General features: G+C 38.3%; 2 protein-coding genes and 2 long non-coding RNA genes across 5 annotated transcripts; all 4 read left to right on the top strand.

Moving 5' to 3' along the window:
- Nucleotides 1-21,334: 21,334 nt before the first annotated feature.
- LOC104434538 (putative disease resistance RPP13-like protein 1) lies at nucleotides 21,335-25,508 on the top strand. Its single transcript, XM_039310875.1, has 3 exons — nucleotides 21,335-21,412; nucleotides 22,366-22,513; nucleotides 23,146-25,508. Exon 3 carries the CDS (start codon nucleotides 23,160-23,162, stop codon nucleotides 25,506-25,508), a length of 2,349 nt encoding a protein of 782 aa, XP_039166809.1. The 5' UTR covers nucleotides 21,335-21,412; nucleotides 22,366-22,513; nucleotides 23,146-23,159.
- Nucleotides 25,509-31,812: 6,304 nt separating this feature from the next.
- On the top strand, nucleotides 31,813-33,846 carry LOC108957367. Of its 2 annotated transcripts, XR_001983965.2 has the most exons (5): nucleotides 31,813-31,930; nucleotides 32,443-32,494; nucleotides 32,658-32,884; nucleotides 33,597-33,670; nucleotides 33,785-33,846. It is a non-coding gene; the product is annotated as an uncharacterized LOC108957367 (long non-coding RNA). The 2 variants fall into 2 exon arrangements; XR_005550683.1 differs by lacking the exon at nucleotides 33,785-33,846 and having other exon boundaries at nucleotides 33,597-33,732.
- Nucleotides 33,847-54,535: 20,689 nt separating this feature from the next.
- LOC104434515 (putative disease resistance RPP13-like protein 1) lies at nucleotides 54,536-58,764 on the top strand. Its single transcript, XM_039310873.1, has 4 exons — nucleotides 54,536-55,213; nucleotides 55,304-56,363; nucleotides 56,790-57,923; nucleotides 58,331-58,764. The coding sequence occupies exons 1-4, from the start codon at nucleotides 54,536-54,538 to the stop codon at nucleotides 58,762-58,764; spliced, it is 3,306 nt and encodes a 1,101-aa protein (XP_039166807.1).
- Nucleotides 58,765-60,737: 1,973 nt separating this feature from the next.
- Nucleotides 60,738-62,693, top strand: LOC104431200. Its single transcript, XR_005550445.1, has 3 exons — nucleotides 60,738-60,867; nucleotides 61,671-61,735; nucleotides 62,177-62,693. It is a non-coding gene; the product is annotated as an uncharacterized LOC104431200 (long non-coding RNA).
- Nucleotides 62,694-72,089: the final 9,396 nt, after the last annotated feature.

Below are 72,089 nucleotides of genomic sequence, written 5' to 3'. Positions count from 1 at the left end.
TGTGGTATCAATGCCTAAGTGAGTACCTAATTAAGGAAAAGAACAAGAATGATCTTATCTGCCCATGCGTGTTTATTAAGAAATCATAAACCGGATTTGCTATTGTAGCAGTTTATGTCGATAATATAAATTTGATTGGAACTCCAAAAGAGTTAACTAAAACTGCTGAGCAAACTAATGAATTGCTACTCAAAAATCATAAGTTTAAACCTGCTGGCTCAAAAGTTTTGCCTGAAGCACAAGCTAATTTTGAGAAAAATACTGGCCATTTTAAGGGTTATAAGCGCAGGCAAGAACATAATCTTAGAATGGATGGCAGGAAATTTAACTGCCCTAGGAAATCTAACTTTTGCTTGAATCATGGTAGATAAAAGAAGCCAAAGAAGGTGATTAATGAAAGTATTTGTCGTCACTGTGGCGTGACTAGGAACTGGTCACGTACCTGTCGTACGCCAAGGCACTTTGTTGACTTATACCAAACATCTTTAAAAAATACGCGCAAGCGTGGTGAATCTCATACCATTGAAATCAATCCTACTACCATAACCACCGTTGAGACCAACAATATTTCCATTGGCAAGACTCCTCTTGCTCCTGAAGTAGCAAATGTGAGGACCTCTGATTACTTTGATTGTGACATCCAGATTTTCGGGTTCTAAATTCGACTGGATAAATAGGGCCATTTTCGTGTAGTTGAAGCCGGGGATTATGAAATTGAGATGCATGATGGGTGCATGAGTGAGGAAAAATGTCAATTGAAGTATAGAGGCGTCAATTTAAATTATGGAGATTAAATGAGGATAAACGGAGTAAGATTGAGTAACCAATTGGTGCCTTATACTTGCAATTTCGTGTGTCCCTCCTCCTATGACCAAAAAAAGAAGTCATGGGATGTGTTTTGGTGGGTAGTGATGATGAGGATTATACATACAAGACTTAGTCTTTGAAGATATTTTGTAAAATATCAAGCCAAAAGGCCCCCCACCTCTTCCTCATCCTCTCCATCTTGCTGCCGTGAACTACTTCTCTCTCCTTTGCACCCTTTCTTGCGTGCGACACCTCCAACAGAAACTGAAGAAGACCAAGCTACCCGAGAAGCTCAGCATCCACCGAAACCGAAGCTGCTCCATCGTCTACGCCAGCCTCCACTACCGTTGGTTCCCTTCGGTCAGAGCTTTCCTCGATGGCCTTGCTTGTTGACTGAGCGATCTGGCCAGCAGCAAGCTTGAAGAAGCCCACGAAACCTCAAGTTGAAGCTGCTGTCGTTCGTTGCTTCTCTAGCGAAGATTCCACCGAAGTAAAGTCTCCAGCAAAACTTCTCTCGAGTGTTGACCACTTGAAGCCACGACTCCACCGAGTTTGGTCGGCCACTCACGCCAGCCTCCACCAAAAGTCAGCAACCGGCAGTCCAGCGAAACTGCCCCTCATCCGCGCCACCTGCCCGCTCCTCCTTCTGCTTCGATCAGCAAACGAAACCGCCGAAGCTCGAGTCCAACGTCTTCAGCCCGAGCATATCGTGGAGTCCACGAAGACCGAAGCCAGCTTCTATTCGGTCAGCTTCTCTCCTTCAATCACCAGCATGGACTCCTCCCCTGCCAGTGAAGCCCCGCGCGGACTCAGCAATTTCCTCAGAATTGAAGCCCACGAAGACCGTTCGCCAGTCTTGCTCCCCTTCGGTCTTCACGCCACACCATCACGTGGCCAACTCCACAGAGGTCTTGCGGTTGACCTCTGTAATTTGCACCAACCTTCGTGTCTTCACCCAGCATCAGCCGCGTCCGCTCCTTCCGATTTGTTGAGTCAACCGAGCAAATCCACTGCAGCTCACCTCAACCGCCGAAGGAATTGATTGGCTGAAGTCGCAGCACCTCCAGCGAAGACCGAAGATAGGCCCACGTCTTTCTCTCGCCAGGCCCAGCTCAGCAGCCCATGTGATCTTCAGTCCTTTGGGCCACAGAATTCAGCACAAGACCAGCAAGCCCAGTTCAGCTAGCACAGTTAGTTCAGTCCAGAAATTCAGCAGGTCCAGCCCATTCCAGTGCAAGAACAAATCTCAATTGGGCTGAGATTTGTTGGGCCAAGGTCAAGGCCCGGTCTAAGTCCGCCGGTGTCGTCGAAAGTCCGATTTCGGCCGCCGTCGCATCGCCGTTGCGGTGATTCGATCTCCGCTTTTGTCAAGTGAGTTTTACTCACTAATGCTTTCTTAGTTTGCTAATTATGCTTACGGGTTGGTTAGATTTAATTAAATGCAATTAGGTGGTTAGATTAGTCTAGAACAATTAAATTAGTGACTTAATGATGCATGTTAGGTGGTTAGACTTAGTCATTAGCAAGTAGAGACGTACTTTTATTTATTGAATGCATCTCGGGATTTTCCCCGATCCGTTCTGGCGTCCAATCAGGCAATACTGGCCTAAATTGGATTTTTAGTATTTATTTATTTATTTTTCGAAATTAATTAATTATTTAATTATTTATTTTCCGGAAATTCAACTGGATGGCCAGTGACCGGAATTTCGTCTGATTGTCATGGAGCAGTCCGTTTATTTATTTGAGCTTTAATTCGTGTCGAATTGATTTAATGGTGCATTTTTAAGTATGTTATTCAATAATGCAATTTTGGCCTTGTGATTGAGAATTGGTCGGATATCGGTTGTTAGTATCGAAAGTGAGTTGGTAAATCACCTTGAGGATGCACGTGGCCCATGAATTGGAATATCACTTGGGAAAGACACGTGGCTCGGTGATTTGATATGTCATCTTGGCGAAAAGATAGCCTTAGAGAATGCACGTGGCTTGGAGACTCGGTATGTCATCCTGGAGAATGCACGTGGCTCGGTGACATAGTATGACATCTCGAGAGGGTCGGGTGGGACCGTAAAGCCACTAGTTCTTGAGAGGGTCGGGTGGGACCGAAAAGCCACTAGTTCTCGAGAGGGTCGGGTGGGACCGTAAAGCCACTAGTTCTTGAGAGGGTCGGGTGGGACCGAAAAGCCACTAGTTCTCGAGAGGGTCGGGTGGGACCGTAAAGCCACTAGTTCTCGAGAGGTCGGGTGGGACCGTAAAGCCACTAGTTCTTGAGAGGGTCGGGTGGGACCGAAGCCACTAGTTCTCGAGAGGGTCGGGTGGGACCGTAAAGCCACTAGTTCTCGAGAGGTCGGGTGGGACCGTAAAGCCACTAAATCCAAGGAATTGCTTGATGTGGGATGAATGACCTAGAAATGATTCGACTAGGTCGATCGATCGATGATTCGATCTGAGTGTGTCTTGATGTGATTCATTGCCTTGGGTTGATGTTGTGAATTGAATGATTGAATGGAGATGACCGTGAGTGGTCTTCCTGATATGAAATCGACTAAGTCGATTAGATCGATGCTTCAATCTGTGATGTGCTTGATTGTGTGCCTATTTAATATGTACTAATATGCAGGTGGAATCTGAGGCTAAGGTAAGTCTTCTAACTCATGTTGTGCATAGGCAGCCCTAAGGTGTATTAGTTTACTAATCGGGTCTTAGGGAGTAGAACTTGCTGAGACGTGGTCTCAGTGGTTATTGAATAACCATTTCAGGACCTGGATGAGGAGCCTAAGGAGCATGAATCGATGAGGAGGTCCACGATGAGGAACCCGGAGAGGAGTACGTGGAGGAGGACCCCGAGTACGACCCGGATGAGGACTAAGATCCCGTCCGGTATTGTCGACCTTGTTTGCATGTAAAAAGTTGTAGTTGTGAATTTTCGGAAAGAAAAATGTATGGCCTGCTTTTCTATCCCATTGCTTTATTATGCAGGGATTTATAATCGCTTCCGCATGTGCATATATAAATGAAAGGGTCGGCGATACATAGTCCTGGGATATCGCATTTTTAAATCGACCAAAAGTAAGGGATGTGTGCGTGCCTGAGGGTCGGGGCGTGACATTGATGCTGCATCAGATTGGTGGATGATGATTTGAACTTCGAATTTTATGATTCTAATAATTTCTTTTTAATTGTTTCGCTTTAAATATATTACTTTTTATTGTTCTTTCATATGGTTATGAAATGCTTATGAACTTTATATAATATTTATTTGATTTTATAACTAAGATGCAAGATTGATTAGCCACATAAGTGATTATATGGCTCAATTGAGGGGGAGCTATTATGAACTATGCATTGCAGTATTGATATTCGGCGAGTTCATAAGATGCAAGATTGATTAGCCCTAGTAGTGGCTATATATGCATTGCAGTCTTTTTTTTTTTTTTTTTCCTGTCTGGTTTTTTTTTTTTCCCACAGGGTTTTTCCGGCTTAAAGTTTTTAACGAGACAATTAATGCATCTATAAAAGAAAGAGATCATAACATTTGTGCTCTGCACTCTTTTTCCCTTTTGTTTGGTTTTTGTCCCACTAGATTTTTCCAGCTTAAGTTTTTTAATGAAGCAGTATCATTCGATGCACATTCGCAATGAATACAATGAATATTCAAGGGGAAGTGTTATGAAATACATGAATGAATGAAATATATGAATGAATATTCATTATATTAATCTTATCTAATGTACTTATTATAATACATTTGTATCATACATTCTAAGTACATCTCCCTATACAATGAACGTTCATCTCCCTATCCAATACAGGTATCATTCGATCTATTGATATTAATGATAAGTACACTCCTGTTTTCCTATAAATATGAGTTTAGTTTTTGTTGTAGAACAACAGTTATACACTGGAAATAAAATTCTCTCCTCTAACTTTCTTTACTATCTCTGGTGTTCACTTGCTTTCTCTTCTCAATCTCTTCTTTATTATATAATTGCAACGCAATATTTTACAACAATATAAAGTGAATGGAGTGAAAATTTCGAGAAGCAAACATTTGTACGGAGAATAAAAGTGGGTTCATTGTAAGAAGCTTCTCTCGGGCCCTTTTTTTTTTATTATAAATAAACAATTGAGTTAATGAAAATAAAGAAAAGAAAACATAAGAAATGTCACTTTGTGGTCCTTGTGAAGCCACGTCATGCGGCCACTAGGTATGGTGTTTCTCTTTCACTACCTTTTTGGGTTGAACGAGAATTAGATCCACTGATGCTATTGATGCTGTTGTTGTTGAAGAAAGAACCGCAACGCCACAAATTCTCAGCATCTGCCCATCCAATCAAACATGTATTCTATGCCTTGAATCTTCCCTTCCTATGAACTAACCTTCACGAGTTGAAGACACGCAGGATCTCAGCATCCTTTTAAGGCATGTTTGGTCGAATCTAATTGAGTGCCCCACTTTTCATTGCACCCACAGAAAAATTTAAAGAAAATGTCTTGCTTTATAAGAGTCATAATTAGCAATGGCTATGGGCCTTGCTGCGAGGACTGACATTTTTATGTGCCCCTAGTACATCAAAGGAATTCCTGTGTTCGGGCTGGCACCGCCCATGGCAATGACGGGCCATGCCAACCCTCATGCCAAGCTAGGGCATATTATGCCCGGGCTTGGTTTTTAAATTAATTTTTTAAAATTTTCAAATAATTAAAAATTCATTTAGTTAACCAAGCACTTTTTTTTTTTTTGTCTGTTGTACTATAACTCTTATCTTTAAAACTTTTACTTTGCTTCTTTACAAAGCATGGAAGTCGAATCCCTAAAACTAAACTTCATGATTATGTTTTATGGGGAGTAGGGATTATTGCAGGAAAAATATAGCAGCACCACCACCACCAGCACTAGTAACAACAACAATAACCATAATAGGAAGCAAAATGCAATAGGTAAGACTCTGACTTAGACAAAAACATCTCATTAGAAATCAAATTACACCACACAAATTGCATCAGTTATAATAAAATTACATAAGACTCTTACTTAGAGAAATACATTTTATATAATATTACATTATGAAAAGAGAAATACAAATTTAAATGCCAAGGACCGTTTTCTCTGTCACCGTGAATCGAATGAGATATTGTTGTCCTCCTCCACTTGAAAAGAATCATAAAAGTCTCTAAGAGTCTAAGACTATGTTGTGGGCAAAGATTGGTAACACCGCACTATGCAGCATACACGGAAGAATTGGCCATTGCAAACTAGCCAGATCTGGGTGACCATGTTCTTAACAGTCACATTGTTATAGAGGCTTTATCCAAAGTAATGGAAAATGCTTTCTCCCTAATGTCAAAGTCTTTCACCCATCTCATGATTTCCACACAAATATTTTGTGATTTGTGGTGATGTGGATGCTTAAACAACACAGTTCGGTGATGTAGTAACCAATATGGCCCTTTCTAGCACACAACAATAGCCACAGGCCTTCAGGTTAGTCCCCAGATTTGAAGTCAATGACACTGCAACGTTATCCATGGATAGCAGTTGCACCGATTCTGCTCATTTCTCCTTGTATAGACCCTTGTATTTCCTAGTATTCGTGGTCCTTGTAATGCATTTGTAATTTGACCGAACGCCACTTGACGAACTCAACGAACCCTGGATCTTGGGTGCGCCCAAATGGTACCTCGGCCTGGAGTCTATACTGTTCATTTGGGCATTGAGCCTGAGCATTGTTGTACTTGAACGGACTACTACTGTGGCCTGTTGCAACGGCGGTGGACCTCCCCTTGGGCTTGGCCATTTCAGGGAGATATTTCTCTTAGCACCTCTTCTTGTGGCCTGTGTAGCCACTAGATTTTGCTGGTAATTTCACACCCCACGCCATGTAAATGGCCTTCTTCTCGCCACTGGGGAGGACCTCGATGTTGAACATTTGCCCCACGCCAAATCTTGGACCTTCCAACACAAAGACTACCCAGTATTGGTTGGAGTAGGCTACTCTTTGTAGTCGGAGCTCTGGGTCTGGGAATTGAGTTGGTTAATAATGTAGCTGAGTTGGGTTTGTTGCGTACTTGGAAATTTGAAATGTCGTATGTAGAATTCGAGATTTTTTGAGGAATTGTAAGAGAGTGATAAGTAATGAGAATTGGATGAATCAAAGTTGTAGGAGTTCTTATTTTCGGTGTGTTTTTTTTTTTTTTTTGGTCGCATCTACTCTATTCCTACTTTAACTCTCACTTTCAGATTTTTACCCTACCTTATTGCAGGGCGTGGGAATCGAAACTCACACTTGAAATTAAATCGCCCCACCCTAACCCTCCCTAAGAAGGTAGGGATTCAAAACCCCATCCCCTTCCAACAGGGATTCAAAACCCCATCCCCTTCCATGTTGGAAGGGTGGCCACTGAAGTAAACCCCAGTGATTTTTTTTTTCTGGTGTGGTTGAACAATCACATTTTGTTTTTCTTAAAGTGTTAATGTTACAAAAATCAAAATTAGTGCATCTATGAAAATTTATAAATTAAAAAAACTAATTTTTTTCACCATAAAAAAACTTAAATTACTACACTCGTGACAAATTTGCCATTGTTAGTTTCCATTAAATTTTATTATGAAATTACTAAGTCAGATGACACATGATAATCGATGAGTGTATCGATTTAGGGTTTTACCTTCTATTTATTATAAATGTACCGGTTTGATGATTTTTTGTGATATTAATCAACTTTAATAGAAACGACAGAGTAAATTTTTCACAATTTTATTATAAATGCATCAGTTTGAAGTTATTAATAATAAAAAAATTAGTTTAGTATAGATTTATCGTATGTGTATTAGTTTTGGATTTTTCGTGATAGCGCCGGGATCTTTGAAAAGAATTGGGGTCGTTTCCCTGTTTGGGCCCAAGGGAATGGCCTAGGCCTAACTGGGTCATAGCCCTCCCTAGCACGGCTCCTCACACAGTTGGAAGGGGAAGGGCTATGCGGTGCTTGGGCCAATCCGGTGGAGTGGCCATTACTAGTCATAATACCATAGTAGAGTTTGTGCTATCGGGGTCCACTTGGTCAACTTCTTGCCGGGTTGGTTCTACAATGTTGAAAGTCAAACGAGTTTTTTGGGAGCTCCTGCGTGCTAGAATTTAGAAGGGGTTGTTGTGTTTGGTAAGGGTTTTGGGGAAAATCTCCGGAAAAATGCAAAAAACATTTGCTCAAACTAGAGATAATTGAGATTTGAGAGAGAGTGATAGAGATGACATGAATGACAATGGAAACGAGCGACCATGGTAGCATGCACATCTCTAGGAGCATTTGTTGGACTAGCCCATATCTCGTCTTCTCATCTCAAACACTAGTTTTTATCTAACTATCTTGATCAATGTTCACTGACAATACTGGCTCAAACTGTAGAGCTATCCCTAATGAGTTGACGCAAAGTCTCGTTCAGTGTATCAATATATTCGTTATAGTTTGTAGTAATTTAAACTACATACTCTACTCTACTTCTAAGATTAAAATCAATAAACTACTTGTTATATATCCATTTTTCACACAAATAAGGATCAAGAATAAACTCATGGATTGTTTAAACAAACCAAATCAAACTGAAAAAAAAAAATGTTCCATTTGTACTTGTACTATGGTTTCCAATGCAACAGATTAATTCATCGTACATATTGTTTTCGAGTAAAACAATGTTCACGTAATAGAACACACACGGGGTGGGCCCCCCACCTTAGCGCCAGCCAGGGTGCCAATTTCGTAAGGCCCAGTAAATGATGCAGTCAAATTTGGTTGTCCTGACGACAGATAATGTAATGCGGACCAGCACCAGCGGCTATCTAATGCCAATTTGCCCGATCGTGTAGACATCAACGTCCTTCGTTACCGGTACAGATCGTTTCATTTTCTGAGCCCGATTGATGATGTGTCCGTTCGGGTTCGAGAGTCGCATTAAACCTGAACTGCCTCGATCCGATCTGCCGCTTGTCGATTATTGCATGTGTATGGTCTTTAAAACTAGGCCTGCATAGAAATGCTCGAGGGATTGGTGCATGAAGGGGTCGTTTCCTAAGTTGAATTTTGATGACATGTTTTGATCGTTTATTGAGATTCTTTTCAAGTGCTCATCCCAATTTAAGGGATTTAAGAGTCATCTTGAGGAGATATGAGATGGGTTGTATTTAGGAGTAATGTATTGTGACCTTACTCTCCTCAAATCAAACCAATCACTTGTTGTCATGTGTTAAAAAAAAAAAAAGAGAGAGAGAAATTGATTGAATCACGATCTTCATATGAATCATAAGTTGTTATCGTTATAATAATTTCGATGATGGTTAATGATGTACATTGACATTAATCGGTAGAACAGATGAGTTTCCCCCGTGACACTTTCGACGTGACATGGTCCCATTAAACATCAATGGTTGTAATTCAATTGGTTCTCGGCGGATCGGTTTTCCAGTGAAGGATTTGCCGGGCCGCACGGTCATTCATTACATACAAAAACGCACGCCATTGACTCTTCCGGGTTCATAATCAATCGGCAATGCACTTTCGTTTCGAAATATCAAAAGCAACGACCAATCAGGAAAAAGGAGTTGCTCGCCCACGTCAGCAGATTTCCCAGGTGGGCCTCCTGGGGGCTAAAGAGCTATATTGGCTTCGCTGTCCGAGCAACTGTAAATTCCATAATTTAAGAATCCTGTCGTTTGTTGATCTCTGACAGATTCTTGCTCCTGATTTTCACTCTTCCTTTTCTTTTCTTTTTCCTTCGACATTGCCCTTGAATTTGCAGGGAGAACCTAATAATCAAAGAAAAAACATATTAATTCCAAATGAAGATTTAAATATTATTGAGTTTCAGAGACGGGCTAAATTGCACAATCATTCGAGATGAAACCCTAAATACCTCTTAAAGAGAATCCTACTGGTTCATTTTCAAATCGAACTCAAGAAAACAGCAAGAATTCGCACGCGGTCCTCCAAGTTATTAAAGGAGGCTGGACTACTGATGTCTCAGTTCGCAGTTGATGCTTACCTCCGATCACCATGAGCGGCTGAATTGTTGTTTCTCGTCACAGAGCATCGAGTGATTAACCTCTTCATTCCTCGTCGGAAACAAAACTTGAGGCAAAAATCACAAGGCAAAGCTTTTAGCATGCACAAAACGCCAAGGCTCGGCCCTGTGCCCTCTCCTCTTTCGCAAAAGACCCCCCTGCACTTTGAGTTCAACTACAGCTTTTATTCGGTCGTCCATGTTTTCATTTTCCACAAAAGCCAATCCGCACGAATGATATATTCATCTTCTTCCGGTGGAACAAAAGCTGTGGCTGAAAATACCCAAGAAGAAGCTTTCGCAAATCTCAATTATTTGATAGTTGAAGAACTGCACAATAACACTATCTTGACCTCTTCTTTTGCAGTTGTTGATCCACTGGTTTGATTGGGCTCTGACATAGCCCCCTCGCTTGAATCCAAGGCCCAGTTAGCTCGAAGCAGGATTCAGAATTTATATATGAAACAGCCTTCACTACTCTGTTTGGTTATGCGAATGAAATGTAATGCCTGATGGTTTAAAAAAAATGCCTCTTTAGAATTTCCAAATATGATAATCATATACTTGAAAACTATGTCACTTTTTTCAATAGTATATATATATGATATATTAATATTGCAAAATCTATAGAAGGATTTTAAGTATTTCACTAGTATTATTATTATTATTATTATTATTATTATTATTATTATTATTATTATTATTATTATTATTATTATTATTATTATTATTATTATTATTATTATTATTATTATTATTATTATTAGCACCAAATATGAAATATGCAAACTGAAGTAAGGCTTTTAGGACTTGATATATGTCAAACAACTATTGAACCTATTAATAACTATAGAGTTTGCAAATAACTTTCCTGGTGAAATTAAAGCAAAAATGCAATTGCATATATTATTAGGATGCCTAAACTATGTTTCATATTTTATTTCAACTCTTAAAACCTCATGTACACCTTTAAGCTTGTAAACATTGATTCTTTGAATATGGGATGATATGGAGGTGTATCGAAACAAACAATAGATTCAAATTCTGACGAAAAAAAAAGGTAGATGATATATGGGGATTAGGATTGGTCCTCAAAACAACTATTTGACTATTAAAAATCAGATGATGTCCATTAATTGTGTCGATCAAAAGTCTCAAGGCGATATTTAAAAGAGGAAAAGTCACCAAAAGTCTAAAATTATACTCACTGTAACACATTTATCCTGAACTTTTTTTTTTCAATAAAAAATCCAAAATTATGCATACTATAACGTATTTACTATAAAAAATTTCTTTTGATATAAAAAAAAACCCATACTTGTAACTATGTGACACATTTACCTCCATTAAGGTTTCGTTAGATAATTTTTCATCCAAACTAAAGTCATTTTTATTTCACTTAAACCACGTGAGTGTCGTGTCAACAACATTTGCTTTTCCGAGATCGATGCAAATAGATTTTTAATGGTCCTCATTGACACAACATTGGCGGAAGGTAAATTTGTCTTAGGAAATTGTTTAGGATAAATGTATCATAGTTGGCATATTTTGATTTTTTTATGGCTTTTGCCCTTTCTAAAATAAATTTTTATTATTTTATTTTTATGAATTATTTGCAAAGCACCGAAAGAATTTTTGCAAATATGTTAAAGATGGAGCCTGCTAAGAGGCGCGTAGTTGTAGTCAAAAAGGAATTTTAACATTTATGTCTCCAAAGATCTTTGTGTCGATTTTCTTTAAGATTAATATTCTTGTGATAAATTTGTCCAAAACTAATTTTTTAACCATAAAAAACTCCAAATTGATACATTTTTGACAAATTTATCCCAAACTAATACAGTTATAATGCATATATATTTTATGAATTTATGTTAAATTCTACTATCAAATTATTGAATCGGATAACACGTAACAATTGATTGGTGCACCATGGGAGGGTATATTTGTCACCAAAGTAACAATTTGGGATTTTTAGCAATCGAACAAATTAATTTGAGTTAAATTTGTCACAAGTATACCGGTTTTGAGTTTTTTATAGTCATTTGAGATAAATTTGTTAAAGGTATACTAATTTGGGGTTTTTTGTTGTCAAAAATTAGTTTCGGATATCATACATATATCAGTTTGAGAGTTTTGGGGTAAATCATTTTCTTTATTAGTGTTGGTTGTTACAGTTCAAGCATGGATTACCATTAGAAAAGGGAAAATTACATAAAACTTATTCGAACTTTGGGATTAATACAAGTTTATCCCCAAACTTTCAATTGTTATATGTTGGGACTAATACATGTTTGTCCCTAAACTTTCAATCGTTGTATGTTATTCCTTGAGCTTTTATTTTATTATAGCCGTTAACTACTGTTACATTTTTTTGTTGGCAATGTGCTATAGTAAAAACATTTAAGGGGTAAATGTGTATGTTTATCTCTTCTTCTTCTTCTTTTTATAGAAGTCTCTCTTTTGTCTTTGATTCTGATAAAAAAATGAAAAATCTAGGAAAATAAATTGATGGAAACTTTATTATCAAAAGAAATGATAATTATTAACATAGATGAAAATATTAATGGAATAATAAGATATTTTAAAGAAAAAATAACACAATTTAGTAAAATGAAAAAGGCCAGAATAACAAGAAGGAAAATAACAAAAAGTGGAGGATACTGATTACGTACTTTTAATAAATAATTAATACGAAAAAGACTGATCAAGAGATAATATAGAAAAATCACTTTCCGTTTCAGTTAATCATTTCCTTTTATGAGTTGAAGCAATAATTTCCTTTTATAACTCTTTTTAAATATCTGTTAATTGATTTTTTTTAAATTAATTAAGCCTTTAAATGTACATAATGAGTAACCAATTATTTTTATTTCACCATCTTCTTATTGAGACTTTTTTTCCATTGGTGTCCTTTCATCTCATTTTTTTATTAAAATCTTTCTTTTATCCTTGATTTTGGTTTATATAAAATAAAGAATGGATAAATTTTAATTATTTAGAATATTAATATTATAAAATTAAATATCACTAATAATACTTCAACGAATATTATTAATTTGTGAAAATATTTATATAATTAATAAGAAATTGAAGAAGAAACACAATGTTGGAAAAAGACCTAAATGACAAAAGGGCAAATAATAAATCGATACTCATTATGTATTTCTAAATTGTTAATTAATGAAAAGATGAAGATCAATAAATTTATTTTAAAAAAAAGATAGATTTCAGTTGCTCATGCCCTTTTAAAAGTTGAAGACATTATGCCTATGAATAAAAGTAATGAGTAACCAATTTTCATCATTTCATCTTTTTGTTATCAAGTCCTTTTCCTTTTTATGTGGTTTGTATTGTTTTCTTAAATATCTTAATTAGTTGTACTAAAGTGGCTATATTTATCAAACTTTGTTCAATAATATGACTACTACTTATACTTTTCTAGTATTTAATTTAATTTCTCCCATTTATATAACATTTCATTTATTTCATAACAATTGTGGGTACAAGAGATATTTCCTTTAAAGATAAGATGAAATATATACTTGTACACCTTATGAGTCATATGCGTTACACATGCTAACAGAAGAAAATAACGTTAGGCTAATAGATATAATAAAATGAAAGTTTGGTGAGGTATTGCGTAACAACTGAAAGTTTAGGATAAACCTATACTACCCTCAAAATTTGGAGGATTTGGTTTTGTTTCCCCTTAAAAAAAAATGACTAAGTACCAAATTTAGCTAAGTACCATATTTAGATGGAAGAATCAATATGCAATATTCTTGCTATTCCATAGGTATGCACTACCAAAAAGTTATTCAATAAAAAAAAAATTAGAGCCTGTGGTTTCTTTACACTAAGCGGTTGATAGACATTGTCTAGTTTTGTCATTAAACTAAGCACTAAAGTTTGCCAGATGGAATAATAAGTAACATTCTGGCACTTCCATCGACATGCACGAAAAACTTCAGGCTCAACTAGCGGGCTTAATTAGGCATCATGTATGTGTATGTATGTTTCTGATACATAAGGGAAATGGTATTCTGGCACTTCCCATTACCCTGTTCTTCCCCGTAATGGCTCACGATATTCTTCTCTGCTGGCTTTAACTATTATATCTGAGGTGACCGTCAATAGGGCTGGTAGCATTATTGGGGACAACAGGCAAAGTTATCCGACAAAAAACTAGAGATGATTGTCGTTGGCAGATCCTATCTAATGGAAATTATGACGACAAAGGAACATTCTCAAGTTGAGGCAAGGGGGAGGAGGACACCATCTCGCCCGACTCATGTTGAAGGAGGGAGCAGCTTGTAACATTGAGACTTGCATTTTTCTTTCAAGATGTAATTTTTGTATAAGATGTATTTATGTAGGTTTGAATCTTATATATTTTTATTTCAAACAATGGAATTTGTGTGGTGTGATTTGATTTTGTAATGAGATGTATCTGTCTAAGTCTAAATCTTATGTACAGTGTTTTGTATAAATATTCTTTTCGCAGTCATTCCTATTTCGAACTCCCTATGAAAAAATAACCATGAAGTAGGATTGCTGTTGAGATTTTGCTTAACTTTTTCATCAAATAATTGAATTTTCTTTTTTTAAATATAAAAAAGAAATTAGAAGCCACGCTCAAGCATAATATATAAATTAAAAGAGGCATTTTGTCATTAGCCATGTTTCCAAAAATATTGTCAACGTATCATTTTTCTACTTTTTATTTGGATTAAGCATGTCAAATATCTTCTATGTCCAAATATTCTTGTGGGCCATTTGATTCAAGTTCACAAATAAAATTGATCACTTATTCCGAATAAAATATGACCTGAATACATTGATAACTAATTAGCTTTCAAAGTGAAAAATAGGGCAATAATAAAACTAAGTAGAGGACAACATCCAAGTCTGATTTCTCATAATCGGGCTTTCTGTCAACAAGCTGGGTCTACATGACAACATTCCAATTTTTCTGTTCTATTATTATTTTGTTCCCTAAAATAGAAAAAGAACAAAAATCTGCTTGGTAACTTCCGTTAATTTTTTTATTCCTCGGAATAGAAAAGTGGTCCGGGAATAGATTTGAAACCGAAACAAGAAGTAGAAAAAGTAGCTTCTTGCTCTCTTGTGTTTGGAATAAATTTCTAAAAATAAGTCACTTTCTTTCTTTTCTTTTTCATTTTTCCTTTTCTTCTTAGTTCTCTTCTAATTGGTCGGTGGAGACTTGTCGCTCACCATTGCCACTGCCACCAAAGCTCATCGCACACCGCCCATTGTTGCTTGACGACCAGCTAGAGGAGGAAGAAGAAGAGAGGAAAAAGAAAAAAAAAAAGAAAAAAAAAAAATCTCAAAAAAGTTACTAAAAATTTTAAAGAAATTCTACATCACAAAAAAAACTTATGGGTCGTACCAAACACATTCTTGTTTTTTTTCTTTCCGAGAATAGAAATTTTGTACAGTTACTAAATACGTAATTTTATTTAGAATTTATTCTAGAGAATAGAAATAAAAAAAATTATTTTTGAAAATAAATTGTTTCTACGAATAGAAATATTACTAAATGCATCCTTATTTTCCAGTGCCAAAAGGAAATAGAAAAGCTTTGATTCGCATTTCTTAGTATGGCATAATTACAATTTATGTCAGGATTTTCAAAAACTGCATTTGGATCCGCGGAAACTAAATTCTTGCTTTTCCCTCAGGCTGATTATAGTTCTACGTTTAATCATTTTGACTGTTCCTACCTGGAAATTTACGGGGAAAACGTGATGGCATTAATGTATTAAAGAAATAAAGCAGGTGTGGACAGAAGTATGCAGAGAGTCGGGGTGAGCAAGTAGCTCATTTGGCTAAAAGGAATCCATTAATTTACGAGACTTATTGGTGCCAATGTTTAGGAGACCAATTTCTTTTTCTTTTTTACTGGACATTTGCAATCACTGTGCAAATCCAGTTGTGAAAAGCATAACTTTTGTAAATCTGAATGTGAACCGTGAATCTTAATTATGAATTTGCAATAAGAAATGAATACTAATTTTTCCTAGCAAATATTATAATAGGTAAGGTAGAAATCACAATCGCCCACAAGTTTCAGAAAGGAAACTGCAACTTCTCTGAAAAGACATGTATTACTGTAGAGCCTGCCTACCGAAAGGCATATAGACTCCGCCAATTAGAAATTTTAAAACTGATGTCGCCAAACACCTAAATCCGAATTTTATTTGTGAGCGTTAGCTGAGAAAATCATTAAAAAAAGGAGAAAATTACACAAAATTCCTTCAAACTTTGGCCGTGGAAAACCATCAAAGTCGCTGGGATATTCTCTAGATAGTACAAAACAAGCACTTGTGGATAAAAAAGTATTTTCTTCTCATTTGTCTAACCTCTTACATCCTTGAAAGTCTTAGTTTTTGTTTGATCTCTTTGATAAGGGGAAAATGCCAAAAAAGTCATAAACCATTTTCATATCGGTATCAATTTTGTCCATCCAACCAATTTTGGCTGGTCGACATTGATATGAATGTTGACCATCCAACCAACGCTCACGTGGTAATTTTTTAATTATTTTTTTATTCTTTTCAAAAATTTTATTAATTTGTTCCTTTTCCTTTTCCTTCTTTTTCCCTCTCCTTCCTCCTTGGATCCCTGCAGTGGGCAATGAGGCTCCGACAAGGCTTGTTGACCATTGGGCAAGGGCCATGAAGCCTATGCCGGCAACTAGTGAGAGTCATGGTCCTTGCCTAGGGCCACGGGTGAGGCCAACCTTGCTCTGGCCTTACTAGAGCCTCGCCGGCCACTGTGGGGATCCAAGGAGGAAGAAGAGCAAAAAGAAAAGAAAAAAGGAAAAAGAAAAAGAAAAAAAAAAATTTATTTAAAATTTTTGAAAAATATTAAAAAATTATTACATCGTTATTGGTCGAATGGCGGTGTCCACGTCAATATTTCCAAAATTGGCTGGATAAACTAAACCGATACCAATATGAAAATATTTTGGACTAATTTAATACCAATGCAATAGGTTTAAGCATTTTTTGGGGTACTTTTTTCCTTTGATAGATAAGAGTCTTGAGCTTCCCAAACTTCATAGTTTTCTCTCTCCATTAACTCATTATTGCTTTGCTTCATCATAACATTTGTTATTCTTTACAGTGATTGATTCAAATATGGCCATTAGAGATGTCGTTTCGGGTTCCTTCTTGTAGGTCCTTTTTGATAGGTTTAGTTCTCTGGCATTGAATTATGTGCATCGAGAAGGAATCAGCACCACCCTCCTTGATGAGTAGAAGGGGATGCTGGTCACAATAAAAGTAATGCTAGATAATGGAGAGGAAAAGCAACTAAGCGGTAATTGTCAGGTGAAGCTGTGGCTAAACAACTTTAGGGATTTGGCCAATGACATGTAAAACTTGCTCGATGAGTTCGAGATGGAACCCCGCTCAGGCCAAGTCAGAGGCAGAATCCAGCACAAGGAAGTTCTTTTTCTTAAAATTCTCACGTCTGCCATGAAGTACTTTCATTTAAAATTGCAAGAACGTCGTCATACAATACCATTCGCAATTCAATTATCTTAGGTAGGCAAGTCTTGTCATTATATCCCCACCAAGCTGCCAGAGCTCCTGTCACAGTTAATCTCCACAAAACCTAGCTCAGGTTACTCTACAGACCTTTCGTCCACTAATCATGACTTAGCTCTCTTACATTTTTAAGAGGCAACAGAGTCTAAAAGAGCTTTTTCTAATCTGTGAAGTGACAGTTCCAGTATGGAGTGATTTATGTCTAATGGTTATTGCATTTTGCGTGTTCCAAATATACCAACAGGTTTAGGCAATCATTCTGAAGTGTTATCAACCTGTACCAAGCCATTCGATCTCATTTGTAGAATACCACTGTATGAATAAGTGTCCATCGCCAGTGTCTCCCATACTTGTTAATTAACATAATCATAGGAATTTTCTAGTCATCAAAAAATAAAAATCATCAACAGGGTATCCCGATTCATTTTTTGTTCTGCAGTCAATTAGGTGTGTGTATAATTTTGTTCGATCACTCTTGCAATTCTTCATTATGCACAAAGGATAATTTTATTTAGGACTAATTGCTCATCCTGTTTCAGACTTTTGGATGAGAAATATGAGGACAATGGAAAGACTATTAACGGTGGATGATGTAAGAAGCATGGAGTATTATGTTTCCTTTGTCTCTAATTTCTATTTGGACGAGAAATATGAGAGACATGGAAAGATTGTCTTCGCAGAAATCTCTCCTCTCTCAAACAGCTATCTTTTATAGTTACCTGTACTTGCCAGAGGATGGCTTTGCAAGTGGTCTTCACAGAAATCTCTCCTCTCCCAAATAGATTATCAAGTGGTCTTCGCAGAAATCTTTCAAGTATTTGGTATAATGCAATGTAAAATTCTAAAAGATCAATGCTCAAAACTTAATGGCGACTATTGGTTGCAGCGGCGGTGGGGAGGCGTCAGATCTCGCGAGTTGCAGCGGAGGTGAGCTCGACTCAGATCTGCCGGCGTCGGGTCACGGCTGGAGCGGGGGACGTCGAGCGCTGGGTCGCGGCGAGCTGCAGCTGGTTGCGGGTGAGGGATGATACCGGCGCTGCAGCGGCGATGGTGGACGCAGGGGCGCGGAGCGGCAGTGGAGGTGCGGCCGTCGGGCGTCAGGCGCAGCCGTCGCTACTGGGCTTCGGAGACACGCAGAGCTACGAGCTCGCGGACGATGGAGGGCTCCGGCGAAGACACAACAGCAGCAGCGTAACGTCGGGTCGTCGGATTTGCGGCGGTGCAGAGGCACGGTGGCTGGCGTCGCGGTGCCGGCGCAACGCACGGCCGGCGCGTCGGGGTTTCCGCGAAGAAGACGATGCGGTGCCCCCTCTTTCTTTTTTCTCGCTTTTTTTTCTCTCTCTCACGTCCCCTCACCGGTTCAATTCCCTTTCATTTTTTTTTTTCCCTTTTCTCTCTTTCTCTCTCAAAATCGAAGGAAGGCCCTCGAAATTTTTTCGAACTCCCCTCACTGTCTCAGTACCCGCAGCAAACCTTTCATAGGGAGAAAATTTTAAATCTTTGTTGCACATTTCGTTTCCAATTTCACTTGCGCATAATCTCCTGAATATATCGTTACATCCTGCGCAATATTCTCTTTTATATTTTTTGAATATTCCATCTGAAAATTTCATTTCTACTCAAAATATGTCAATTAGCGTATATTACTTGAATATGTGAAAAATCTTAGCTAAACATGTGAAAAATCTTATACTCACCAGCGGTCCAATAAGATAAATGTTCATAAACTATATGTCGTGTAATTTTTATTTATTTATTTTTGGATAAAAATTAACCCATTTTTTATACAAAAATTTAGGTGTCAATAAGGTAATGATTTGGACTTCTTTCTCTCTTCCACACTTGTCGTTATGCTACTACTGCTACTCACAAATCAATTTCTATTACGAATCCTCAACTCGACGCTAGGAAGTTCATGTTTGTCCATGGACAAGCTTCATATAATTTGCCACAAACCAGCTAGACTTTTGGGTTGCTCGGTTTTGTTTGATACGAAATACACAATGAAACGGTTATAATGCTAACGTGGTCCGGCAAGTCCTAAACTGACCATTCCTCAAAACAAATAATACTTGCATGGACACGCTCATCGTGACATCCCCCTTCTCCCCCGCGCCCCCACCCCCCCCCCCCCCCACTTTTTCTGCCGTCCGTCCCCCTTCCCTGGAATACTTGCGTTTACTTTCGCGGCTCCCCCCCACTTTTTCCGCCGTCCGTCCCCTTCCCCTGGAATACTTGCGTTTACTTCCCCGCCCTATTCTGCCGTCCGTCCCCCTTCCCCTTTCTTTCTCTCTCTTTCTTTTCTTCCCTTTTCCCCTCGCGCTACCTCCTGCGGCCCCCTTCTTTTGTCCTTTCTTCTCTCTCTCCCTCTCTTTCTTTTCCTTCCCTGTCTCTCGGCTGAACCCCCCTTTCTTCTTCTTCTTGCTGGCTGCCACTTCACCCACCAGCACCATCGCCGCTCCACGCCCAATTCCCCCTCACCATCATCATCACCACCTCTTGGCCTCCCCACCTTCGGCAGACGGGATTGCGTGGCGCCATGGCAGGAACCGCAAGGGCCGCGTCCCCATCCACGGCCCCCTTGGCCATGAGCTTCAAGGGCCGTCACGCCGCAGCTCGCCTGACATCGCCGCCGCTCATTGCCTCTTGCCGCTGCTCGCTAGCCGTCCGTGCCGCCGTTGCTTCAAGCCACCGTGAGCCATTGCTCGAACCGAGCCTCCCCCTTCCCCTCGGCCGTGAGCTTCAAGAGCCACCGCTGCCATCGAGCCTCCGTTTGAGCAACAAGTATCGCGTTCTCGACGCCACCGCAGGCTCGCCGTCGCCAGAAATCGGTGAGTTAACCTCCTAATCGTGGATTAGAGCGTTAATTGCGTTTAGGGGTGATTAGTTTAATATTAACCGTGATTAGTATTAGTTTATTTTAGTTTATTCTTAATTGCGATTAAGAATGGTTTAGATTAATTTTAATTACGGTTAATTTAAGTAATTACGATTAGGTTAATTAACCGTGGTTAGATTAATTAATTGAATTTAGTTTAATTAATCGTAATTATTTTAATTAACGTTGATTAATTTTTAATTTATTATAGTTAGTCTAATTAATTGAGTTTAGTTTAATTAATCGTGATTGGCCTAATTAGTCGTGATTAGCCTAATTAATCGTGATTAGATTAATTAATCACAATTAGCATAATTAATGATAGATTAACCATTAAGTAAAATTTTATTCTTGAGGTAATGGTTCGAACTTCTTTCTCTTCCACACTTGTCGTTATGCTACTACCGCTGCTCAAAAATCCATTTCTATTGCGAATCCTCAACTCGATGCTAGGAAGTTCATGTTTGTCCATGGACAAGCTTCATATAATTTGTCACAAACCAGCTAGACTTTTGGGTTGCTCTATTTTGTTTGATAAGGAAGCACACAATGAAACGGTTATAATGCCAATGTGGTCCAGCAAGTCCACCATTGTTTCATACGAGTGACTATTCCTCAAAACAAATAATACTTGCATGGACTCGCTCACAATGCTGGAATTGTGATGCGTGGATGTGCCTGTCTAGATGATGATATATCTTGAACTTTGTTTGACCCAACTATTGGTTATCTATCCACTATTGGAAACGCACTATGCTTTGCATGAGAATCATGAAGAATTGTTGCTCTTATATTGATATTTTTTTCTGAAATTTCAGTGTTTGTCATGTTTTCTCTTCCAAAGATCTTTTTTTAGTGCTCTAGCTCATTGACTTGAATTCTCTCAACTGTGCTTGTTTTGCAGAATATCCCACTGTCAAAGATCTTTTCTGAAATTTCAGGGCTTGTTATGTTTTCTCTTTCAAAGATCTTTTTTTTTTAATGCCCTAGCCTTGTGACTTAAATTCTCTCAACTATGCTTGTTTTGCAGAATATCCCACTGTCATCTTTATTTGGCAAAATCTCTAAGGAGGATCAAATGCAAATGCTGTTGAGGTAGGCAAATGATGTGCTTATGTTTATCTTTTGCAACTTGACAAAAGAAGACAAAAGGCTATTTATTTTGGTAGGTGTACCGATATGCTCAAAACTATTTCTTTTTTTTTCTTTTTTTTGGTGACACACTTCAAAAGATTCATCTATATCATGATGTGAATCATCGAGGTCTATATTCAAAGTCAAATGGAGAATCTTTCTTTCTTTTTTCTTTTTTCTTTTTGTGGTCAGAGAAGAATCTTTCTTACTTCCGACAACAGCGGCTACTATAAGGATGCACAAAATAGGATTTAAAACAAGTGTTTTCAAGTTGGTGAATGTGACAACTAAATTTGAATGAACCCTGTAGACTATAATTTATTTAAACCCGACTTCCTTGTCAAAGTTCATAGTTTATCTTCTTCTTCTATTTAAATTGCCACTCCATCTCAAAGCGCATTTTCTTTTTCTCCGTTATCAAGGAAAGACAGAGATGAGCAATCAGGTAGACTATGCTTTGTCGATTTGTTAAGTGATCATGGAAACCTCACTTTTGCCACAATGAATTTCAATTTAAGATTGTGAGAAGGCCGTTCATCCAGTACCACTTGAAACCATTTATCTAGGGTAGGCAAGTCCTATCACTATAACCTCACCAAGCTGCTAGAGCTCCTGTCATGGACAAGGCAAGATGCAGGCACTATCATCGCTAGTGGGTTATCCTAGTGACCTCGGATGGGGGAATATTAGCTTGTACCGGGAGGAGTGAGAAGTGAAAAAGAATTAATTTGCGTCTTGCAAAGGCTCTATCCTTCTCATTTGCTCTCTTTCGCGTTTGCTTCACTATCTAGTCATAACATACAGTCTAGTCAAGTCACGGTCTTTTTGAGGTTTATGGTTTATAGTTTTCCCTCTCCCTTAATTCATTATCACTTGGCTTCACCATGACCTATGCTCATCTCTTGGCTCAACAGTGCTCTCCTCCTGCTCATTCGAAGCTAGAGCTCGTGCTCAATAGTGTTCTCCTCCTACTCGTTCGAACCTAGAGCTCGTGCTTGTTGGATCGTTGTAATTGATCTAATCACATTCACTGGTCTGCTCCAGGAAGTCTACTCAGAACAGGTAAGTAATATCTATCTATTTGCTCTCTTTTTTGTCCCCAAACTGATGCATCTAGAACTTCACAACCTAAAGCATATGGTGGTTTGATCCCCCCCAAAAAAAAAAAAAAAAAACAAACGTCTTTGATGTCTCCACATGGTCATCCTCATTGAAGGAGAAATCGGTAATCTTCTTATATCTTATGTAAAAGCCTATATTGATTGCATACTCACCAATCAAGCAAAAAAAAAAAAGCATTGAAATTTCAAGGATACTAACAACATATGGATGCGAAAAATGTCAACAAAACACTAATATGCATTGAAGTTTTTGACAAACATAGGCGTGTGCTCTAAGTCGGTCGTATATAGAAAATTCAAATTTTATCCTCTGTTTTGGATGCCCACAAGAAAAGTCTCGATATGAAGAAAGAGAAGAACAATTGATGAACAATTGACGAAACAAGCACCTGTGGACAAAAGCTATTTTCTTTTGATTTGTCTAACCTTTGGTGTGCATTCCTTGAAAGTCTTGGTCTTTTTTATGTCCTTTTTGGTAAATGAATGTGTTGATCTTCCTAGACTTCATAGTTTCTCTCTCCATTGACTCATTTTTACCTCGCTTCAACATAACAACCTTGTTGTTCTCTACAGTGATTGAATCAACCATGACAATGGGAGAGATCGTTTTGGGTTCCTTTATGGGCTCCTTCTTTCAGGTCCTATTCAGCAAGTTGACCTCTCTCACATTAGTCTATGCACAACATGAAGGAATTAGCACCGCTCTCCTCAAGGAGTGGAATGAGATGCTGGGCACAATCAATGCAGTGCTGACTGATGCAGAAGACAAGCAACTCAGCGGTAACCCTCTAGTGAAGTTGTGGCTAGATGATGTTAGGGACTTGGCCTATGATATGGAAGACTTGATTGATGAGTTAGCTATCAAAGTGGCTCAAGTTAAGTTGGAGGCAGAATCCAACACAAGCAAATGTCTGGAAAAATGGAAGTTCTCTTTCTTTGGCCAAGATAAATCCTTTGGATTGAATCCAAACCTAGGTTTGCTCATGTTTGAAACCAAGGTACAAGAGATTAGTGGCAGGTTGAAAGTGATTGTCACTAGGAAGGCTCGTCTAAGCTTAAGAGAGGTTATGGACAGATCCAACTACACAAACAAAAGGGATCTAACCACTTCTTTGCCAGAGCCTCAGTTTTATGGTAGAGAGAAGGAAGAAGCACAAATACTCAAACTATTGATTAGTGAAGTCGAAAATTCCGATGCCATGTTGAGCATGATCCCCATAGTTGGGATGGGTGGTGTTGGAAAAACGGCCTTGGCTCAACGGTTGTATAATGATGTTAGAGTATATAGCTGTTTCGAGAAGAGAGCATGGGTTTGTGTGTCATATGTTTTTGATGTTCTTCACATAACAAAAACTATTTTACGGTCAATCACTGGGTTGTCATGCCAGGGTGAAGATCTTAACGAGTTTCAAGTTAAGTTGAAGGGCAATCTATCTGGGAAGAAGTTTCTTGTGGTTTTAGATGATATATGGAATGAGAAATATGAAAAATGGACTGCCCTCTTAAAGCCATTTGAAGCGGGGGCTAAGGGGAGTAAGATCATCATCACGACTCGCAACCTTGCTGTTGTTTCCATAACTAGAGCATCACCCTATCATTTGAAGGAATTGTCCCTTGATAATTGTACAAACTTATTAGCCTTTCATGCTCTTGGAGTAACAAATTTTGAGAGCCATCTGGATTTTAAAACAATAGGTAAGAAAATAGCTGAAAGATGTAAAGGTTTACCTTTGGCGGCGAAGATGCTAGGCGGTGCCCTACGTAATAAAAGGAATCCCAGTGAATGGGAAGATACCTTAAATAACAGAATATGGGATCTTCCGATGATAGAGAATGATGAGGTTCTCCCTGTCTTGAACTTGAGTTATGTCCATCTTCCTTGCCATTTGAAGAGATGTTTTGCTTATTGTGCAATATTTCCCAAGGATTACGAAATTGAGAGAGATGAGCTGGTACTCTTATGGATAGCCGAGGGCTTTTTAGATAGACAAAAAGTAAAGGGGAATAAATTCATATTAGGACGAAATTACTTTGATGAGCTAGTATCCAGATCATTTCTTCAACAATCAAGTGTCAACACATCTAAGTTTTCAATGCATGATCTTTTGAATGATCTAGCAAAGTCAATTGCAGGAAGTGCATACTTTAGCTCTGAGGAGTCTCACTTGGTAGCTAATGAAGAAGACACATCTCTTGGGAAAATTCGTTATGTATCATTCATCTCATCACATTTTGCTACATCAAAATGCTTAAGAGAACATCACCGAATGAAGGTACTAAGAACTTTAATGCTACTGCATAATGGATTTAGAGGGGACACTTTCTCTATTTCCAACAAGGTGCTACATGACTTGCTAACGGAATTGAAGTACTTGAGGGTGCTCTCAATATGTCATTGTGACATTGTAGAGGTACCAAATTGCATTGGCGATCTAAAACATCTAAGATATCTCAATTTCTCGTACACTGATATCAAAAGGCTACCTGAATCAATTGTCAGCTTGTGCAAATTACAAGTTTTGATTTTAAGAGGTTGTCAAAAACTTTCAAAGTTACCTCAAGGCATCACAAAATTGGTCAGTTTACAGTTTCTTGATGTTAGAGATACGAGGAGTCTTAAAGAGATGCCGTTAGGTATCGGTAATTTAAAAAATCTTATTATCTTGTCCAAGTTTGTGGTACGACCGAGAGAAAGGGTCACGTTAGAGGAGTTAAAGAATTTGCCACATCTTCAAGGAGAATTATTCATATCAGAATTGCAAAAGGTGGAAAAAGTTAGAGATGCAATTGATGCTAATTTGCATCAAAAGCAAGGCCTTACCAACTTATCCTTGCATTGGGATGAAAATTTGGAAAATCTCCGAATCATGAGCGGGAAGCACAAGTGCTTGACTTCCTACGACCTCACATTGATCTTGAAAATCTCAATATTTTGAACTATTGTGGTGCAAAATTCCCATCATGGTTAGGTGGTCCATCCTATTCTAAGATAGTGTCTTTGTGCTTGCAGGGCTGTCCTAATGTTATATCACTTCCCCCGCTTGGACAACTACCTTCACTAAAGGAATTATCTCTTGAAGGTCTACATGCAATAAGAATGATAGGCTTTGAATTTTATGGAGATAAAAGGCCTTTCTCATCCTTAACAACTTTGAAGTTGAAAGAGATGTTGTCATGGAAGAATTGGTCTCCTTATGTTGGAGGCCCAAAAGAAGAAGCCTCATTCTCCTGTCTTCAACATCTTGTTGTCCGGAGTTGTCCTTCATTGATTAGGACATTACCTCATCAACTTGATTGTCTCATAAAACTTGAAATCCATTCATGTCCGCATTTGAATAATTCAACGAATGAGGTTTGTTTTCCATCTCTTCGTTTGTTATACCTTGAGGATTGTAACAAGGAAATCTTAAAGAGCTTGGTCAACCTAACTTCTTTGACCATTCTCAAAATTGAAAATCTTGCCGAGCTTGTTTGCTTTGATCATGTGTTTATGAGGTGCTTGGTCAAGCTAAAAGAGCTTCATATAGGACGGTGTGACAAGCTTACATACTTGTGGCAAGATGAAAATATAATGCTAAATCTTACTTGCCTTCAAGAATTAGCCATTGAAAGCTGCCCTCGATTCACATCTTTTGTGGCGGGTGAAGGAGAAATAGAGCTGCCGTGCAACTTTGAAAGGATGGAATTGAGTAATTGCATAAGTTTAGAAAAGCTTCCAAGCAAGATGCACATAGTCAAACGTTTGATCATTAGGAGGTGTCCAAAAATCTTGGGACCAACCATTCCTCTAGATGACCCTAACAACAATAAACCGATATCTCGACTTGAGTATCTGTGGATTGTAAATTGTGATTCTCTAATATCTTTTTTGTTTGCCAACGATAGACTTACTACTTTGAAGAAACTTTGTATTTGTGAGTGCAATGGAGTGGAGTCAGTGGAAATGATCACCATAGAATCACTCAAAGAAATGACAATTGATGGCTTTCCAAATCTAGGAAGTCTACCACAGTGCCTTTACACGCTCCCCCATCTCACTCATTTGGATATAAGTAATTGTCCAGCATTGGAGATAGAGGAATTCCCTTCCCTTCCCATCACCCTGTCGTGTCTTATAATTAGTAATTGTCCGAAAATAAAGTCTCTACCAAATCAGTGGCATCATCTTACATCCCTCGAGACGCTATTCATCGAGGATTGCCAAAATATCAAATGCTTCCCCAAAGGAGGTTTGCCTCCCAATTTGCATCGCCTTTTAATAAGAGGGTGCAAGAATTTGAAGCAGCCAATGAGAGAATGGGGCTTACACCTACTCACATCCCTCTGGTGTATGTTAATTGACTTTTGCATGGGAGGGGAGGGAGAGAAGATATGGTTTCCTTCGGAGGACAGGGATGCGTGGAGTCTTTTCTTTCCTTCCTCTCTAATGTATCTTCGCATTTGCAATATGTGGAATGTTGAAAGACTATCAAGTGGCCTTTTCAACCATCTCTCCTCTCTCAAACATTTATGGATCGACTCTTGCCCAAAGCTGAGGCACTTGCCAGAGGATGGCCTCCCTCCCTCCCTCCAAGAATTGTACATAGAGAAATGTGAGATTCTGAAAGATAGATGCTCAAAACTCACTGGTGACTATTGGCCCATTATCCAAGAAATCCCTCTCATCGAGATAGATTGGGTGCGGATCCAATGAATTGATTCTTCCATGTACCGCCAGTTTTCTCGGATTAAGGGTAAGTTTTTGGTTTTGAAGGCATCAATTTTGATTATGCCTCCTCGATTTGATGCGTAATACAAATTGATATTTTTTCATAAAGATATTTCCCATGAATTTCCAAAACAACCCACTAAGGTCAACAAATGACAATTTGTTGGGTTTTTTTTTTTTTTGTCCAGCAAACAAACTCAGTACTCTTCCATTACTTCCAATTTTGACAACACATCCTCTTCCTAGTATGCAAAGCTATCCAATGGGCATAAACATTTGCTTTTCATGAAATACGACTACAATTTAGAGCTGAAAATTGATCTTTAGCTGCTTGAATCCCAGCAGGAGCTTCTTTTAGTCTTTAGTTGTACTGCTTGCAAAAGTTGATAATATCCTTGGATACCACAGCTACATCTATCTCCACTACAACCTTGGGCCAGCTTCTCTTTTGCCACTACAGTGCTCTTTCCAACAAAAAGTAATTCAGCCTCCTCTGCAAATCTAACTTGCACCACCACACCCCTGCGGGTAACCATGTCCCCTGCCTAATTTGTGGCCACAATGCCTGTTGTTAGTTTGTTCGTAAAACATAGAAAAAGTGCTTTAGTAAATAGTTTGTTTCTTAAAGATAGTGTATTCATGCCTCAAAGTCCAATTCCATCTTCCCAACAATCCCAGCAACAGCATGTTTCGTTTCTTTAATGCAGACCCATCACAGTTGATATTCAAAGAACCTAGCTTAGGTTTTACTACACGCCTTGCCTTTCATCCATACACTGATGACATAGCTCTCTTATATTCTTGTAGGCAACACACTGCAAAAGAGTTTTTTTTTATATGTATTACTGATGGTCTTAGGATCTGGTGATTTATGGTTAAAAGTTGCTGCATTCGGAGCTTTCCCGTTACACTAGGTGACAACAATCATTCTTAAGAGTTATCAGCCTGCACTAATCATTTGATCGTATTCGTAGAATATCAAGCTTGGACCGATAAGTCACCATCACTGGTGATTAGTGGTCTCCCATATGTGTGTGCTAACATAATCATAAAAATTATTCATCGAAAACAAAATCATCCAAAGGGTCACTAATTGTTGAGAAAAGGAAAGCGAAGGATCCTGGTTCTTGCCTTATCTGTTCATTTTTTATTGCTGTCGGGTGGGTATGCATATAATTCTTTTTGTCTGATTACTCTCATAGTTGTTCATTATGCACGGAAGTATTTTTATTCAGGATTAATTAATCGTCCTCTTCCAGGATTTTGGATAATAAATATGAAAAATGTGGAAGAACCATCAATAGAGGAGGACATAAGATGCGTGGAGCCTCTTATTTCCTTCCTCTCTAACCTCTCCTTGGATGAAAAATATGAGGAACGTGAAAAGACTATCAAGTGGGCTTCGTAGGCATCTCTCCTCTCTCAAACAGTCATATATTTTACAGTTGCCAGATGTTGAGGTACTTGACAGAGGACAGCTTCCATCCCTCCCTCCATGTATTTCGCATAATTCAATGAGAGATTCTAAAAGATTGGTGCTCAAAACTCTATGGCGATTATTGGCACCTCATCCAAGAAATCCCACTCATCGTAATTGATCGAGTTCGGATTCAATAAGAAGACATCTCTCCAATGTCTAATCTTTGTTCTCAAAACAAATAATCGTACATGGACTTGCTCTCAGTCCAGGAATTATGATGCATGTAACACAATCCCTGAATCCTCCCGTACCCATATACCCTTGGGAGTGAAGCTTGGGGTTATCGAGTGAAGAGTGAGGACGCAGAGAGGATGAACACAACTGGTCCGTGAGAGTGGCGTCAGGACGGTTGGTGCTAAGAGTTCTAGGATAGAAGGAGTATATTACTTAGGAGCTCTGAAGGCAGGATTGGCCTCCCGTGTACAAACTGTCGGGAGCTTATGCCGCTCTCCTGATAAGGCCAGGGTAGGTCGAAACTAGTTGTTGAGCCTAACGAGGGCTGCTATCTCGCTCGATGGACTAGATGCTCAAGCGAAACTGGGTGTGGTACGATCTCGTATAAAAGGGCTATTCGCCTTATTGTTCACTGGAACAATTATAGAAAGAAGGTTGGCCTAGTGGGTTCCGCTTGCCAGGCGCCGCATGGGTTGATCCACGGCCAAGGAAACTACTGACCCGTGACACATGGATGTGCTTGTCTTTATTGATGATATATCTTGAACTTTGTTTCATGCCCAAAAATTGCTTATCTTTCCACTTATGGAAATGCACTATGCTTTGCATGAGAATCATGAAGAATTGTTGCTCTTGTATTGATATTTTTCTGCAATTTCAGCATTTGTTGTATTTTCTCTTCCAAATATCTTTTTCTTAGGCCCTAGCTCATTGACCTGAAGTCTCTCAACTGTGCTTGTTTTGCAGAATATCCCCCTGTCTTCTGAATTTGGCAAAATCTCTCCCGGTGATCAAATGCAAACATTGTTGAGGTAGGCAACTGATGTGCTTACGTTCATCTTTTGCAACTTGACAAAAGAAAAACAAAAAGCTACTAATTTTGGTAGTTGTACTAATATGCTCTATACTTTCTTTCTTTTTTTGGTGATATGCTCTAAAAGATTTATCTGTATCAAGATGTCAATTATCGAGGTCTACATTCAAAGTCAAACGAAGCAGCTTTCGTACCTCCAACAACAGCAGCGACTGAAGAGATGCAAAAATTGGGGTTTTCGAGTTGGCAGATTACAATCCGTTTCAATCTGATTTCCTTGTCGAAGTTAACAGTTCATCTTTATTCTATTTAACTTCCCACGCCATCTCAGAAAACATTTTCTTTTTCTTTGTCGCAAAGGAAAGACCGAGGGGAGCAATCAAGGAGACTATGCTCTGTTACCATTTTGAGTAATTGTAAAAGTTTCACGTCTTCCTTGAAATATTTCAGATCGCGAGAAGGTCATCGTCCAATACCGCTCGCAACCTAGTTATCTCGGGTAGCCAAGTCTCATCATCCAATACCAAGGTGCCAGAGCTCCCATCACGGGCAAGGCAAGATATAGGCACTACCATCACTAATGGATTATCATCGTGACCTCGCGTTTGTGGAATATCAGTTTGTACCGTCAGGCCACCGTCGCTGGTGTTCAGTGGTCCCCTATAGTTCTGCGTTAACAAAATCATGAAGTCTATTTAGGTTTAGCAAAATCATCAAAACAGTTTCATTTTTACATACAATAATTGACTTGAACAGCATGTTTCGAGAATACCTAAATGCCTCTTACCAATAAACCGCTCTAAGAAAAACATCTGAAGGAAATGTTGCCTATGAAGGTGACTATAAGGAGCGGTGCTGATGGCAACGGCTTGGCAGTGGCCGTGGGACGGTGGTGCGCTCTCCCGCCCCATTCTCGCTTCTTCTTCTTTTTTTCCTTTTTCAAGTTCTTGCTGTTTTTTCTTTTCATTTTTCTCTTTGCTTTTTTTTTTCTTTTATTGAACTTAAATTTGAAAAGATACATGAAATCTAGACATTATTCATTAGACAAGTACAAGAGAGATTATTGAATGAAAAATCACGGTACGATTAAGCAAGAAAAGAGTAGGATAAAAATTATAGTAACAGTAAATTTTTAAGCGTGGCGTGTAATGCATGGGGAAATTCTACTAGTAATGGAAAAAAAAAAAGGCATTCACATAGGGATGAAAGAGGAGGGATGTGAGAAGTAATATAACAATCCCAATTTGCATCCTGCAAACTCTATCTTTTTCATTTGCTCTCTTTCGCTTTTGCTTCACTTTATAGACAAACAAATACATGATGTCCAATAAAGTCTTGGCCTTCTTGGTTTATCTGCATGAACAAAGTACTTGTGGACAGAAAGCATCCTTGAAAGTCTTGGTCTCTGTTTAAACTCTTTGGTAGGTGAAAGTCTTGGTCTTCCGGGACTTTAAAGTCGTCTATCTCCGTCAACTCATTATCACTTTGCTTCAACATAACCCTTGATTGACTCTACGGTTATTGATTCACCCTTAGAGGGTAGGCATATCTTCATAAAAAATTTATCTTACGAATGTTTTGTTGGTTTTTTTTTTTTTTTTTTGAGTATAGTCTTTCATGTGGTATCCATAGCGCTAAAAATTTGCAACAAAATGGGCGGCAATGATCTGTTGAAGGGTGCTGAAGCAATTGTTGATGATCGTGAAGCGCTTGATAGGAGAATTGTGGTCCTTTGAAAAGAAAAAGTTAACCAAAGCATTTGCTTGATGATTAGTTGGTGATATATGGATTGTTTACTATTTCCAAAGTAAAATCAAGCAAATTGCTTCGTGGATTCATTGGTGTACCCGGCTATTTTTTTTGTTTAACCCAAATCATGTGTTTTTATTCTCATTATCGAATGGTCAAAGTTAGTTGTCTTTGATGACTTACATATAAATAATAGAAAGTAAGATGCCATTGTTAGGTGGATTGTCTACATTTATTTCAATTGGTGCAAGTTGCACAAAGATGCTTATATGTCAGTCCTATTAATTGTGGTCTGAGTTATAGATATAAAAGGTACAGTACAACTTCAGCAGTTGTCCTCCTTTTTTGGCTTGTTCAACTGACGTGTCTATGGAACATTGCCACACAGGCTAGTTCATGCATCACAACCGAGCTGGCTTATGTTTAAGAATTGGTCAGGTTTTTTCTCTAGTGTGGACTCTTTCTTCATGTTTTCTAACTTCCTGAATGGAATTGGTTGAGAGAGGTTCTACTGGTGAATTTACTACATGAAGTTTAGGATCAGAAGTAAACCAGTATAAGATATTCCATTATCTTCTGCAAGACTCACAGGAAATCTTAGTATTTTTCTTTCAAGGTCTCAGATTGTTTGCTCGTTTCAGACATGTTGCAAAGATGTTTCTGAATTGATGTGATAATGTCCACATTTTGGTGGTTCAATACCTACAAACAAGAGGACGGTGGCATCTTTATGGCCCCTTCTAGTTTTTTGGGTTGTTTGCTCTGCCGTTATCTTCTTTGCTTTTTCTAATCTGGAAACTCTGTCTCTGTTTAGGAGAAAGATCTCTCTTTCCTAAATATTTCCTCCTTTCTTAGTAGTCCACTTTTTCATTATCATGCAGTCTACACTTAATCACCTTCTTAGGCTACTTTTACATCATTCTATAACTTTGCTTTCTTCTGTAGGTAATTGGGGTCATTGATATCAGCAGAACTAAGGAGAAAGGTCTGTGATGAGGTCAGTTAATGCTACTCTTCTTCTGTCTAGGTCACTTGGTTGAAACTTTGCTTCCAACCAAGTGTTGTGTTAAGACCTCCTATCTTGAGCTCTTAATTAGTAATTAGGATTTTTGAATGCTCAGATTGAATATACTAATATTATTCTTTCTATTTGCGTACAGTTGGACGAGCTAAGGCAAATTTACGAGGAACTGCCTGAATTTTTGGAGGAGGTTCCTGTCATTTGAAGTCTCTGATACATCAATTGTAATGTAAGGAGAAATGAGTCCACATAAATGTTTGTCTTGATTGAAGTAGTGCATCCAGGTGACATCTCTGGAGCTTGCGCATATTCCTGACGTGTTTAAGGACAAACATGTTCCATGTATTGTCTATATTCAACAAGTAGGTATGCCAGCATTTTCTTGACCAAATAGTGCTTGTTAAGTTCTATTTGTCTTACCTACATTTTTTTATGTCATTTCTTTTTTTATTTTGATTCATCTGTCTCGAGTATACTATCACTAGATGCTATATGTAGAGGTGGTCAAAATTGATTGCTAGTGCGTCGGGCTTGTAGCTTCTGATCAAAGCAAAAAACTACTACTCAAATCAGATTGAAGGATGAAAAAATTGTCATTTGTTTTTCATTTTCTAACTTTCCAAGGCACTTTGATTGATACTGGAATCTTAATGAAGATTTCACCTCAAGGGTATCTCTAGATCATCCCATCATGTCATCAGCATATATTAAGGATGCAGCAGCTATATAATTGGAATATCGTTAGACCTGAATCAGGATAGCTCCTTGTAGTACCAGTTTTAGCTGGGAAGATTAGACATGTTGCTGCAGATTTTGAAAACTAAACCAATATATTCTACAGTGGTGTCACAAATTTACAGATTAGAAATGAAGTATCCTGACATTAAAGTAAGAAATTCTAGAAACAATAGAAGATTCCTCGGCTGAGTTAAACTTTAGGAAACTTTATTCTTATTATTATGCCAATTTCCCTTGATTCTCTCTCTTATCACTGTAGAATTTTCTTTGGACCTACAGATTAGTTTTTCATATGATTTATCAATTGAAAACTATCAATTATTCATATTTTTATTTTCAGGGTACTTGATGTGCATTCTTGAAGAGAAACCTGATGAAATGACCTTAGCAAGGCTTGAAGATTTTGAATATGTTGTGAGTTCATTCTCCATTAAATGCATAAGTCATCCAATTGCACAATAAGGATGAGGATGAATATGATCTCGATGTGTTTGCTGATTTGGATAATACCAATTATCTGGTATCTAGAAACCAGAAGGATGACTCAATAAATTCACTTATTGACAGTTTCCAGGCCTTGATTGCAATCATTGCTAGCTTGGAAATCATTCGCTGTGAAGTCCCCAAATGCTTGCAACTGGATTCATCGGAGAAGGAGATGGATGTGAGTTCGACATCCGAATTTTTTTAGGTATGCTTTTTAGTCTGATATAGCAAAACTAAGTTTGCTTGTGAACTTAAGAGTGGTTTGGAATATCACAATGCTGGCTTATAACATGAGACACAGCTTTTCCTTAAGATCTTACCTAATGGCGGGACTGAGCAATTGTTGCATAATTTACCCTGAAAATGAAACCAAAAAATGAGACTACAAAAAAAAAAACCTGTAGGAACCTAGAACCGACTCCGTAACCCGTGACAGATATGTTCCAGATTCTTAGTTTTGACAAAGGTTCCAAAAATGAGGTACTTGTAGCCAAGGGTAGGTTCCAGATTACAGACTGAACTTGTACCCATATTTATTACAATGGCTCTCTTTGGATTTAGTTAACGGTAGGGTTTGTAATCTTTATAATTCCCTCTCCTTCATAATGGTAGAAGAACAGCTCAAGTGCCATAACTTGGCATGGAGAGACACTTAAATGCCATAACTTCGGAAATGTATACTTAAGTACCCAGGTTTGAAGTAAAGTGGAACACTTAAGTGCCACTCCTGGCCACTTCGGCCAAAATCCGACCAAATGATCGACCCGGCAATTTTTCGGCGAGTTGGGTGCAAAACAAAACAGTGTCGTTTTGCACGTTGACGTGACGAGAGTGCCAAAACGACGTCGTTTCGTGTACGATGTGTAAATAATTAATATAAAAATTAATTAAATTAAATTTAAACTATTCTAAAAAAATTAAAAACTTAAAATTAAAAAAACTTTAAAAATTAACAAATTAAACTAAAAAAAAAACTTAAAAAATTTTAAATTTAAAAATTTAAAAAATTAAAATTTAAAAAATTAAAATTTAAAATTTAAAATTTAAAAAAACTTAAAATTTAAAAAACTTAAAATTTAAAAAACTTAAAATTTAAAAAACTTAAAATTCAAAAAACTTAAAATTTAAAAAACCTAAAATTAAAAAAATTAAAATTAAAAAAACTTTAAATTAAAAAAACTTTAAATTAAAAAAACTTTAAATTAAAAAAAAAAAAAACTTTAAATTAAAAAAATTAAAATTAAAAAAACTTAAAATTTTAAAATTTTAAGTTTTTTTTTAAATTTAATTTTTTTTTTTTAATTTTAATTTTTTTAATTTTAATTTTTTAATTAATTTTTTAATTTAAAGTTTTTTATTTTTTAAGTTTTCTTAATTTAAATTTTTTTATTTTTTAGAATATTTTAAATAAAATTAAGTTTAAATTTAATTTAATTGATTTTTATATTAATTATTTACACATCGACACAAAACGACATCGTTTTTGTATTTTCGCCACGTCGGCGCGCAAAACGACGCCGTTTTGCACCCAACTTGCCGGAAAATTGACATGTCAGCCATTTAGCCAGATTAGTATTCCACTTTACTCCGAAACCGGCACTTAAGTGTTCCTTTCCGAAATTATGGCACTTAAATATCCTCCGTGTCAAGTCATGACACTCTAAATGTTCCAAACTCTCTTCCTAATTCTAGAGTGATAAAGATGAGTAGTCATCGTCACCTGACAACAATTCATGGGACCGTACGGTGAGTCGACCAAAAGAATATCAACATCCATGGAACCCTTAAAAGACATAACTTTTGTCAAAGGATTCAATGCAAAACAAAAGCTGCTAGAAGATGATGGAAGAAGAATTGTAGCGAGGGAGAGCGCTGAGCTCGGCAGAGCTCCGGCTCAGTTTCTGACATCTCTCAGCCTTTGCTCCGACTACAACGGCTCCACCTGCTCGGCTTCTCGATGTTCGATCGCTAAAGCCAGGTCCTCTCTCTCTCTCTCTCTCTCTCTCTCTCTCTCTCTCTGGTTTTCGGCTTGGGTTCAATGAATCGAGCTGAGCTCTGTTTTTTCTTGAATTTCCAGAGGAGAGGCTTCTTCTTGGACTTTCCTCCTTCTCAGTTTCTCTCGATGTTCTGGACCTTGGTCGTTGCTGATAGTAATGACTCTGAGTGAATAGCTGCTTGAAGATGGCGTATATTAGTTCTTTGATTGGTAGGCGTTCTACCAGTTCGACAGAATGCTTGACTCAGTCATAGATAGTTAATTCCTATTGCATTCCATTTACCTACGTTTTGATGTCCCATTGAAGTTGCACTGCTCGTGTCTTACCGCATTTCCGGTATCAAGTTGATTGAAATGCTATTGTGTGTGCTTTTAGTATGTCAAATACTGGTCACGTGCATTTGATGTTCGCTGTTTATGCGTGCATTTGATGTTTCAACTGACGTTGAAGATATACACGGTTTCTGGTACGGATGACGTACATATGATGTTATATACAAGTTCTTGAGGAGCAAAAATAAGCACAGTGAGGTGGCCATGTACAGTGTTTTATGGATATTGATTTCTCATCAAATTGCCATCGTTTCCAGCCTTGAACATAATAAGGGTGTTTTCTGGTCGCTTTTGTTCACATGGGGAATGTGAGGATTTCAATCTCATTTTGGGAGTGTTTTCTTCATGTGAACATATAAAAAGATGCCGCATGGATGTTACATCTGTTTCCATCGATTTGATGGGGGCGATTCAAGGCTTGAAACACATAAAATTGATAGTATTCCATATTGTGCAGATTCGAGTCAAGTAAAGCCATTAGTTGTCTGGTGTTACTTAAGCGTTCTCAGACCTCCTCAACATGTATATCCTCCATGTAGGTGACGCTTTGGATTCATTATGATTTTATATTTGATTATCACATTCTTATGCTTGAGGCGTGCTTAATTTGTCCTAGTAGCTTGTTGTGCGTATGTATTTGTGCAGTGAATGATATACTTGTATTTGTGGCTGGTGGGGTCTTCGCTTTGTTGAAGTGGTTATTGGCACTTTCAGTTGGGTCAATGTGGGTGTCGCTGTTAATTTTTTCTGATATAGGACATTGCTTTCTTTGAGGTAAAGAAGTTGAGTATTCTGAGCTAAATCTTCAGTGCACCATGTTGACATCTTCTCAGCTTGCCCTTCATGCTTTGAGATTGTAAAAATATCAGCCCTCGTATATTGGTGGTGTAGTTGATCGTTCATCCTTAAAAGATAACATAATAAAATAATAATAATAATAATAATAAATTAAAATTAAAATTAAAATCAAAATAAATTAAAATTTTAAAATTTTAAAATTTTAAAATTAAAAAAATTAAAAAAATGCTAACAACTTACAAGTTTCAATTAGGTAGTTGAGCCTTGAAGAATAGGTTTATCCACTATTGGATGAGGTTGACTCCACATGAAACCAAGCCTTGGGTAAAAATAGTACTTGGCGCAGTTATTGCACTTAAGTGAGAAATTGTGAATCCTAGAATTCATTCTTCACGTTGTGAATTCCCCTCCATCAGCTCATTTTCACTTTGCTTCACCTTAACACCTTTCTTGTTCTCTACGGTGACTAATTCAACCATGGCCATTGGAGAGGTCGTTTTAGGTTCCTTCTTGGCTTCTTTCTTTCAAATCCTATTCAACAAGTTGACTTCTCTTGCATTGTGCCATGTGCAATGGGAAGGAATCAGCACTACCCTGCTCGAGAAGTGGAAGGCAATGCTGGTCACAATTAATGGAGTGCTGGCTGATGCAGAGGACAAGCAACTCAGCGATAACCCTTGAGTGAAGTTGTGGCTGGACGATGTTCGGGACTTGGCCTATGACATGGAAGCCTTGCTTGATGAGTTTGCAATTAAAGCCGCTCAAGTTGAGTTGGAGGCAGAATCCAACACAATTAGAGGTCTGGAGAAATGGAAGTTTTCTTTCTTTGGCCAATTGCGCTCGCTCATGTCTGAAAACAAGGTACAAGAAATCAATGGCAGGTTGAAAACGATTATCACTGGAAAGGCTCATCTAAGCTTGAGAGAGAATATTGCAGACAAACTCAACTACACAAGCAAAAGGGATCCCACCACATCTCTACCGGAACCTCGATTTTTTGGCAGGGAAAAGGAAGAAGCACTTATACTTGAACTGTTGATTGGTGAAGTTGAAAATTCTGATCCCACACTGAGCATAGTCCCTATAGTTGGGATGGGCAGTATTGGAAAGACGGCCTTGGCTCAACGGTTATATAATGATGCCATAGTGAATGGATATTTCGGGAGGAGAGCATGGGTTTGTGTTTAAAATATTTTTTATGTTCTTGACATAACAAAGACTATTTTGCAGTCGATCACTAGCTTATCCTACGAGGGCGAAGACCTTAACGGGCTTCAAGTTAAGTTGAAATACAATCTATCTGGAAAGAAGTTTCTTGTGGTTTTAGATGATGTTTGGAATGGGAACTACGAAAAATGGACTAACCTCTTAAAGCCATTTGAAGTAGGTGCCAAGGGAAGCAAGATCATTGTTACGACTCAACCCCTTCCTATTGTTTCTATAAGAGGAGCTTTGCCATATCCTTTGGAGGAGCTTGATAATTTACAAGCTGATTAGCCTTTCATCCCTTTAGAGCAACAAATTTTGAAAGCCACTCAGATCTTGAAACAAGAGGCAAGCAATTAGCTGAAAAATGTAAAGGATTGCCTTTGGCAGTGAAGATGTTGGGCAGTGCCCTATGTAATAAAAGGAATCTAAATAAATGGGAAGCCATCTTAAATAACAAAATATGGGATCTTCTGAAGGGAAAAAAAGATGAGGTTCTCCCAATTTTGAAATTGAGCTATGCCCATCTTCCCTCTTATTTGAAGAGATGTTTTGCTTATTGTGAAGTATTTTCCAAGGATTATGAAATTGAGGGGAATGACTTGGTACTATTATGGATAGCAGAGGGCTTTTTAGATGGGCAAGAAGCAAAGGAGAATATCTTGAGACTAGGATGGTATCACTTCGATGAGTTAGTATTCAGATCATTTCTTCAACCATGGGTTCATCCTTAACCACTTTGAAGTTCGAGGAGATGTTGGCATGGAAGGATTGGTCTCCGTATACCGGGGGCCAAGAAGAAGTCACATTCTACTGTCTTTACCATCTTGTTGTTCGAAGCTGCCCTTCATTGGTCAGGACATTCGCTTGTCAACTTGATCGCCTCATAAAGCTTGAAATTCATTCATGCCTGTATCTAAATAACTCAACTAGTGTGGTTTGTCTTCCATCTCTCTCTGAGTTATTCCTTGAGAATTGTAACAATGAGATCTTAAAGAACTTGGTAATTATTCCTCGAGAATTGTAACAATGAGATCTTAAAGAACTTGGTAGTTATTCCTCGAGAATTGTAACAATGAGATCTTAAAGAACTTGGTCAAACTAACTTCTTTGACCATTCTCAAAATAAAAAATTTGGCAGAGCTTGTTTGTTTTGATCATGGGTTCATGAGTTGTTTGGTCAAGTAAAGGAGCTTCATATAGGATAGTGTGACAAGTTAACATACTTGTGGCAAGATGGAAATGAAATGCGAAATCATACTTGCCTTCAAAGAATAGTAATCAAAATTTGTCCTCAATTCACATATTTTGTGGCAAGAGAAGGAGAAATAAAGATGTCGTGCAATCTTGAAAGGATGGAATTGAGGGATTACACAAGTTTAGAAAAGCTTCCAAGCAAGATGCAAAACCTCAAAGATTTGTGGATTCAGAATTGTCCAAAAATCATGGGACAAACCATTCCTCTGAATAACTTGATGTCTCAACTTGAATCTCTTGAGATAGGTACATGTGATTCTCTAACATCATTTCCCTTTGCCAAGGGTAGACTTGCTGCTCTCAAGACATTTTATATTTACGAGTGCAATGGAGTGGAGTCACTGGAAGAGATCACCCTAGAATCACTAAGTTCTTTGACTAGTGATTGATGTAAGAATCTCAGAAGCTTACCACAGTGCCTTCACACGCTTTCCCATCTCACTCGTTTGGGAATATATGACTGTTCGGCATTGGAGATAGAGAACTTCCCTCTCCTTCCCTCACCCTGTCATATTTCTGTGTTTATAATTGTCCGAAGATAAAGTTCCTACCAAATCAATGGCATCGTCTTACATCCCTACGGAAGCTATATATTATCAATTGCCAAAATATCAAATGCTACCCCAGAGGAGGTTTCCCTTCCAATTTGCTGCGGCTTACAATTGTAGGGTGCGAGAATCTAAAGCAACTGTGAGAAAATGGGGCTTATGCCTGCTCACGGCCCTCATGTCTCTGGAAATTGATGGCAGCATGGGAGAGGAGGGAGAGAAGGGGTGGTTTCCTTTGGAGGACGAGGATGCATGGAGTCTACTCTTTCCTTCCTCTTTAATTACTCATTAGATAATAGAAATGAGGAACATGGAAAGACTATCGAACGGTCTTCACAACCATCTCTCATCTCTCCAAGATTTTGGGATTGTAGATTGCCTGAAGTTGAGGTACTTGCCAGAGGATGGCCACCCTCACTCCCTCCAATCATTGTGGATAAAAGAATGGGAGATTCTGAAAGATCGATGCTCAAAACTCATTGGCAACTCTTGGCCCCTCATCCAAGAGATATCTCTCATCTACATTGGTAACATAATCCAAAAAATTGAAATTGATCTCACCCGAGCCGTTATAAAAGATCTATCTCTGTTAACTACTTTTTCTTCTTCAGGCAAGTCTTCCAACTTCTTCTATTCTTTCGCTTTCATTTGCAACTGCTGCAATTTGTTCCATCTAAAGTCAGTTTTCTAGGATTTGGGTAAGTTTTTTGGGTTTGAAGACATCATATTCCATTCCGTTCTTCAATTCTATTCTTAATACGGATTGAATTTTTTCCCACGATGATGTTTCACATTGAATTTCCAGAAACCAGCCACTGACATTTGGGTGTGTGCTCACGTCGGCTTTTTCCTTTTCTTTTGGCCAGCAAACCAAGTAGTTGGAAGGATGGGGATGTAGATCCCAAGTTTGACGATATGTCCTCTTCCTAGCATGCAAAGCTACCCAGTGGACACAAAAATTTGCTCTTCGTGAAATACAACTAAAATTCAGAGATGAAAAATTATCATTAGCTGCTTGAATCCCAGCAAGACCTTCCTTTAGTCTTTAATTGCACTACTCGGCAACCTTGATGATATCCTTGTATACTCCAGTTGCATCCATCTCCACTGGTACCTTGGGCCAGCTTTCGATCAGCCTCGGCAGATCTAGGTTGCACCACCAAACCCCTGCAGGCAACCATCTCCCCTGTATAATTTCTGGCCACAATCCCAACAACAGCATTTTTTCGATGTTAGACTCATCAAAGTTAATCTTCACAGAACCTAGCTCAGGTTTACTCCACACACCCTGCCTTTCATCCAGCCAATTATGACATAGCTCTCTTACATTTTTACAGGCAACACACTCCAAAGAGCTTTTCTAATCTGTATGAGTGACAATCTTATCTGGTGATTTACGGTTAAAAGTTATTGCATTTTGAGCTTTCCAGATATACCAACAGATGTAGGCATTCATTCTTAAGAGTTATCAGCCTGTACCAATCATTTGATCTCATGACCTCACATTTGTAGAATATCAAGCCCGAACTAATAAGCCACCATTGCCAGTGATTAGTGGTCTCCCATACGTGTGGGCTAACATAATCATAAGAATTATTCGGCGAAAACAAATTCATCCCGAGGGTCACTTATTTCTGAGAATAGGAAAGTGAAGGGTCCAGTTTCTTGTCTTGTTTATTCTTTTTTTTCTGTTGCTGTCGGGTGGGTATGCATATTATTCTTTTTGTCGAATCACTCTCATTGTTTGTTCCTTATGCAAGAAAGTAATTTTTGTTCGGGACTAATTAATCGTCCTGTTCCAGGATTTTGGATAAGACATATGAAACATGTGGAAGGACCATCAACGGTGGAGGACATAAGATGCGTGGAGTCTCCTGTTTTCTTCCTCTCTAATCTTTCTTTAGATGAGAAATATAAAGAAGGTGGAAAGACAATCAAGTAATCTTCGTAGGCATCTCTCCTCATTTAAACTGTTATATTCTATACGTTGCCGGAAGTTGAGGGAATTGACAGAGGATGTCTTCCCTCCCTCCATGTATTCAACATAACTTGATGTGAGATTTCGAAAGATCGGTGCTCAAAACTCTGTGGTGACTATTGGCACCTCATCCAAGCAATCCCACTCCTAGTAATTGATTGAGTTCAAATTCAATAAGAAGATTTCTCTCCAATGTCTAATTTTGTTCTTCAGGTAATGATTCAGATTTCTTTCAGACTTATTTCTTTCTTACACACTTGTTGTTTCGCTATTGCTGCTGCTCCAGGATCCATTTCTATTCCGAATCCTCAATCCGATGGTAAAAAGTTCATGTTTTTCCATGGACAAGCTTCACCAAAACTTCCACAGACCAACTCTTGAATGTCCAACGTTGACAATTGGGTTGCTCTGTTTTGTTTGACAAGGAAGTATGCAATAAAATGGTTAAAATGCTAACGTGGTACAACAAGTCAACCATTGTTTCATACAAGTGACTATTCCTCAAAACAAATAATGCTTACATGGACTAGCTTACAGTGCTGGAATTACGATGCATGGATGTGCCTGTCTTTATTGATGATATATCTTGAACTCTGTTTGATGCCCAAAAGTTGCTCATCTTTCCACTTACGGAAATGCTCTCTGCTTTGTGAGGATCGTGAAGAGTAGTTGCTCTTATATTGATTTTTTTTTCTCCAATTTCAGTGCTTCTTGTACGTTCTCTTCCTAACTTCTTTTTCTTATGCCCCAGATGAGTGACCTGTATGCTCAACTGTGCTTGTTTTGCAGAGTATCCCGCTAACATCTGTATTTGGCAAAGTCTCTCGGGAGGAGCAAATGCAAATACAGGCGACATGTGCTTATGTTCATCTTTTGCCACTGGGCAAAAGAAAAATAAATACTTTTTTTGCGACATGCTCTAAAGATTAATTTGTATCACGAGGTCTACATTCAAAGTCAAATTAAGAAGCTTTCTTACCTCTAACAATAGCAGCTACTTTAAAGACGCAAAAATAGGATTTAAAACAGTGGTTTTTGAGTTGGAGAATATGACAACTAACTTTGAATCAACCCTTCAATTTACATCCATTTAAATGTGACTTCCGTGTCAGAGTTCACAGTTCATCTTTCTTCCATTTAAATTTCCACAACATCGTACACCCAAAAAAAAAAAAAAATCCCACGCCATCTCATGTAACATTTTCTATTTCTTTGTTTTAAAGGGAAGGCGGAGATGAGCAATCAAGGAGACTATGCTCTGTTACTCTATTGAAAGATTGCAAAAGTTCCACGTCTGCCATGAATTTTGACATGAGATTGCAAAAACGTTATCCAAGATCACTCGCGACCCAATTATCTCGGGTAGGCAAGTCTCCTCACCCTAACCCCTCCAAGTTGCCAAAACTCCCGTCATAAGCAAGGTAAGATACAGGCACTTCCATCGCTAATGGATTATCATTGTGACCTCCCGTTTGTGGAATATCAGTTTGTACCATTAGGCCGCCATCACCGGTGATCAATGGTACCCCATTCTCCTAGATTAACAAAATCATTAAGTCTATCCTTTTTTAGGTTTGGAATGGAAAGTACCCTGATATGTCTTGTTCGGTTTTTGTTGCAGTAGGGTGAGCATGAACAGAATTTGTTTGTCTAATTACTCTCCGTAATAATTTTACTGGGGCTATCTGATTTTTGTATTCCAGATTTTTTAACTATTCCCATTTTCAGCAATGTAATGTTATAACTTTGTGAATTTGTACAATACAATCCCCTTCCACACCTACCATTACAAGCACCATCAAAATTGATTAAGTGGCCAAATTCCACATGAGCCATAAATGTGGTGTCACATTGACAAATGTAGAATAAAACAGAGTGAAATACACTCAACTACTTTTTCTATGACCAATAAATCTTACATGTCTAAAAGGAGAGATTTGTATGTCCGCTTAAAACGTTAGGTCAGTAACGACCAAAAAAATTTTAGGTCATCTTTTTATGCAATCGATCACAACATGACAAAAATATCACTAACTTCATTGTTTTCTTCAAGAACATTTAGTATTTGGTGATTGGTTTGGCGGGTAGAACACTAGGCACTATTTGCGCTTGAAAAGAAAAACAAGCACCATGAGGGTTCATGGATATTGTTTTGCTGGGAACGGTTAAAATCTTTTATTCAGAGTCTAATCTGTAAATTGCAAATCATGGAAGTAATCCTTGGGGCCATGTTAACTAGTGCTTCAAGCAAAAGAACAATTGCCATTTTCATTGCATTATCTATCTGCGATCGGAAGGAGACAATTCATTACAAATATGTTTTTATTTAAATATTTAACTAATGTACTGGGACATGTTAATGAAATCCTAATCATTTAAGTAGATATCAAGCGCATCCATTTATTTTTGCCCCAAATCTAAAATTTATACATCAAATTTCATGACACGTGTCACTAGACCCATGAATAAGGGAAGATAGGTAGGGTCTCAAGAACTATGGTACTTTGAAATGAAAGAAAAACGAACCCTATCATGTCTTCTAGCGTTGGGTGGGCAGTTAAAGATTATTCCATAGGCCTGAGGTCCATCGCCTAATCATGCACCGCCCATCATCGATCATGCGCGAGTTGCTGCTTTTCAACGGTGGATAGCCCATCATAGCGCGGAGCAATGGCTAGTAGCGTGGACCTGAGGCCTACCGGATAATTCAGCCCTTGAGGACATAAGTGAAAGAGAGAGAGCATGCTAGGAAGGTGGAGGGGTGGATCTAGAATGGTGAACGCTTTTACAGCAAGGCAGCTTCCAACCCAATAACACATTTTAACATGAGAAAATAATTACAATACCGAGAAACATGAGAAAATAATTCCAACCCACTCCTGAAATGAAATCTTCCACATCCCGTCCCTTTTAGAATGTGGGGTTTGAACCCCAACCTCCTCCTTTCAAGTTGGAAGGGTGGCCACACTGAGGGTGAACGCTTTTACAATGAGCGAGCTTCCAACCCAATAACACATTTTAACATGAGAAAATAATTACAATACCGAGAAACAATATAGAATGTGATTCTTTTTAATCAAGATATTTAAATCAGATAAGAAATATGCAGAAAAGAGAATAGCGTAATTTCTATGTATTTTATGATGAGGAGTACGCTAGCCTATTCATAGAAATTTACAAAATGACTATCTACAATAGCAAAATTGAACAAATGCTCGTTCACATGATGTCCAAATGATTAAATTAATTTTTTGACAATCAAAAACCCTAAACCGGTTTGACAAATTTACCCCAAATTGGTACACTTGTGACAAATTTACTCTCTATTAATTTTCGTTAAATTTTACTGTCAAATTATTAAGTTAAATGACACGTGAGAGTTGACTAGTATACCAATTTAGGATTTTACTCCCTATTTGTCACAGTTTACAATTTTTGTGATTTTTTTTGTGGTATTAATCCAATTTAACACAAGATATATTTGTTACAAATGTATGAGTTTGGGATTTTTTGGGGTCGAATAAATTAGTTTGAGGTAAATTTGTCATAGATATACCAGTTTATGATTTTTTTTTATGGTTAGTTAGGGTAAATTTGTCACAGATGTACCAGATTAGGGTTTTTCATGATCAAAAAAATGGTTTGAGATAAATTTGTCACACATGTACCATTTGAGGTTTTTCACGGCATTAATCCTTTAAAGTGAGAAATTAAATTAAATTTTTATATGTCTCCTCAATAGCCTCCTAAGTTCATAATTCCAGGTCAACCAATGTATGATTTAGATTCTTTTTCACAAAAAAAAAAAAAAATGGACACTTGGATCGCACCTAAAAGTGAGTCAACTCTCTCGTATTCGTTGACTCCCCCTTCTAAGTTATAATTTGCGACCAAAAATTTACATCTCTGATGTGGGGAAATTGAAGCACTTGGAGCTCCAACTAGACCAACGGGACAAGAGTAATGTACCATGGACAAGGAGTTGAGCATCAACCTCATTTGGAGCATTACGAAGGTTTTAACGCATCTCATATGCTCAAGGATAGAGAGAGGAGCACCCACGACGGTAATACTAATACCCGAACCTCTATCAAGTGTAACCACTTGCTATCAAATTCGATCACCTGGTAAAACTATTGTGTGCATTACAACTCAATTCATATAAGATAGTCATATCTACTTGTTTTAAATAGGGATTGGAGCTTTGCACCAATGTTTTCAAACTTGGGCCAATCAGAGAACCGGTCAGGTTGCCACTTTGTGGTCCAAGTAGTTGGACCGCCGTGAACCGGTGATGATGTCATGAGCAAATAATTATAAATAGATAATGTTTTCTTGATTGCACATACTTTTTTCAGTTTTGGGTAGAGCAATATTTTTTGATTGAATGATTCCATAAAATCTAAAGGAAATCTACATCAAGAACGTTATAGTCTCCGAATGTGCTTGATATATGGTCACTGAAATCTTTTTGCAACAGCTTGAAATTAACAAACTATCTAATATTTTTTTCACATGAAATGAAAAATCTTAAAAAAGAAATTATTAAAGTGAGACCAAGCAACGAAACGAGAGGATGAGTTTATTGATTAAATAATATGTAAACAAAAATACGTTTGAGATTTGAATCTAGACCAATCATCGCATGATAAATTTTTGGATAAGGACAACGACGCACAAGTATCTGAATTATTACCTTTTTTAATCAAGTATCCTCATTTTTATTTTTATTTTGCTTTCAGTCAATTAACTCAACATTTCAAATACAGGTCAAGGCTTCCATTTAAACCGTGGTCCAAAAATGTTGATACGATGCGAACACTGTCAAATAGTCCCTAACTGTCCGTATGAGCGTCTAATATGGTACCTTGAGATGCTGCTAGGTCAGCTGAGATTTATTAGATGCTAGGACCATCTAAGTCAGCATACTTTTTCCCTCTTCATCACTCAATATGTGTGATAAGGAGTGACATCAGCTATTATGTTCTTTAACTTATGCTAAGTAAACGAGTCACATCAGTAAAATCACATAACATAACAAGTTATTTAGCCGATGCCTCAAATTGAGATTATTGATTGAAAAAGAAAAGTTCAGGCCCTCGATTGTAAATTGAACAAAAGCTTAGGTGCTTGCGATGTCATTATTCTTAACTCTTAAACTGATCTAAGAATAACATCTCGAGGAAATGTTGTCTATGAAGATGACTATAAGCAGCAGTGCTGATGGCAACGGCATGTCCGTGGCCATAGGACAGTGGTGCTCTCTCTGGCCCCGTTCTTGCTTCTTCTTCTTCTTCTTTCTTTTCTTTTTTATAGTTCTTGCTTCTTCTTTTTCTTTTTCTTTTTGCTTCTTTTTTTTTTCCTTTTATTGAACTCAAATTTGAAAAGATACATGAAATCCTAGACATAATTCTAATAGACAAGTGCAAGAGAGATTATTGAATGAAAAATCACAGTACAATTGAGCATGAAAAGAGGTGAACGAAAATTATAGTAATTTTCAATTTTAAGCATGGAATGTAATGCATGGGGAAATTCTACTAGTAATGGAAAAACATAGGCATTCACATAGAGATGGAAGAGGAGGGATGTGAGAAGTGAAGCAGCAATGCCAATTTGCATCGTGCGAAGTCTATCTTTTCCATTTGCTCTCTTTCGCATCTGCTTCACTTTCTAGACAAAAAGTACATGAAGTTTAGTAAAGTCTCAGTCTTCCTGAGTTTATGGTTTACTCACATGATAAGAGCACTTGTGGACAGAAAGCATTCTTGAAAGTCTTGGTCTTCCTGAGTTTATGGGTTATTCACGTGATAAGAGCACTTGTGGACAGAAAGCATTCTTGAATGTCTTGGTCTTTGCTTACACTTTTTGGTAGGTGAAAGTCTTGGTCTTCTTGGAATTTATAGTTCTCTCTCTGTTAGATCATTATCACTCAGCTTCACCTTTAGTCCCCCTGCTTAAATAGTATTCTCCTCCTGCTCGTCTAAACCTAGCGCTCGTGCTTGTTGGATTGCTGTCATTGAGCTAATTCCATTCATCGATCTGCTCCCGGAAGTTTGCTCGAAACAGGTAAGAGACATCTATCTACTTGCTCTATTTTTCCCTCGGACTGATGCACCCGGAACTTCACTACCGAAAGCATCTAGTGGGCATTTATTGAAGAAATTAAAGAAGACACGATTTAACGAGGTTCAGCAATGTGCTTACGTCCTCGGGTAATCCTCTCTCAAAGTTTTCTTTTTTGTCATATCACCTTTTGAGAGGGACTACCATTTTTATTGATGAAGTACGGGAAATAAAGGCAATTCCCAAAATTACAGAAATAAAACGAATCTACATAATTTCTTCCCATATCAAAACCAATCTAAATATTTTCTTCCCAAATAGAAGAGTCGGCATCGATCACGCCAACACTCCCCCTCAAGTTGGACCAAAGATATCATCAAAGGTCAACTTGCTCACTATCTCTTGAAATGGCCCCTTAGGAAGAGCTTTGGTGAACACATCCGCCAGTTGTTCTCCACTTCGGATATAAGTTGTCTCAATGGTTTTGTCTTGAACCTTTTCCCGTACGAAATGGCAGTCCACCTCAATGTGTTTAGTCCTTTCATGAAACACAGGGTTTGAGGCAATGTGAGTAGCAGCTTGGTTGTCACAAAATAATTTTGTTGGTGAATCTGAAGACCTACAACCCAATTCCTGAAGAAGCAATTGTAGCCAAACAATTTCACTAGTAGCAGATGCCATTGCCCGATACTCTGCTTCAGCACTTGACCGGGCAACTACAGATTGTTTCTTACTTTTCCATGTGACAATGTTACCTCCTACGAACATACAGAATCCAGAGGTGGACTTTCGATCATGAGGGCTTCCTGCCCAGTCTGCATCAGTATATCCAACTATTTCTGTGTGACCATTGTTCTTCATCAATAAACCTCTCCCTGGCGTGGCCTTTAAGTATCTCAACAAATAATCAACTAAACACATATGTCCTTGTGTAGGATTTTGCATGAATTGACTCACGAAACTAACGGCATAAGTAATATCAGGTCTAGTAATAGTTAAGTAGATTAATTTGCCGACAAGACGCTGAAATCGACCCACATCTTGCAAAGGAGAGTCATCTGAAACCATTTTCTTGTTATAGTCCATAGGAACACTAGCTGGTTTTGCACCTATCTTACCAGTCTCCTTCAATAGATCCAAAACATATTTTCGCTGTGAAAGGAACAAGCCTTTGTTAGAATTTGCCACTTCAATACCCAAGAAATATTTCAGTTGTCCAAGATCTTTAATATCGAACTCCTGGCGCAATTGAGTTTTGAGCACATCAATCCCTAACTGATTACTTCCAGTGATGACAATATCGTTGACATATACAAGAAGTACCACAAGACCGTTTTCATCAACCTTGGTAAACATAGAGGAATCTGCTGCTCCTCGATTATATCCAAACTTAAGAAGAGAGGTGCTAAGTTTTCCATACCAAGCTCGGGGGGATTGTTTGAGTCCATATATAGACTTCCTGAGTCTACACACCATCCCTTCTTCTCTTTGTAAGCGATGCCCAGGCGGAAGATCCATGTAAACTTCCTCTTCGAGATCACCATGAAGGAATGCATTCTTCACGTCCATTTGAAATAGAGGCCACCCGCAATTGACTGCAACCGACATAAGAACCCTGATAGTATTCATTTTTACAACGGGAGCAAAAGTTTCCTTGTAATCAATACCATACGTCTGGGTGTATCCCTTAGCAACCAACCTGGCTTTATACCTCTCTACCGAGCCATCACTATTATATTTAACTTTATAAATCCAGCGACACCCAACGGTCGCTTTCCATCGAGTAAGCGAACTACTTCCCAAGTATTATTCTTATCAAGTGCCTGTAGCTCATCTTTCATGGCTTCAACCCATATAGGCCGCTTGTTGGCCTCCTCAAAATTATTAGGTTCTATAGTCTCTTCAAGAATAGATAAAAAAAACCAACAAAATTAGGAGATAACTTCTCATAGCCAATGTGATTCTGGATGGGATACTGTACCGTATGATAAGTGGTGAAATCCCGAAGTCGTGTTGAGGGTCTAGACACACGGGTAGATCTCCGAACAGGAGCAGGTTCGAAAATAGTGGGAACCAATTCGACAGCTGTTTGATCCGAAGCTGTCCTTGGTGCGGGCATTGATTCGGAACTATCATTGCTGATTATTTCTTCAGTCTCATCTAATCCTTCGAGGTCATTCCGTGGGTTACTTTCAATTCCAAGCCCATTGTTCAACTCATTAACCATCGGAAGAGGAGCTAATTCAACTGTCAACTCATTGTACTCCCCCTGAATTGGACTCCTGGAATGAAAAAACATAGTAGATTCATCAAATGTAACATCACGTGATATATACATCCGCCTAATGGTTGGATCAAAGCACTTGTATCCTTTTTTTGTTGATGAATAGCCCATGAACACACACTTCTTAGCACGAGGGTCAAGCTTACCACCGCTTCGAGAGTGCACATAACATACACACCCAAAGACTCTTAAATGCAAGATATTAAGTTTGCGCCCGTAAAGAATTTCCATAGGCGTCTTGTAACCCAAAACACGACTAGGGAGTCGATTAATAAGATAACAACTAGCTAAAATAGCATCGCTCCAATAAGTCTTTGGCATGCCTCCAGAAAATAATAAAGCTCGAGTCACCTCAAGAAGGTGTCGATTCTTTCGTTCTGCCACCCCATTCTGTTGAGGTGTATCTACACATGAAGTTTGATTGATAATGCCCAAGCTGCTCAAATAAGATTGGAAGGTCTGATTGGAATACTCTGTACCATTATCAGTGCGTAAGACTTTTATGCATGTTTTGAATTGATTCTGAATCATGCTACAAAATTCCTGAAAAATAGTGACCACATCACTTTTAGCTTTGAGAAGGTAAAGCCAAGTAGCTCGCAATTTGTCATCAATAAAAGAAACAAAATACTTAAAACCATCTCTTGAATCAATTGGAGCACTCCAAACATCCGAATGTACTAGATCAAACACTTCAGAAGCTAAATTAGAGCCTTGAGGAAAAGGTAATCTATGTTGTTTAGCATAATGACAAGAGTCACAAGTATTGCAATTATGAAATAAATTTTTATCAATAGCTTGCAACACACGGTCAGAAGGATGACCCATGCGCATGTGCCAAAGTCTTGAAGCATCCATCACATTCTTCCTTGTCATCAAGGCATTTATATGATAATCAAGGACGTAGAGGCCATTTTGTAGCCGTCCTTCACCAATCGTCTTCTTGGTACTGCAATCTTGAAACAACACCTTTGAAGGAGAAAAGATAACATTGCAATTTAATTCTTTAGTGCACTTGCTTACAGAGAGTAAATTAGAAGACAAATCAGGCACAACTAAAACATCTGGTTTTTGTGAAAACAACTTAAGTTGTCCTGCTCCTTGCGTTGGAACCTGCATTCCGTTAGCCACAGTAATAGGTGGATACGAGGCACTTGAGGTGACATTAAAAAGTAAATCTGCTGAGCTGCACATGTGATCGGTGGCTCCCGAATCTATAACAAATTGAGTACTAGATTGAGTTAAAAGAGCGGTACCCGATGTTTTAACCATGTTAACCGAATCTGATGAAGGACCTGAAGATTCTGAACCAATCACCCCTTGCCCTTGCATCTGAAGTAGTTGTTGAAATTGTTGAGTCAAGGACTCCAGTCTTGACTGAAACTCTGCAGAGTTACTTGGAACAGCAAGTTTTGCTTCTTGAACCTTATCTTTGTTGGCACGAAGATGAGGATAAAGTAACCAACACCTTTCTTTAGAGTGACCATCTCTATCACAATGGTCACAATGAAATCGAACGGGCCTTTTATTTTTTCCTTTTGCCAATTTCGCCACAGATTCACCACGTTGGTTGTTCATCACAACCTTATGAGCTGAACTTTCAAAGCTTGGTTTAACAAGACTAGATGAGACACTCATCACTCGACGTCTTGTCTCTTCTCCTTGAATCAAGCCACAGACTTCATCAAACGTAGGCAATGTTGGACTCATCAGAATTTGTCTTCTCACGTCTTCGTACTCAGGCCCAATGCTAGCCAATAACTGGAAGATGCGATCTTGCTCCTCCCGTCGAATATAATCCTCCACATTTTGGATCACTAGTCTATATAGACGAAGTTCATCCCACCTTTTCTTCATAATTCCAAGATGGTTGGTGAAAGATTGAGAGGGCTCTCGCTTAGAGTTAGCAATCTCTTGCTGCAATTCAAATACTCGAGATGCATTCTGAGCTTGTCCATACATCTTATTTAACGATTCCCACAAGATTAGAGCTGTAGGGGAATATGCAAAAATCTCATACACACGAGATTCCATAGAGTTAAAAATCCAAGACATAACCAAACTATCGTTGGCTTGCCATTCATCAAATTTCGCATCCCTCTCAGGAGGTGCTTTTATTTGGCCATTGATATGACCAAGTTTCGATCTGCCCCCAAGGGCCACAGTAATAGCACGAGACCATGGATGGAAGTTCTTCTCATTCAGCAATATGTTGGTGAGACGCTGACTGGTGGTGGTGGATCCGAGTTCGGGATTGGTCGAACTTGAATCAGTCATGATTTGAACAACAACCGTGCATGCACCAAGAAGGACACAGATGGATCAAACAGATAAACAGGTACGTACCTGCTCTGATACCATGAAGAAATTAAAGAAGACACGATTTAACGAGGTTCAGCAATGTGCTTACGTCCTCGGGTAATCCTCTCTCAAAGTTTTCTTTTTGTCATATATCCTTTTGAGAGAGGGACTACCATTTTTATTGATGAAGTACGGGAAATAAAAGGCAATTCCCAAAATTACAGAAATAAAACGAATCTACATAATTTCTTCCCATATCAAAACCAATCTAAATATTTTCTTCCCAAATAGAAGAGTCGGCATCGATCACGCCAACATTTATTATACGAGAGCAACCATCTATTCTTTCCAAAATCTTTCTATTAATGGAGGCAAAAGCATTATTTTGAGCAAAAGAAGAGGCGGCAGCAGCAGCAGCAGCAATATTTTGGTTCTTAAACTAGTTTCTGCCTATCTATAATCCTAATTAAAGTAGATGTCAAGTTTATTAACAAAAAAATGTCATTATAATTTTTGTTAGATAGTAAGATTAGGACATTAATATTAATTTTCTCTCTCTATCACTGTTCTTTTTACTAAACACACACTGATGTGAAATGATTTTGCACGATTAGCAGCATTCAGATCAAAGTATGCATTTATAATTGAATTGGAACTTTTATCCTGCTTGCAGAGTGATTATTTTACAGCGTCAATGTTTTGGAATTTTAGTCCATGAAATTGGGTAAGCAAGAATCAATATCATAAGAGGATAGCTTCATTCCTCTTTAGTAGAGATTAATGGGAAAGTCACGTTTGTCATAATTTCGCAAAATAAATAACTTTTGTTGTGTCTTTTCACATATTTGCTCTCACAACAAAAAGTCGTTATTATATAGGTTTAGTGAATTTACCATCAATCGGAAGGGGTAAGATGAATTAATAAGGTATTTGAGATTTAGTATTCTTTTGAGGTGTGCCAGTGTAATCAATCAAGTAAAGTCAATACGGTTGCAATTTAAACTTCACGTGAAGTAGTTTCTGCCGAAGCCTTAAGGGTGTTTTGTGTGGACAACTAATTTTCATCGTGCAGAAATCGATGATAGTTCAATGCAAGAAAACTAATTTATGTATTTTCTTTCAAGACATAGAAAAATGTGCAATTGTTCATGATAAATAATTAAATTTTGAATAATGAAAAATCAAAATTGTGCTTTGTTAGAAAAAGACCACGCATGGACTCGTGTTTTGTTAGAAAACTAGGTATTTCTACGTCAGAAAAGTTTTTGAGATTGTTCATCTTTTATAACGTGAAAAAAGATGAATGAGAAGTAAATGTTTATCATTGTGCATGCCCCCAACGAAAAAGTAAAAGATATGATAGAGAGAATGGAATGGGGAAAAGAATACAGTGTCACCACCCAAAAGAAGTGAAATGCTCAGACCACAAAAAAGAAGTGGAATGCATTTCCTTATTTATTGAACAAACAAAGTTAACCGCTTTTGATGTCTTTACATGGTCGTCCACATTGAAGGAGAAATCTATAATCATCTTATATCTTAAACATATGTGAGTTTTTAGCACTGCAACTGCCATCTAAAAACCTACATTGATCTCATATTCACTAATAAAGCAGAAAACAAAGATATTAAAATCATAAGGATACTAGTAATATACGGATGTGAAAAAAGCCAACAAAACACTCAAGCATTGGAATTTTTTACGAAAATATGCACACGCTCTAAGTTCATGGAGAAAAATCACCTTTTATCCTTTGTTTGAATGCTCACAAGAAAAGTCTTGATCAGAAGAAAAAGGAAAAAAATTGACAAAACAAGCACTCTAGTGGACAAAAACTATTTTACTTCGATTTGTCTAAACTTTGGTGTGCATCCCTTGAAAGACTTGATCTTTCTTTTTTTTTAATCTTTTTGGTAAGTGAACGTCTTGGTATTACTAGACTTCACTGTTTTCTCTCTCCAATAGCTCGTTGTTACTTTGATTCACGAAACACCTTTGATGTTCTTGACAGTGACCCATTCACCCATGGCTATTGGAGAGATCGTTTTGGGTTCCTTCTTGGCTTCCTTCTTTCAGATTCTATTCGACAAGTTGTCTTCTCTCACATTGAGCTATGCGCAACAAGAAGGATTCAACACTACCTTGCTTGAGGAGTGGAAGGGAATGTTGTTGACAATCAATGCAGTGCTGGTTGACGCAGAGGACAAGCAACTTAGCAATAACCCTCTAGTGAAGCTATGGCTGGACGATGTTAGGGACTTGGCCTATGACATGGAAGACTTGCTTGATGAGTTGGTGATCAAAATCACTCAAGTTGAGTCAGAGGCAAAATCCAGCACAAGCAAAGGTCTGGAGAAATGGAAGTCCTCTTTCTTTGGCCAAGATAAATCCTCCAGATTGAATCCAAACTTTCACTCGCTTGTGTCGGAAACCAAGGTACAAGAGGTCAATGGCAGGTTGAAAGCGATTGTCACCAGGAAGGCTCATCTAAGCTTGAGAGAGAATGTTGCAGACAAATCCAACTATACCAACAAAAGAGATCCCACCACTTCTTTGTCGGAACCTCAATTTTTTGGTAGGGAGAAGGAAGAAGCACAAATACTCGAACTATTGATAAGTGAGGTAGAAAATTCCAATGCCATGCTAAGCATAGTCCCCATAGTTGGGATGGGCGGCGTTGGAAAGACAGCATTGGCTCAACGAGTATATAATGATGCCAAAGTGAATAGCTGTTTCGAAAAGAGAGCATGAGTTTGTGTCTCAGATGTTTTTGATGTCCTTGACATAACAAAGACTACTTTGCGGTCAATCACGGGGTTGTCCAACGAGGGTGAAGATCTTAATGAGCTTCAAGTTAAGTTGAAGGATAGTCTATATGGGAAGAAGTTTCTTGTGGTTTTAGATGATATATGGAATGAAAAGTACGAAAAATGGACTGCCCTCTTAAAGCCATTTGAAGCGGGTGCTAAGGGAAGCAAGATCATCATCACAACTCGCAACCTTCATGTTGCCTCTATAACAAGAGCTTCGCCATATCCTTTGAGAGAATTGTCCTTTGATAATTGTGTAAGCTTATTAGCCTTTCATGCTCTTGAAGCAATAAATTTTGAGAGCCACCCGGCTTTTGAAATGATAGGCAAGAAAATAGCTGAAAGATGTAAAGGTTTACCTTTGGCATCGAAGATGTTGGGTGGTGTCTTACGTACTAAAAGTAATCCTGATGAATGGGAAGATACCTTAAATAACAAAATATGGGATCTTCCGACGGCAGAAAATGATGAGGTTCTCCCTATTTTAAAATTGAGCTATGTCCATCTTCCTTCCCATTTGAAGAGATGTTTTGCTTATTGTGCAATATTTCCCAAGGATTATGAAATTGAAAGGGATGAGCTAGTACTCTTATGGATGGCAGATGGCCTTTTAGATGGACAAAAAGCAAAGGAGAACAACTTGAGATTAGGAAGGAATTACTTTGATGAGTTAGTATCCAGATCATTTCTTCAACAATCAAGTGTGTACGTATCTAAGTTTTCAATGCACGATCTTTTGAATGATCTAGCAAAATCAATTGCAGGTGGGACGTGCTTTAGCTCCGGGGAATCTCAGCTGGCAATTAATGAAGATGAAGCAACTCCTGAGAAAGCTCGTTATGCATCATTCATCTCGTCAAAATTTGTTACATCAAAATGCTTAAGAGCATATCACCGAATGAAAGCACTGAGAAGTTTAATGTTACTAGGGGGCAATTTCTATATTTCCAACAAGGTGTTACATGACTTGCTAATAGAACTGAAGTACTTGAGGGTGCTCTCAATATGTCATTGTGACATTGTAGAAGTACCAAATTGTGTTGGTAATTTAGAACATCTTCGATATCTCAATTTCTCGTTCACTGATATTAAAAGGCTACCTGAATCAATTGTCGGCTTGTATAAATTACAAACTTTGATCTTAAGAGGTTGTCGAAACCTTTCAAAGTTGTCTCAAGGTATCACAAAGTTGGTTAGCTTACAATTTCTTGATGTTAGAGGTACATGGTTTCTAGAAGAGATGCCAATGGGTATTGGTAATTTGAAGAATCTTACTATCTTGTCCAAGTTTGTAGTAGGATCAGAGAAAGGGTTGCGGTTAAAGGAGCTAAAGAACTTGTCACATCTTCAAGGAGAATTATTCATATTAGAATTGCAAAAGGTGAAGGAAGTTAGAGATGCAGTTGATGCCAATTTATTTCAAAAGCAAGACCTTACCGACTTATCCTTGCATTGGGATAAATGTTCAGGAAATCTCAAGAATCATGAACTTGAAGCACAAGTGGTTGACTCTTTGCGACCTCACACTAATCTTGAAAATCTCACTATTTTGAACTATGGTGGTGCAATATTCCCATCATGGTTAGATAGTCCATCCTTTTCTAAGATGGTGTCCGTGTGCCTGTTGGGCTGTCCTAATGTTATGTCGCTGCCTTCACTTGGACAACTACCATCACTTAAGGAATTATCTCTTGAAGGTTTGCATGCAGTAACAATGATAGGATCTGAGTTTTACGGAGGTAAAAGGCCTTTCTCATCCTTAACAACTTTGGAATTGAAAGAGATGTTGGCATGGAAGGATTGGTCTCCTCATGCCGAGGACCTAAAAGAAGAATTCCCATTCTCCTGTCTCCAACATCTTGTTGTCCGAAGCTGTCCTTCGTTGGTTGGGACATTGCCTTGTCAACTTGATCATCTTATAAAGCTTGAAATTCATTCATGCCCACATTTGAATAACTCAACCAGTGTGGTTCGTCTTCCATCTCTCCGTGAGTTATACCTTGAGAATTGTAACAATGAGATATTAAAGAGCTTGGTCAACCTAACTTCTTTGACCATTCTTAGAATTGAAAACCTTGCCCAGCTTGTTTGCTTTGTTCATGAGTTTATGAGTTGCTTGGTCAAGCTAAAGGAGCTTCATATAGGAGGGTGTGACAAGCTGAAATACTTGTGGCAAGATGGAAATGAAATGCTAAATCTTACTTGCCTCCATGAATTAGCCATTAAAAGCTGTCCTCAATTCACATCCTTTGTGGCAGCAAAAGGAGAAATGGAGTTGCCCTGCAACCTTGAAAGGATGGAATTGATTAATTGCCCAAGTTTAGAAAAACTTCCAAGCAAGATGCACACACTTAGACATTTGGACATTCAGGATTGTCCAAAACTCACTGGACAAACTATTCATTCATATGACCCCAGCAGCAATAACACGATATCTCAACTTGAATATCTGCGAATGATTAGATGTGATGCTCTAACATCCTTTCCGTTTGCCAAGGGTAGACTTGTTGCTCTAAAGAAACTTACAATTTGGGAGTGCAAGGGGTTGAAGTCATTGGAAGAGATCACCATACAATCGCTCGAAGAAATGACAATTGGTGGCTGTAAGAATCTGGGATGCCTACCAAAGTGCCTTTACATGCTCTCTCATCTCACTCGTTTGCAAATAATAGACTGTCCAACACTAGAGATAGAGGACTTCCCTCCCCTTCCCATAACCCTATCAAGTCTTACACTTTCTAACTATCCAAAAATAAAGTCCATTGCCATTTGTAACAATCTCACTAAATTAGAAATGAAAGACTGTCCAGCACTAGAGATAGATGACTTCCCTCCTCTACCTATCACCTGTCATATTTCTTTCTAAAAAATTGTCCGAAGATAAATTCTCTACCAAATCGGTGGCATCATCTTACATCCCTCCAATGTTTAGAAATTAGTAAATGCCAAAATATCAAATGCTTCCCCAAAGGAGGTTTGCCTCCCAATTTGCGATGCCTTTTGATAAAAGGGTGTGAGAATATGAAGCAGCCAATGAGAGAATGGGGCTTACCCCTGCTCACATCCCTCGAGTTTCTAATTATTGACTTGAGCATGGGAGGGGAGGGAGAGAAGGAGTGGTTTCCTTCGGAGGAAGACGAGGAGGATGTCTGGAATCTTCTCTTTCCTTCCTCTCTAATAGCTCTCCCGGATGAAAAGAATGAGGAACGTGGAAAGATTAGCGGCGGTTTTCGCAACCAGCTCTCTTCTCTCAAACATTTAGGGTTTGTAGATTGCCCAAAGTTGAGGAAACTGCCAGAGGATGGCCTTCCTCCTTCCCTCCAATCTTTGGAGATAAAAAGATGCGAGATTCTGGAAGATCGATGCTCAAAACTCACTGGCGACAATTGGCCCCTCATCCAAGATATCCCTTACATTGGCATTAATTACAGTCGGATTCGATGAAGTGAAATCGATCCACTTTTGCTTTCATTTGCTGGCTATGGCGATTCATTCTTCAATGTACAGTCAGATTTCTAAGCTTCGGGTAAGTTTTTGGTCTTGAATGCGTCAATTTCGTTTCTGTTCTTTTATTCGATGCTTAATTCGAATTAATTTTTTCCATGAAGATGTTTCACATGGTATTTCCAGAAACCACTGAGTAAAGGTCAAAAGACTGACATTTGGATATTTTACATAGATTTTTAACAGCACACCCTCTTCCTAGTATGCAAAGCTACCCAATGCGCACAAACATTTGCTTCTCATGGAATACAACTAAAATTCAGAGCTGAAAAACGATATTTAGCTGCTTGAATCCAGCAAGAGCTTCCTTTAGTCTCCAATTGCACTACTTGCGAACGTTGATGATATCCTTGTGTGCCATAGCTGCATCCATCTCCACTACTGCCTTGGGCCAGCTTTTTTCTTTAGCCACTACAATGCTCTTTCCCCTGTTTCATTTTTGCCCTCAATCCGTACAACGGCATGTTATGTAAGACCCGTCTCAGTTAATCTTCACAAAACCTAGCTCAGGTTTACTCTACACACCCTGCCTTTCATCCACTGAATCATGACTTAGCTTATGTTTTTTCTGGTAACACACTCCAAAAGAGCTTTTCTGACCTCTATGACAGTTTTAGTATCTGGGAATTTGTGGGTAAAAGTTACTGCATTTCGAGCTTTCCAGATATACCTACAGGTGTAGACAATCATTCTTTGGAGTCATCAGCACATACCAATCATTCAATCTCTTGACCTCACTTTTGTAGAGTATCAGCCCGTACCAATACGTCACCATGACTGGCGATTGTTGGTATCCCATACCTATGAGTTAACATAATCACAAAAAAATTTCAGCAAAAAAAAAGAAGGAAAAAAGAAAAAATCAATAGTGCATCGTGGTTCTTTTTTTGTTGCCATCAATTAGCATGCATTTAATTTTGTTTTGATCACTCTTATAGTTGTTCATTATGCATGAAAGATAATTTTTATTCAGGACTAATTGATGGTCCTGTTTCAGATTTATGGAGGAGAGATATGAGGAATGTGGTAAGACTATCAACAGTGGAGGATGTAAAAAGCGTAGAGTATTCTGTTTCCTTTGTCTCTGATTTCTCTTTGGATGAGAAATATAAGGAATGTGGAAAGATTATCAAGTGGTCTTCATAGCCATCTCTCCTCTCTCAAACAGCTATCTTTTATAGGTTACTGGTACTTGCCACGGGATGGCTTTGCTCCCTCCTTCAAGTATTCGGCATAATGCAATGTGAAATTCTGAAAGATTAGTGCTCAAAATTCAATGGGCACTATTGGCACCTCATCCAAGAAATCCCATTCATTGTAGTTGATCGAGTTCAAATTCAATGAGAAAATTTCTCACCAATGTCTAATTTTAATTCTTTAGGTAATGGTTTGGACTTCTTTCTTTCTTCCACACTTGTCCTACCGCTCCTGCTTCAAGATCCAATTCCATCATGAATCCTCAATTTAATGCTAGAAAGGTTATGTTTTTCCATGGACAAGCTTCACCTAATTTGCCACAAACCAGCTAGATATTTGGGTTGCTCTCTTTTGTTTGACAGGAAGCACGCAATGAAATGGTTATAATATATGCTAAGGCAGTGCAGCAAGTCCACCATTGTTTCATACGAGTGGCTATTCTTCAAAACAAATAATACTTACATGGACTTGCTCGCAGTGCTGGAATTGCGATGCATGGATGTGCCTCTATAGACTGATGATATATCTTGGACTTTGTTTGATGCCCAACTATTGCTTATCTTTCCACTTATGGAGAATCATGAAGAATTGTTGCTCATATCTTGATATTGTTCTAAAATTGCAGCATTTGTTATGTTTTGTCTTCCAAATATCTTCTTTTATGCCCTAGTTCAGTGGCCTGAATTCTCTCGGCTGTGCTTGTTTTGCAAAATATCCCAATGTCATCTTTATTTGGCAAAATCCTTCAGGAGGATCGAACACAAACACTGTTGAGGTGGGCAAATGTTGTGCTTAAGTTCATATTCTGCAACTTGACAAAAGAAAAACGAAAGGCTATTTATTTTGGTAGGTGTACTTAAATGCTCTTAGTCGTTTTCTTCTTTTTGTTTTAGACATGCTCTTAAAGATTAATCTGTATCATGATGTAAATTATCGAGGTCTATTTTCAAAGTCAAACGAAGAAGCTTTCTTACTTCCAACAGCAGCAGCTATCGTAAGGTTTCTTACTTACAACAGCAACAGCTATCATAAAGATGCAAAGAATAGGATTTAAGTGTTTTCGAGTTGGCGATTATGACAACTAAATTTGAGTGAACCCTGCATATCATAATCCATTTAAATCTGACTTACTTGTCAAAGTTCATAGTTCATCATTTGGGTAGCTCTGTTTTGTTTGACAAGGAAGTAAGCAATGAAATGGTTATGATGTTAATGTGGTACACGATGTCAACCATAGTTTCATACAAGTGACTATTCCTCAAAACAAATAATACTCGGATGGACTTGATCACAGTGCTGGAATTATGATGCGTGGATGTGCCTGTCTCTATTGATGATATATTGAGAACTTTGTGTGATGACCAAAAATTGCTTTTCTTTCCACTTGTGTCAAATGTGGCGGTCTATATTGCTGATATATCTAGAACTTTGTGTGATGCACAAAAATTGCTTATCATTACACTTGGATGACACTCCAAAGAAATTGTAAATGGAAATGTACTATGCTTTGCGTGAGAATCATGAAGAATCAATGCTCTTATATTGATATTTTTCTGCAATTTCAGTGTTTGTTGTATTCTCTTGCAAATATTTTTTTTCTTATGCCCTAGACAGTGAGCTAAATTCGCTCTATTATGCCTGTCTTGCAGAATATCCTACTGTCATCTGTAGTTGGCAAAATCTCTCGGGAGGATCAAATGCACGCAATGTTGAGGTAAGCAACATGTGATTATGTTTTTTTTTTTTTTGGTAAATGTAAGAATTATATTGAGCTTAAACCAAACTATACAAGAGGTGAAAAGAAAAACAATAGACTATTTATTTTGGTAGGTGTACCGATATGCTCTAAAAAATTTTATGTTCACATGTTCTAAAAGATTAATCTATATTATGATGTCAATTATCGAGATCTATACTCAAAGTCAACCTAAGAAGCTTTCTTACTTCCAGGATCAGCACTGTGAAGATACCAAAATAGGATTTAAAACAGGAGTTTTCGAGTTGGCGAATATGACAACTAAATTTGAATGAACCCTGCAGATTATAATCCGGATAAATCTGACTTCGTTGTCAAAGTTCAAAGTCCATCTCTCTTCTATTTAAATTCCCACACCATCTCAAAGCACATTTTCTTTTTCTTTGTTGTCAAGGAAAGGCGGACAGAAGCAATCGGGGAGAACTATGCTCCGTCGCCCTGTTAAGTCATCATGAATGCCTCACATTTGCCACAATGTATTTTGATTTAAGATTGTGAGAAGGCCGTCATTCAATACCACTCGCAACCATTTATCTTGGGTAGGCAAGTCATGTCACTATAACCCCACCAAGCTGCCGAAGCTCCCGTCACGGACAAGACAAGATTCAAGCACTATCATCACTACTGGTTTATCCTCGAGACCTCACGTTAGTGGAATATCAGCTAGTATTATTAGGCCACCATCATTGGCGATTAGCGGTCCCCTATAGTTCTGCATTAAGAGAATCAGAAGGGCCATTCAGGAAAGACAGTCATCAAAACAATCACATTTTATAGACTTGGAATGGGAAATACCCTGGTATGTCTTCTTGTTGATTTTCGGTTGCAGTCGAGTATGTGTATAATTTGCATATTTGATTACTCTTGTAATTGTCTATTTCGCACGACAAAGTAATATGTATGGGGGCTATCTGATTTTCTCTGTAGATGTGCAAAATACCCGGGATCCGCCCGGACTGCTCGGAACCGGACCGGAACCGCCCGGAACCGGCGGGTCTTGAGGGAACCGGTCCGTTCCCCCGTTCCGCGGGCGGATCCCCCGCCCGCCCACCCGGACCGGACCGGAACCTTTTTAATATTTTAAAAAAATTACTAAAAGAAACTCTACATCTCATCTCACTCTCTAGGGAACCTTTACCTTTGGTCAAAGAAAATTTAACCATCTATGGTTATTTGCAAGTAGGAAATGGGAGAATGTTGCATTCCATCTGTTCGCGTTTTTTTTTTATCTACGAGATACATTTATAATTACAACAAATGAATCTTTGTTCCACGTACTTAAATTTGATTTTTCTTTCTTTGGCTTGCTTTGATGTCACGTAATTGTTTTATGTTGAAAACCAAAAAAAAAATTCGTGTCAAAATCGGTTTCATGGATCCACCAGAACCGGACCGGACCGCGGTCCGGTTCTCGGGTGGATCCACGCAACAAACGGGTAGATCCCGGTTCCAATTTTTCGAACCGGTCCTTAGCGGGCGGTTCCCGGTTCTAGGTCGGGAACCGCCCGCCCTACCATGCACACCCTAATTTTCTCATCCTATTTTCATTTTCTCTTTTTGTTCCCATTTTCATCTCACGTTCCATATACCAATCTTTTGGTTGAACTTGAAGAGTTCAATACAATGACTGTGATTCAATCAAAATAACTATATTGACGAAAGATGGGGCAATTAAAGAAAATGTCTAGGGCCTTAGTAAGATGAATTCCGATTAACGTAAAAAAAAAAAAAAGTTATTCTTTCCTTCTTCTTTTATTTGTCTCTCCTTTTAAGCATTTTTTTTTTTTGGGTCGAATCTTTTTTATGCAATTAATAAGCAATCTTTTATCAACTATTTGTAAGAATTTTTAGATGTCTTTAAAGCACTTATCTTCATCTAGTCAACCGAAATTAGTTGCCTTCATAAAAAAAGTTGCGAATCCTGTTATTTTTTCTTTATGATATGTATTAATACTTTACATGATTGAGTTGAATAATATTTGTCCCCAATGGCTTAAATTGATTGATTTTTCTAACAACACTGCGTGATATACTAATTTATAAATGTAAATTGATGATATAAGGATATTCATAAATTAGGAATATCATTTGCTAAGGTTAAAATAACTTTTGAAAAGTTTTCCCCTTGTCAAAAAAGGAAAAAGGCTTTTGCGGAACTTCAAAATATGCGAACGTCAAAACATAATGACAAGTCAACCTTTCATTATCATGATACTCCCAAAAAATTTGACATAACATAAGCGTGATTCATCGCAATCAACTGATCTTAATACTTGAAGCAGGCTCCAAATAAGTAAAGGCCTCTAATATTGAGATTTCGCAAGTGATATTTGATACCTTGGAGCTTATATATTAACCTTAATGGAGTTCCTAGCTTAATACCCAAAAGGGGGAGTTCCTACTTAGTTCCCTGAAACATATTCTTTTTCAAATTTTGTAATATGAAATAAAAATAAAAATTTGAAAGAATAGGAAGATTTTAAGTCGATTTTATGTAATTCAAAATGTTTCGGGTGCTCATAGTTAAATGCAGATTCCACCACATTTTGACAATTGTAATAGTAGGTAGCCCTAACACCGTGCTTCAGACTTCGGAGGCAAGAAGTGGGCCGTCATTAGACTTGACATACGATTCGGGTAATTAGTTCAAGAGAGTTTCGGCTGGGACTACACTTTAATTATCTATAGAACTATTCAATGGGCAAGCCTAGACGGACCAAGTCGGGAATCGAGCAATAAAATTCATGCCGCCCTGGAGTATAATTTTTGCTTTGGAAAATGTTATGCTTTCTTCACATGAATAATAGCGCCCGAGCAAGCCTCAGCTCAAAGAAAGAAATTGCTTGTCCTTACTCATTTAGGTCGTGCTTTTGCCTAACAATAAAATCATGTGGAGCAAGTCTTGGTTGCTCCAGGCTCTAAGAGAAGAGTCATTGCCTCTGCTTCGTTCTTCAGCAAAGATTCACGGGAAAGTCATGTTTGCCATAATTTCATGTTGCCAAACAAATAATCCTTTTTTTTTAATTATTTGCCACAGCCTATTGACAGTGACGTTAGGCTCGCAGCATAATATAATAATTTTATGATTAATACGAGAATTAGCTGCATCATAGACACATTCTTCTAATTAAGAGGGGAAAACACTAGAAGTGCCAAAACTTTCGTACGGCACTCACTTAAGTGTAAAAAAAAAAAATTCCTCACTTGAGTGCCACATCAGAGTAAAATCGATTACTTAAGTGCTACTTCCAACCAAACATCCTACGTTGAATTTTTATTTTTACTTTTTAATTTCTTAATTTTCTTAATTTTTAATTTTTGGCTTTTTTCTTTAGGGTTAATGAGGGTTGCCACCAACAGCTTTGCCCGTAGCCAACGAGATCGCAATGCCCTCACTAGCTCTTGGTGGTGTCACGCCCCGATCCTCAGACGCGTACATCCTTCTACTTGGTCGATTTTAGAATGCGATATCCCGGGACTATGTATCGCCGACCCTTTCTTTTTATTAAACACATGCGGAAGCGATTATAAATCCGGACAATAAAACAATGGGATAGGAAAGCAGGCCATATATTTTTCATATTGAAATTCACAACCACACTTTCATTAACAGCACAACTCATAGTATATTTGCAATACTATTTACAGCATAAAAGTCTCACACCTATCTACACTAAGACAGGGGTTCACAAAAGGGATGGGATCTCAATCCACATCCGGGTTATATTCAAGATCCTCTCTGGATCTTCTTCTTCTTCAAAAGTCTTTTCTCCCTTCAAGTTCCTCTTCCTTAGCTTCTCCTCGGGTCTGAAATGGTTATTCAATAACCAATGAGACCACGTCTCGCGAGTCCTACCCCCTGGGACTCGATTAATAAACTAATACGACATACGGTTGCCTAAGCACAACACGAGTCGAGGACTTACCTTGGCCTCGGTTCCAACCTGCAATTCAAGGTTAAACACGAGATATTCAAACAATTCACGACATTCGATCAAGCACGGCAATCGACTAAGTCGATTACATGTCGCCTGACCCTTTCTAGGTCATTCCCACTCATACCACGATTTCCCAGTGGTGTACTCATTCACCAAATCACATGTGTTTCTCGGGCGTCGTTTTCGCCAATGACATACCGATCACCGACACCGTGCGTTCTTTAAGGCGCGCGTTTTCACCGCACAATAACCTCGATCACCGAACCACGTGTCCTTTCTAGGGCGCCGTTTTCGCCAAGGTGACATCGGCTATAGACAAAACGTCGTGAGTTCTTAAGGCGTCGTTTTCACCGGTGATATTCCCATAACCACTACGAACCACGTTTGTACATAAGTCATTTACGTGCGTTTTTTTAAGGCGTCGTTTTTTGGTGATACTCCCAATCACCGAACCACGTATGTCGATAATATCAAACTGATTGGTCTCAACGATAATGTTCTCAGTTAGCTCTCACCATTCTCCCTACTATATAGCCCATCAACGTACTGGCGCTATATATCCATACTCAGCCATCCATCAATCAAATATTCAATAACAAACAATTTAGGACAAATCCTCAAATTTCACAATTAATTCGATTCCACACAACGTAGAGCTCAAATAAATAAACGGGCTACACCACGACAATCAGCACGAAATTCCGGTCACCGGCCATCCCGGTTGAATTTCCGGAAAAATAATTAATTAAATAAATAAATTTCGAAAATAAATAAATAAACATTAAAAATCCAATTTAGGCCCATATTGCCTTATTGGAGCCCGAAAGCAGTCGGGAAAAATCCGAGATACATTCAATAAATAACCAAACATTTCTACTTGCTAATAGCTAGGTCTAACCACCTAACATGCATCATTAAGTCACTAAATTAATTGTTCTAACCTAATCTAACCACCTAAGTGCATGTAATTAAATCTAACCAACCCTAAGGCATAATTAGCAAACTAATAAAGCATTAGTGAGTAAAACTCACTTGATTAAAAACGGGGATCGAATCACCGCAATGGCGGCGCGACGGCGGCCGAAAACGGCTTGGACCGGGCCCAAGACAGGCTTGGCAACAAATCTCAGCCCAACTGAGATTTGGTCTTGCTTTTGGGCCAGACCCAAGGTGGGCTGGGCCTGCTGAATTTCTGGACTGAACTAACTTGGGCTTCAAATTGAGGGCTGAACTTGGGCCTCAATCCTACAGGCTTGAAGACTGAAATTCACGGGCTGAGCTGGGCCGCTGGATTGCGTGGGCTTGCTGAAGGATCGGTGGACTGGGCTTCGCTGGCGTGCGGCTTCAACTGATGCTGCGAAGATCTTGGCTTCTCTAGATGGCGTGGCTGGAGACGCACGAAGCAGCGAAGACGAAGCTGCTCGCAGACGTTGGGCCAGGTGGCGTCGTGGGCAATCAAGCGTGGAAATTGCAGTCAACAATCTGACCAAGAAGCTGCAGCGTTTTGTCGCTGCTGGGCGGAAATTCGTGGCTGTGCGGAAGAAGCGGACGAAACAGCTTTGGTCTTCGGATGATGAGGTTTCTATAGTCAATAGGATGGAAATCTCGGTGGGGTTTGATTCGTGGCAGAAGAGAGAGGAACGATGGTGGGATTTCGGTAGATCGTGGCCTCGCTTCGGTGGGGTTTTCACTGGACGCACGAAGAAACTGCTTGGGGATTTCCGTGAGTGGAGGCCTCACGGTCAACACCAGCTTCGCTGGTTGACTGAACTGAACGTAATAGTTCAGTGGGTGGAGCTGCCGCGTGGAGACAAGCTGCAGGGGTCTTCAACGGCAGAAAAATTGAAGGAAAGCTTGACCGAAGAAGTGGAAGACGCCTGGCAGCTTGCAGGTGTTGCTGGCGACGGATCTTTGCACGGATGTGGGGCTTTTGCGGTCAACCAAGCAGCTTCGGTTGCTGCCGCTGTTGACCGAAGATGACGCGTGGATGCAGAAGTGAAGAAGTCTTCTTTCGGTGCTGCACGCAGGAATAGGAGACGCCTAGCAGCTCGTTCTTTGCTGGGCTGTGGCGTGAGAAATGGAGAGAGTCTCGCATGAAGTGAGAGGGAGAGAGAGGAGAAGTAATCCACGGCAGCTTGGGGAAGAGGATGAGAGGTGAGGGCCCAAGGCGATATTTTTTAAAAATATCTTCCAAAACAATTCTCACCATGCATAATTTCCTTGTTCACAATGACCTCTCTGCATTCTTACAGTGCGAAATTGGTCCCAAATGTTGTCACAGGTGGATACATGAATTTGGGGGAGATGGGCATATTCTTGTAACCATTCTCTGATTCCATCTCATTTGATTACAAATTCGATTGATCATTCATCGATCGTCTCTCGCATTTTTCCTCATTCAGAATCCACCAAAATCCAAATTGATACCAATGATGCACGCCCCCATCTCAAGATTCGATTTTAACTAAGTGCGAACTAAATTTTAATTCCAATCTCTCCAAATTGGGTCCATTTTGATGTAGAAAAATCAAGAAATTTTCTATAAATCTCCGACACACACAAGCTCAACCCGAAAGTCAAATTTCCCATTAATTTAGCCAATCTGAACTTCTGCCAAATTTCCGCGACGTCCGAACCCAATTTCCGTAAAATTTCCCGAATCTCCGAAAATCTTCGAGACCGAGTCGATCTTTCCTAAAATTCATTGTGACATGGCCAAACTTCATTTGAAATCGGACTCGAATTGGCGGTAAATTTTCATTCGGCGCGTTTTTAGCGTGACCTAGACTATCGGGTAGTTTTCGAACTTTTTAAGGCAAATGACCCATGGTCGATTTTCTTCGAGCCACTATGAACCCACTCGACTCAATGGCGACTCTTGATTGTCGTGAAAATCTCAAGGATTCAATTACGAACATAGGGTACCAAAACAATAAGAAAATCGGGCTAGTGTTGGCCGACGAGAATTTTCTAATTCAAATGGTGTCACCCACGATTAGTCACATATCTCTATCGATCCAGTCTATCTCTGATTTCAAATCGATTTTTAACTGCGCCGTAATGACCTCTAAAGATGGACACGGTCGAGAAGTCGATTCCTGATCAAGTTCTCAAGTCTATTGCCTTAAAATTCCTAATAATTTCTCCGGATAGTCTAGTTATCTCAAGAATGATCAGTTCTGAGAATAGCCCTATAGACGCGTCAACGAAATGCCCGATTTATTCAGTAGAAGACAGGGTCGAAAATTTGGGATGTCACAGGTGGCGTCGCATGTGGCCAACAAGGCCGCAATACCCTCAATTAGGGCCTTCGCAGTGAGGGCAAGGCTGCCCTCACCTAGATCTGCCATGAAGGCCATGGGTGAGGGTATTGTGACCTTGATTGCCCTGGGCAAGGCAGTGTCACCTACAGCTGCTCAAAGTTGGTGGGGCTCTTGTGGCCTCACCAGCGGCCGATGAGGCCCCAACGGCCTCGCCTAGGGCCTTCATGGCCGAGGGCGAGGCAGCCCTCACCCAATCTAGGCAAGAGTTTCACGGCAACGGGTCATCGATGACCAATGCCAGCCCATAAAGAAAAAAAAAGACAAAAATAAAATGAAAATAAAATAATAATAATAATAGAAAATTAAAAAATAATATTAAAATATTGTTCACATCATGCTGGCAAAAACATGTCGAACAACCAACATCACCACGTTAGACAATTGGCATCCACATTGTATTTTCCAACAAGCAAATCGGAGTTGACACTCAACTAAGTGATTTTTCAAATTTGTGACACTCAAGTGAGCGAAAAAATAAGTTCGGCACTCAAGTGAGCGTCATACAAATATTTTGACACTTCTACTGTTCTTCTCCCAATTAAGAGTAATGCAAAGAATAATGTCATGGAAGTAGGCCTTTTCGTAATTGTACTTAGAAGGCATCATCCGATGACATGAAAAAATTTGACAGAGGATATTTTCAACAAAATGAACAGCATTTGTCATGAGTTTTCACTTATTCACTCATACAACAGAATGTCGTACAACATATATTGATTTATGAAAATCAATTTTGTTAGAAAAAGAACACTCATGGACTCGTGTCTTGTCAGAAAGATAAATTTCCGCATGGAGAAAGTATTTCAGATTGTTCATATTTTAGAATGCGCGTTAATCTCGCATCAAACAGACTTAACCGATTACTCAATGTATTGCGGACCAAATTATGTAAAGAGCATAATTTTTTTTTTGGACGAGAAAGAACATAATTTACGCGGTGCCAATTATCCTCTTTCATATTCATCGGCTCTAAATTGCTCGAAGTACGTACATAGATTATGTTTGGCTCTATGGGATAATTAGCTTCGAGTCCAGAATAATAATAATTTTGTCCATGGTCAATTTCAAAATTGACAAATTTCCCAATCAAAGTTGGCCAAAGAATAATTACTTTAGGTTAGCAAGTTTATTCAGAAAAGCATGATAGTAAATACAATTTAAAGTTCCGCCAAAAAAAAAAAACAAAAAAAAAAATTTAAGCATTGCAAGAAATAAAATATTATTTAATCATGTAATTGTCCTTCTAAGAAATGCTTCAGATTGCTAATTAATGGCGACTAATCTCGTTGATTTGTGCTTTTACTTTTTTCATTGTGAGCGCTGAAACTTAATTTGGTAGATGCTGAAGAAAGACATGGATATTACTTGAAGAAATTACACAACTATAATAAATGGAGATAGGAATTTAACTGGGAGAGAGATCTCCCAAAAGTGGTAAATGGTGCTTATGTGTACGAAATTATGCACGTCTAATTGGGCTGATTACATTATTACGTGGGCGGTGTCGAATCAACATAATTTTGCCAAGAACGGACCTCATATTAATTCATGTCATGTTTTTACTTTTTTATTTATTTATTCTAATTCACCGAAAGAAAAGAAAAGAAAATCTTTTCTTTGTCCTTTCATCAAAGAAAAATTACCACGAAGACACGTGGCAATTTTATTTCACAGTTGTGAGTTGTGAAAATCATGAGCTGGATTATGCTCATAGTTAATTGCTCTACGATCCAATATATGTTATGGCTAAATACGCAATTTAGAGTGGAGTGAACAGGCGGATAAACAAGATTTGATAAATTTTGTGAAATTATTAGAATGTAGTTTGATGTATGCAAGGATAGTTTAATATATGCAAGAATAAATTAATGATATCAAGATATGCAAGAATAAATTAATGATATCAAGTGGAGTAAACTTCTATTAAACGAATATGAAGATGAATAGCAGGAGATAGAAGAGTGGCATGAAGATATCATAGTAGTTCAGTTTAGACTAAACCTACATTCATTCTTACTAACTATCAGTCATCAACAAACTAGATTCCACTTATAAATCTTTGAGAGGTTATACTTTAGCCCATGCTACTTCTGTCCGAAGCTGATAGATCACATTGCCAATCCCAAGTAAGATTGCAACACATGTACACTTCTAAAAAGAAATTGCAATTGGTGAATCACTCGGTAAAATAAATTGTTTGCTCAATAACAACAATGCATATGAATTAGAGAATAAAAGAATAAGCACAAAGGGCCATTTCTTTTATTTTTTAAAAATTTGGACTAAGCGTATCTAATTTGGCATATTAGATATGCTTAGTCCAAATCATATAAAAAAAATTTAAAATTTTTTTGGACTAAAAAATTTGGCATATTAGTAGTAGGAAGATAATAAGTGGACAAGATTTTTGGAAACATGGCTGATTACACAATGCCCCTTCTGGTTTATATAATATTAAAAGTGGGTTCATTGTAAGGAGATTCTGTTGGGCCTTTTGGTTACCCTATTGAGGAATGAAAAGAAAAAATAAAAGAAATGGCCCTTTGCGGTCATTGTGAAGCTAGCTCATAATGCAATTACATGCTACATTTTTCTTTCGATTTTTATTTTGCTGTTGGAGAACCGCATGTCACGATCTCAGCATCCTTAAAGGCACGTTTGGTATAATCCAATCAAGTATCCACTTTCCATTACACCCACAAAAACTAAAACAAAGGGTTAATAACTTAATTTCACGAAAACCCCTAATACACTAATCATAAATTTACCTTCAATTAATTTTTTGATCATTGCCGCGACCTCCTTTTTTGACACCCGATTAGGGCAAGCACTTGTAGAGACTAATGGTTTAGTTAGATTTATTAGGCTTAGACAGGCTCTTTCATGCCCATCATTTCATGACTTTGCATATAAGTTAATTTTAAAATAGAATCGCCACTAACCGATTGAGGTGGGTTAATTAGAAACCCAAGCGAAATATTAAAAAAAATATTCGCTTATGCGCAATCAGAGAAATTAGGATTGGAGACAAGGATTTTCCATGCATTTGTG

Source organism: Eucalyptus grandis, chromosome 4, assembly GCF_016545825.1.
Source record: "Eucalyptus grandis isolate ANBG69807.140 chromosome 4, ASM1654582v1, whole genome shotgun sequence".
Taxonomy (NCBI): Eukaryota; Viridiplantae; Streptophyta; class Magnoliopsida; order Myrtales; family Myrtaceae; genus Eucalyptus; species Eucalyptus grandis.
This window is presented reverse-complemented; position numbering and strand designations above follow the sequence as displayed.

What these genes read in the sequence shown, in the direction of transcription:
- LOC104434515 (XM_039310873.1), top strand. Translation starts at nt 54,536, where the DNA reads ATGGCTATTGGAGAGATCGTTTTGGGTTCCTTCTTGGCTTCCTTCTTT. An exon ending in AGAAGTACCAAATTGTGTTG is followed by an intron (nt 56,364 to 56,789) that starts GTAATTTAGAAC and finishes ATAAATGTTCAG; the next exon opens with GAAATCTCAAGAATCATGAA. An exon ending in AGAAATGACAATTGGTGGCT is followed by an intron (nt 57,924 to 58,330) that starts GTAAGAATCTGG and finishes TTTTGATAAAAG; the next exon opens with GGTGTGAGAATATGAAGCAG.
- LOC104434538 (XM_039310875.1), top strand. Translation starts at nt 23,160, where the DNA reads ATGACAATGGGAGAGATCGTTTTGGGTTCCTTTATGGGCTCCTTCTTT.